We start from the raw sequence: 69,166 nt of genomic DNA on the forward strand, positions 1-69,166 counted from the left end.
GCACAAAACAAAAGCCTTTCCCCCCCCCCAAGATTTGAAAGTATCTTGTCCCCTTATTGGTCCTTTGGGTCAGGTGTCAGCCAGGTTACCCGAGCTTCTTAACCCTTTACAGGTAAAAGGATTTTGGAGTCTCTGGCCAGGAGGGATTTTATAGTACTGCACACAGGAGAGCTGTTACCCTTCCCTTTATAGTTATGACACACCTCCACCCCCCAGAAGGAATAATGCCCCCCCCCCCCCGTTCTCTAGACCGGAGTGACTCTAAGCCAGCATAAAACAGGAGGGTTTATTGAGGGTTGAACACAGCACAGGAAACTCTCAGGGCCTCAGGCCTGGCCACCCTCAGCCCAGCACATCCCAGTCTCTCTGCATCCAGGTGGGCTCTGCCTGCTCCCCCTCTCCAGCCCAGAGCCCCCTGCTTCTAGGGTGACCAGATGTCCCGATTTTATAGGGACAGTCCCGATTTTTGGGTCTTTTTCTTATATAAGCTCCTATTACCCCCCACTCCCTGTCCCGATTTTTCACATTTGCTGTCTGGTCACCCTACCTGCTTCCCAGCTGGGCATCTGAGATCCCCGGCCCCAAGCCCCCCTCTGTCCATTGTCTTCTCTCCAGGGAAACAGGGTCATAAACAGGGTCGCCTGGGCCTCATCTCCTCTCTTCTGTCCTCTGGCCCCCTCAGGCTGGAACCGGCTGGTCAGGTCACCGGGGTCCTCTCCCCGTAGCCCATTGTCCTCCCACTGGCCAGAACCGGCTGCGACTCCTGCGCTGGGTCCTGGGGTCTCCATCCTCCAGGCCGTTCACTGGCCCTCTGTACCAACAAACTCCCTCTCCTGCCACCCCGTTAAACCAGTAACACCCAGGGACACTGAGTGGCCCCACCCCACCCCACCCCCGCATGCAAACCAGTGAAAACAACAAGAAAACCCCCCACTTCGTCACCCGGGCCTAGCCAGTCTGTGTCAGCGCAGGGAAGTGAACCTGGCGCCCGACGCCCCAGCCCAGCATCCCGGCCATAACCCCAGCCCCCCCCCCAGCTAAACAGAGAATGGGGGGAGGGGTCTGACAGAGCACCCCGTCCATAACCCCAGCCCCCGCCAGCTAAACTGAGAATGGGGGAGGGGTCTGACAGAGCACTCCGGCCATAACTCCAGCCCCCCCCAGCTAAACTGAGAATGGGGGAGGGGTCTGACAGAGCACCCCGGCCATAACCCCAGCCCCACCCCAGCTAAACAGAGAATGGGGGGAGGGGTCTGACAGAGCACCCCGTCCATAACCCCAGCCCCCCCCAGCTAAACAGAGAATGGGGGAAGGGTCTGACAGAGCACCCCAGCCCCCTCCCAGTTTCCCCCCCCAGCTAAACAGAGAATGGGGGAGGGGTCTGTTGCCGGCACAGAGTGCCCGAGGACAGCAACAGCGGGGTCCGTTGCCCGGTGTGCTTCGCACCAATGAACACACCAGGGTGGAGAAGCAATCAAAGTTTATTTGAGATCTCAAAGTGGTGCAAGGAGACAGGCACGTCTCAAATCAAGCACACCAACATAAGCGGCCTTTGTCTTTTATACAGTTTGTAACTAACCCTTTCCCTTCTTCCCCCGTCCTTTCTCACCCCCCCCTCCTCCATTCCCACCTCTCCCCCTTTCTCCCTCTGGCTACATTACACGACCTTGGCTGTGCAGCTTGTTCTCACTGTTTCTTTTTGCAAGCAATCTTGTCCTTTAGCTAGAAGCATGTAGGTTTCCCTTATCACTACTGCTTCCCAGCTGCTGGCCTGTGAGGTTAGTAAAGTTTAACATGCAGGGGCTTTGATTCACTTTGGCCTAGAGCGGGGGGGCTTCATCGACTCTCGGGTCTTCCAACCCCCCGAGTTACCTAGGGTGATGCCTAGTGACACCAACAACTCCCTCCTTTGAGAATACTCAACAAGCTTTTGGCTGAGTTTTCTCATATTCTGTGGACAAGATACGATTGAGCGCCATGGAGCTGGGGTTCTCAATGAGAGGGTATGCCGGGATTTCTGGGGAACGGGGGGCACAAAGCTTACGAAGGAGCATCTTAAAACAAGGAATCAGGAGGAGGGTGACCAGGCACAGTACCACACCTGTGAGGAGGAGACGCACAAGGCCACCCCCCAGTCCTTCTAGGTCGGGCAACCAACACCAAAGGGAATCAAAAACTGTGGGTTCCCTTTCCTGGGCCTTCCACTGCTCGAAAGCCTGGGGGGAAACAGGAGTCAATGAGAGGAATGCCCCTATGGCAAAGAGTAACACAGTGGCAGACCCTGGACCTGATTCCATTTTTGGGCAGGTGACCCTGGGGTTTAACAATTACAATTCCCCCAATACCCACAAAATAACAATTACCAATAGCAGGCAGACTAACAACAAAAGGGACCAGGCCACCAGGTTAGGCCGGCTCTGTGAAAATAAACACAACCAACGCTCAGAGTTTTTGCGGGGAGTGTGCTGTGGCTGTCCAAAGAGGTCACAGGGCATTCCCAGCAGACCTTATTGTCTTTTGAATAACAGTTTAAGTCCCAGGTCGTCGCTGGTAGTCTTTTCCGTAGGCTGGACGGTCCACCGTTCAGGAGCGGGCACTGCCTTCAGACGGGAGTGATGAATCCAGTTCTTGTGTCCCTCGACCTTTGCTGCTGTATGCGAGACCAGCAGGACGGTGTGGGGTCCCTTCCACTTCTCTTGGAGAGGCTCGTCCTTCCAGGTCCGAACGAGAACAGAGTCACCTGGCTGCAAGGAGTGGATCGGGGCATCCCGCGGGAGAGGCTGCAAATCTTTAGTATACCTGTGGAGAGAACAGAGAACAGCAGACAGAGAGCACATGTACTGAGAAAAAAAGCCACAGCCTACCTCCCACTCCCCTAACAGAACCGGTGTACCGTTCATAGGCCATGCCCTTCCAAACGTAATCTCGAAGGGACTAAGCCCTAATCTGCCCTTAGGGAGAGCGCGAACTTGGAGCAAAACAAGGGGCAAAGCATCAGGCCACCGTAGGGAAGCCTCTCTGCCAGCGTGGGTGGTCTGATGTAGTTTCTGTAGCACTAGCCGTATTAGATTCTTTGGTAGGAGGATTTTTCCTTCCATGGAGTGAAGCCATCCCTCCTTTGTCCGTTTGTAACAGTACTACTGCCGTCGGTATACCACTCATAAGCAGCATTCGGGAGGGGTTGATCTTTTAAGTCCAGGGGGCTGGAGTATTGGGCATCTATGACCTCCAAACAGTCGTGTTCCTGCTCCTCTGTCTCCGGTAGCAGGGTCGCTGGGTTGAGGGAGGGACAGGTCTGTAGGGTAACTTCAGGATTTTCTAACAGTTTAGCCTGATACCGAGCTACCCGAGCCTGTGTAAGCCAGAGACCACCCTTAGTACCCAGCAGGGCTTGGACCATATGGGGAGTATACACTTGCACAAGTTCCCCCAGTGTCAGTTTCTTGGCTTCCCCAAGCACTAGGGCAGTTGCTGCGACCGCCCGTAAACATGCCGGCCACCCCTTGGCAACTTGATCCAGTTGTTTAGAGAAATATGCCACGGGACGTTTCCAGGTGCCTAATAACTGAGTAAGCACTCCCAGAGCCACCCCTTTCCTTTCATGCACATACAGTTGGAACGGCTTAGTGAGGTCCGGCAGACCCAGGGCTGCTAGGGTCTTTGGGTAGCACTTCTTTTATCTGTGAGAAAAGAAACCTAACACATTTCATTAATGCCTGGCAGTATTTTGCAGATCTCATAGTTGCTTGGGCACATTCAGGCCCCCCTTTTCTTGGTTGTCAGCCGAGTCTTAGCTGTAAACAATGTCCTTGGATGGGGCCAGCATCTTATCTTTGGACTGAGCTTGCTAGCTATATTTTCCAGTTAACTCGTTCTGTTCTTTTTCCTTCTCCCTTTCTTGGCTTCTTTTAACCTACAAAGGAAACTTCCACTCTTCACTCATACACCTTTTCCCAACAATGAACACATACACATTGCCATTATACACCCTTCCAGTAAAATAACTTCTATACAGAGCTTTGGAGCAACAAACCAGGACGAGCACACCCACTTTTGAGGATTCCACTCGGTACAACCTCTGGTGTCCAATAGCTTTCCTTTTTAAAACCTTAAATGCCTTGTCGGCTTCTGAGGACCAGTGAAAGGGATCGTGATCCGCTCCCTTAACGCATTCGTACAAGGGTTTAGCCCACAGTCCAAACTCTGGGATCCATATTCTGCAGAAGCCTGCCATGCCCAGAAACGCCCTGAGCCGTTTACGATTGCTCGGGATAGGAATTTGACAGCTAGCTTCCTTCCTTTTGTTTGAAAGCTGACGCTCCCCCTGCCTTATGTGAAACCCTAAGTACAGTACTTCTGGGAGGGCGATCTGAGCCTTACTCTGTGCTACCCGATATCCTCGGAATCCAACAAAGTTCAGGAGGCTCACAGTGGCTTTAAGGCAAGGGATTAGACCCACAGCGGCAATTAACAAGTCATCTACATACTGCAGGAGGAGGACCTTGTCCTCATTGTCCCACTCCTCCAAGTCTCTGGCCAGGGCCTGGCCAAAAAGGGTGGGGGAATTTTTAAATCCCTGGGCCAGCACTGTCCAGCAAAGCTGCTTTTTAACCCTCCTTTTGTCCTTCCTCTGGCTCCACTCTGGGGCTTGCATGGCTGAGGGCTCAATTGCAAGGGTCATTATCCAGGCATTCTCGGGGGGTAAGGTGAGGGTTAGTTCATCTTCTTTGACCTCCTTAGATGGTTTCTGCCAAATTGGCTTGATATTGTTCATAAGCTCCCAATCCCAGTTTTTTTAACCTTTTTAGTTTGGGGCTTTTTTTTTTTCTTCCTCCTCCTCAACAGCAGGGTCCTCATGAGGATATTACAGTTATCCCAGTCAGGCTTATGGCTGGCCAGGCACCCCTCAAAGACCGAGATAAACTTGCTTGGATTCATGGAAAATTCCCCTGCCTGTGCCTTAAAGGCTGCTAGGTCCACTGGGTTAAAAGGCACATGAGCATAGACCTGCATAGTAGTGGCCTGATTCCTGTCCGAGCCATGTCTGGACACCATGGTCTCGGTGATCAATGGATAAAATTCCACCGAGGGGGCAATCTCTGGGACCTGAGACACCTTGTCTTTATATGGTGGGGGTGTGATAGCCGAAGGGGACACCGGACCTGCCATTACAGCTGGGGGGGGGGGGGGGGTTCTGGGGACTAACAGTAGCTACTACCGAACCTGTTTGAGTCAAATTACACTTTTGCAAAATATCTAACCTATCTCTTAGCAACATAAACAACTCGACATACATATGTTCATTCCATTTACCCGTTCGCTGACAAAACAGGAGTAATTGAAGGATCGTATTATAATTAAGTGATCCTTCCAGTGGCCACCTTTCCTGGTCCTCTAGCTGATATTGAGGCCAGTCTACTGTACAGAACCTTTTCAATTTACTTTTAGTCAATGGATCCGATTCAAACACTTTCCAATTCACCAGAATGCATTCTAAGGGCGTACACCTTGCCCTGCCTGGAGTACTCTGTCCCTGCCCCATACCCTAGGGAGACACTGGGCGTCCCCAGGTCAAAACAGGTAAAAGTCCACACCACTGGACTGTTCCTACCTTATCCAAGGGACCGGTTCTTCACCGTCGCCCTATCCAAGGGACCGGTTCTCCACCATCGCCCGCAGCTGCTTCTCCACTACTCGAGCGCGTTGCACCGTTATGCCCTCCGGGGTCGACCAAACCACGTCTCCGCCGAGGCCCCCGATGAAGTCACCGGTGCGCGCTGGGCATCGGTCGTCGCCGCAATCCATCGGCCGCCAGAAGGATCCGGGCAAGGCTAAATTTCAGCCGCGAGCCCCACGTTGGGCGCCAAAACTGTTGCCGGCACAGAGTGCCCGAGGACAGCAACAGCGGGGTCCGTTGCCCGGTGTGCTTCGCACCAATAAACACACCAGGGTGGAGAAGCAATCAAAGTTTATTTGAGATCTCAAAGTGGTGCAAGGAGACAGGCACGTCTCAAATCAAGCACACCAACATAAGCGGCCTTTGTCTTTTATACAGTTTGTAACTAACCCTTTCCCTTCTTCCCCCGTCCTTTCTCACCCCCCCCCTCCTCCATTCCCACCTCTCCCCCTTTCTCCCTCTGGCTACATTACACGACCTTGGCTGTGCAGCTTGTTCTCACTGTTTCTTTTTGCAAGCAATCTTGTCCTTTAGCTAGAAGCATGTAGGTTTCCCTTATCACTACTGCTTCCCAGCTGCTGGCCTGTGAGGTTAGTAAAGTTTAACATGCAGGGGCTTTGATTCACTTTGGCCTAGAGCGGGGGGGCTTCATCGACTCTCGGGTCTTCCAACCCCCCGAGTTACCTAGGGTGATGCCTAGTGACACCAACAGGTCTGACAGAGCACCCCGGCCATAACCCCAGCACCCCCCCCAGCTAAACAGAGAATGCGGGAGGGGTCTGACAGAGCACCCTGGGCATAACCCCAGCCCCCCCCCCCCCCCCGCAGCTAAACAGAGAATTGGGGGAGGGGTCTGACAGAGCACCTGGGCCATAACCCCAGCCCCCCCAGCTAAACAGAGAATGGGGGAGGGGTCTGACAGAGCACCCCAGCCCCCCCCCCTCAGCTCCCTGCCCCAGCTAAACAGAGAATGGGGGAGGGGTCTGACAGAGCACCCCGGCTATAACCCCAGCCCCCCCAGCTGAACAGAGAATGGGGGAGGGGGTCTGACGGACAAGCAGAGTGCCTGTGACGGGGACGGGGGCTGTTTCACACAGTGGTTAGAGCAGGAGTCGGTACCAGAAATTACAGCCCAGGATAAACCCGGGGCCAGCAATAGGAGCCGGGGGTCAGGGTGGGGTCACCACGCAGGCCCAGACTCTATCACAGCCACCAACCTACTACTGCTGCTGCTGCTGCTGGGGTGAGCTGCTGTCTGCTGAGTCTTCCCACCAATCAGGTGCCGGAACCAATCAGGGGCCAGCTGCGCTCGTTAGGTGGCTCAGCCCAGACTGGCCCTGACTCCGGACACCCGGGGGCGGGGTTGCAGGCAGCTCGTTGGCTCGGCCCTTTCCCGGCTCTTGTCAGGTGAAGAGTTTTGGGGAGGGGTTTTGCTCCAATGGCAGGAACTGCAGAGTGCTCCCGGGCAGCCTGGACCTTGCCCTGCCGGCCTGTGACTCTGCCCCGAGGGGGCCGTGCCCTGAGGGGGGGCTCGGCCTGGGCCTAGCAGGGCCCGGCCGGGCACAGGCAATGCCAGAGGCACTTGTCACTAACGACAGGTTCGTTCTCTGTTGGCTACGCAGAGCGTGATCGTGAAGCTGAGTGTGTGAGACGCACAGAGACTGTCTGAGTTTTATTAACGCCGTGATCAGTATAAGCAAAGTCACAGAACGAGAGACACAAGCATCGCAGCGGGATCTGCACCGCGAACACTCACAGGGCCGCGGGTTCCCCTTCCGGGGAGATAAGCGTTAAGGGTGTCACCGCCCTGCCGGCCCGAGATCCCCCTGAGGGCCGGGTTTGGTTCCCCACCTGTCCCTGATACCCCCCACCACCACCTTTCTGAGACCACATGGGATTACAGGTCTGTCTCATCTTATGCTGGGGTTACGTTCTGCAGTCAGCGCGAAAAGCGAAAACCGCGTATAGTCAAAATTACATTGAGTGTAATGGCGGGCGGAATCACCCGCACTACAGGTACAGTATTTAAATTGTTATTTTTCTCTCTTTGTTTTGTTTTGTTTTTGTTTTTGCCGACCGTGTAAAGCTGAAATCACGCATGTTAAATGCGCGTAAGATCCAACAGACCTGTATATCTTGGCCGCGTGCCCACATTTGCCGTTCCTGGGGCTTGGACAGTTGTAAGTGTTTGCACAGCTGGAGGGGTTTCTGCGGCGCAGGTGTAACAATGCTGGTTCTGGCGGGACCCAACTGAGAGTGCCAATTCAGGACAAATCGCGTAAAACAGGGCAGTTACAGCCCAAGGCTGGGGTTTTTCCACCTCTAAGGCAAACCAAACCAGCCAGCCAGAGAGGACTTTGGTCTCACCCCACTGGCTAACCGCAAGACACACAAGAAATTCCCTTAGACATTCCAGTTTCCCAGTATCACCACCAGGGCCACTCGTTATGGGGACAAATGGTTATGAAAACCAATATCCCAGTAAAAGAAAAACGGTTCTCTCGATCCCAAAGGACCAAGCCCCGACCCAGGTCAATATACAAATCAGATCTTACCCACAAATCACGCTGTTGCCAATCCTTTAGAACCTAAAATCTAAAGGTTTATTCATAAAAGGAAGAAGATAGAGATGAGAGCTAGAATTGGTTAAATGGAATCAATTACATACAGGAATGGCAAAGTTCTTGGTTCAGGCTTGTAGCAGTGATAGAATAAACTGCAGGTTCAAATCAAGTCTCTGGAACATCCCCCGCTGGGATGGGTCCTCAGTCCTTTGTTCAAAGCTTCAGTTTGTAGCAAAGTCCCTCCAGAGGTAAGAAGCAGGATTGAAGACAAAATGGAGATGAGGCATCAGCCTTATATAGTCTTTTCCAGTAAACCATAACCTTGTCTTAGACACCCCATTTGACCCCCTCTATACAAGATCTGGGTGCCACTACAGGACCTTGGTTGCAACAATGATCTATATGGTCCCAGATTATATCAATAACATCACAGCAGGTCAGGGGTCTGGCTGCATAAAGCTGTGGCGGGGGAGCCAGGATCATCCCACTCCCTGTGGCTAAATCTTCTGGCCCCGGCTCCTCACTCAAGCTAAGGTTTGTTAGCGCTCTCGTGGCCCTGTGCTAACGCGGCCACCAGGCCTCCAGCGACACCCTGGCTGCAGGTCCCTGCCAAGCCCATTGCAAAGGGATCGTCACGTCCCTTCACTTCCTCCTACCTGCAGCCCAGCCTTAGTTTTATTTGCACGAATTTAACAAGCAGCTGAACTCGTTCTGAGATAGAAATGATCACCTGAGCTCAGGTCAGGGGTCAAAGGCTAACGGGTGTGTGCCCCGAGGGTGCCAGGCAGGGAGTAGCAGGGCCCAGCCGCCCCCAGGCAACGCCTGACCCGAGCGCTGGTTCCAGCAGGCAGGTCCGTGGGGATCAGGGAGGGGTCACAGCCCAGTAACAACAGCTGCACAGGGCGTGCAGAGAGACGGCTTCACTGCTGGCCTGAGCACTGACCAGAGAGAAAACCACACCCCAGCCACACACCAGACACAGCGAGGGGCCGGGGACACGGGGGCGACCACGCAGGAGTCTGTGACGGTAGCAGAGGGGACACGGGCTGTGTCTGTGCAGAGAGCTCCTGCTACAGCCGGCAGCTCAGTCACACCCCAGAGCAGTAATGCAAGAGTGCTGGACATGGCTGCTGGAACCCCTCTGTGACGGGCAGGGCCGGCGCTTCCATTTAGGCGACCTAGGCGGTTGCCTAGGGCATCAGGATTTGGGGGGCGGCAGTTCTGCGGCGGGGGGTGCTTCCGCACTCCGGGTCTTCGGCGGCAATTCTGCGGCGGGTCCTTCACTCGCTCCGGGACCCACCACCGAATTGCCGCCGAAGACCGGGAGCCGCTCCTGGTGACGGGTTGGATCACAGAACCCCCCCTTGGGAGCTGCCACCTCATGTGCCAAGACTACTTCTGCCCCTGCTTTCCCTGCCAGCTCAGGACTCCAGCACCCTGTCTTGCTGAGCCAGACACTCCTGTCTGCTCCAACACAGACCCAGGGTCTGAATTACTTGCCCCAAAGCTGCAGGTTTACCTGAAAACAGCTCACAGAAGTGTGCTTGTCTCTAGCACTCAGATGCCCAACTCCCAATGGGGTCTAAACCCAAATAAATCCGTTTTACCCTGTATAAAGCTTATATAGGGTAAACTCATAAATTGTTCGCCCTCTATAACACTGATAGAGAGATATGCACAGCTGTTTGCTCCCCCAGGTATTAATACATACTCTGAGTTAATTAATAAGTAAAAAGTGATTTTATTAAATACAGACAGTAGGATTTAAGTGGTTCCAAGTAGTAACAGACAGAACAAAGCAAGTCACCAAGCAAAATAAAATAAAATGCGCAAATCTATGTCTAATCAAACTGAATACAGATAATCTCACCCTCAGAGATGCTTCAGTAAGTTTTTTTCCTCAGACTGGACCCCTTCCAGGCCTGGGCACAATTCTTCCCCCTGGTACAACTCTTGTTCTAGCTCAGGTGGTAGCTAGGGGATTCTTCATGATGGTTCCTCTCCCCTCCTGTTTGTTCTGTTCCACCCCTTTATATATCTTTTGCATAAGGCGAGAACCCTTTGTCCCTCTGGGTTTCCACCCCCGCACCCCCCACTCGAAAAGCACCAGGTTAAAGTTGGATTCCAGTTCATGTGACATGATCACATGTCACTGTAAGACCCCAAGCCTTCATTCCGCCCAGCCTGACTCACGGGAAGGCCTGCTTGCAAACAGAGCCCCAGGGAATTGTCCTGGTTGATGGGAGCCATTAAGATTCCAAACCACCATTAATGGCCCACACTTTGCAATAGGCCCTCAGAGTTATATTTCATATTCCTAGCTTCAGATACAAGAGTGGTACATTTATACAAATAGGATGATCACACTCAGTAGATTATAAGCTTTGTAATGATACCTTACAAGAGACCTTTTGCATGAAGCATATCCCAGTTACATTATATTCACTCATTAGCATATTTTTATAAAACCATATAGACTGCACAACGTCACAGCTGGAGCGCAGGATGCCACAGGACAAGGGGGGCACGGGAGGCACGGACAGCGCTGCGGGGACGGAGAGCCATGGTGCTGCAGGCAGCGGTGGGATCCTCCTATCTGCTCCATGAGGAGATCGCCTCCCGAGCCTGCTGGAACCTCTGACGCAGGGGGTCCCAGATCCGCTCCGTCGCCTGCTCCATCATCTGCTCCACCATCTGTGCGCCGGTCATGGCGGGAGAGGAGAGTTAGTGCCCAGAGGGAGAGACGTGGGTCACAGCTCAGGGCCCCGTCTCCACAGAGGCCAGGCCCCTCGGCTGTCTAGGGCTGGTTACAGGTGCTGACGCCAGCACAGGGCGTCTCCCTGGACAAGGTGCTAGGAACAACCCCCTGGGGGTCGCTTCTCCCCGGGTGTGAGGGTGACACACACACACCCCTGTCACTCGGGCAGGCCCCGTTTTTCCTGTGCCTTCCCGGGAATGTCTCTCAGGACACCCAAATCGTCTCGGCTCTTCGCCCCGCTCTGGAGCGTCTGGCCCCACAAGCGCCCGGCCGGGACGAGGCTGCACGGAGCGAAACGGGCTCTGGGCCGTCCCTGGGAACGAGGGGTGAGGGGAGAACGTGTCAGACCCAGCGCAGACAGGGCCAGAGGGATCCGTGTTAGCCGGGGGAGCGATGCTGGGACCAGTGCTGGGCACTCGCTTGGCAAACTCAGCCCTCACCTTCCTCGGCCGGCTGCCGGTGTCGCAGTAGAGCCAGCCCCCCATGGCCATGGCCAGCAGTAGTGACGCTCGCAGCACCCACAGCAGGACCCTGAGTCCCATCTCCAGGCCGCCAGCTGTTGGGGACGCACAGATCAGAGAGACCTCCCGGTCGCTGTCCTCCCTGCTCCCCCCAGGATCCCACCAAGTCCAGCGACTGCCAATCCCCCAGGGACCCCAGCGCCCACCGACTCCCGGTTCTCCTGGCCCCGACCCCAGCTCCTGGGGTATCGCACGGACACACCCTCAGACTCCCCAGGGACCTGCCTGCCCTGGTGGGAGCCACCCCCGGGCTATGTACGGCCCTGGAACGAGGGAGGTTGGAGTTCGGGGACCAGCCCTGGGCCCGACCGAGGGCCGAGTTACGGGGGAGAGGGCAGGGGCTGAGTCGCTCTAGTCTGGGGACGTACCGGCCCAGCCCAGGATCGTTCCGTGGGGACGGAGCGGGCAGGACGAGGGGTAATGGGACCAGGAATTCCCAGCTGCAGCCCAGGACCCGTCCCCCAGCAGCGCTGGGGCTGTGAGCTCGGAGAACCAACCCCCTGAGAATGACGGAGGGGAACAAGGCCGCGCTGCTGGCTGGCCGGGGCGGGCCGTGGTGGGGCTGATACCGCAGCGAGGGGCACCCAGGCCAGGGCGACCGGGCGGCCTCACCCCTGAAGGAGATCCAGAAGTCGGCCTGGCGGGACTGGTTCAGCAGGGGGTGCCGTGCCCGGCAGGAGAACAGCGCCCCCAGATCCCGCTCCGTGGGGGTGAAGCCGTAGACGGTCACCAGGCTGAAGGTCCCGTCCCGGTGCCCCCGGCGCGCGGCAGAGACGAAGGAGGCGTTTAGCTCCTGCCCGTCCCGGAGCCAGGACACTGCGATGTGCTGGGGGTAAAACCCCCGCACGCAGCACACCAGGGCGCTGTCCTCGTCCCTCTGCACCACGGGGCTGGGCACCTCGACCCGCGGCAGCGCTGGGGGAGACAGAGATGGGGAGTCCAGCGAGCCGGGCAGGGGGGGTTTCCAGGGCAGACTCCTGCCCGCCCCGCCCGCTAACCATTGCCCCAGCCGCACCCTGCCTGCACCCTGCCGACCCCCTGCCCCAGCAGCTGCAGGCGCTGGCCCTGGCCGAGGCTCTGGGGCTGGGGCCGTGCCTGGGCCCCCTGCTCTGCCAGAGACCCAGCCCCAGCACTCGGGGCAGCTGGAATACGACCTGGGGAGGCCCCTGTGCTCGTGCCCCTACCTGCAACTTGCACCTGGACCGTCCCCTCCCCGTGCTGCCCGGCATAGCGGACGGAGCAGCGGTAGGGGCCCTGGTCAGCCAGCGTGACACCGGGCAGGAGCAGTGAGGCCTGGGCGTGGCCCTGCTGCTGGGAGAACAGGATAGCGCCCACCCGGGTGCTGATGGGGATGCCGTCCAACTCAGCCACTCGCCTCTCCTGGAAGTACCAGCTGACCAGCAGCGTCTCGTCCCTCGCCCCAACGCGCAGGGCCGCGGGGAAGCTGCATTTCAGGAGCACGTAGGAGCCCAGGAGCGCTGTCACCGGGGAGGGGTCGGTGGAGACGAGGAACACGCCGGCTGTGGGGGAAGCACAATACAGATCCAGGGTCCTGGGGGGGAAGGGCCCTGTGTCCCATTCCCCCCACAGCCCACCAGCCCCCTGCCCTGGGGCGGGATTGGAGCTGGTGCCCTCCAGAGGGGAAAGGCCCCTGCCCCATCCGCCACCCCTGAGCCCGCCAGTCCCCTGCCCTGGGGCGGGATTGGAGCTGGTGCCCCCCAGAGGGGAAAGGCCCCTGCCCATTCCCCGCCCCATCCGCCACTCCCTGAGCCCGCCAGCCCCCTGCCCTGGGGCGGGATTGGAGCTGGTGCCCCACAGAGGGGAAAGGCCCCCGTCCGAGTCCCTGCCCCCCTCCCACCCCCCAGCCAGCCAGTCAGCCACCCCCAGCTGTTTTTTCAAATGAGCCCCAGTGGTTTTGGGCTCCGGACCCCTCACACCCGGGCATTGGCCGGGGCAGATGGGGGTCAGAGAGGCAGCCCCCCCCCGATTCCCCCCATACTCACCGGCACTCCCCAGCCCCAGGAACAGTGCGATCCCCACGGCCATGGCGGTGAGGCTGGACTGAGCCTCCCCTGCTCGCTGGGGCCGTGGGGCGGGGGCTGGGTCATTCCCCCGCCTGCTTAAAATACACCCGGCAGAGGTGTGTGTGTCTAAGAATAACACACACACACACACACACACACACGGTGTGCGAACCACAGAGCCCTGCTCGCAGCCAGGAGACGTCAGGCTGAACGGGGCCCCGAGGCTGTTTTGGGTTACAGCCCCCCAATGAGTGGGGGGATCAGCCCTGGCCCCACACTCTCCCCTCCCCTTTGCAGCCCCACGGAGGGTCGGGCAGTGGATGGGGAGCCAGGACTCCTGGGTCCAGTTCCCACCTCTGCCACCGACGGTCTGTGTGACCTGGGTCAAATCCCTTCCTCCCTCTGCTGTGCACGTCCGGCTCTGGGCAGCCTAAAATAGCAGGCCAGAGCTGCCTCGGACAGGCCTGTAACACCCCTCCCCAGCCACAGCAGCTGCTCCTGCCCGGCTGGGTGCAGAGCGCGGCAGATGTCAGCAGCCCGGCTCGGTGTCCAAGGCTCGCCCAGGCCCCGGGCACCGGGACAGCCACCAAGGTATCGGCGGGGAGCAGATCGTCCAGGCGCCTGCAGAGGTCCCAGCTGTCGGCGGTGGGAAGCAGCAGGCTGCCTCGGTTTCCCTCTCATCCCTCGCGTGGCACAGTGCCGCACGACTCCTCCAGGGACCCCGCTCGCGGTGAGCTCCTGGCACGGGCGATGGCCGGGGGTCTGGACGCCCCAGCCACACGCGCTCGGGGCTGGGCAGTGGCACCAGGCCAGCCCCTTCGCTCAGGGCCCGCCCGGGACGCAGGCCCCCCGGAATATCGCCAGGTACAGGAAGGCCCCTGGCTGAGTCCCCGACCTGCCCCCCCAGCGCCGGGGGCTGTTGAGGCAGCGGGGGTGGCCCCAGATCTCCTCCAGCAGCCGCTTGGCGTCAAGGGCACCGTCCAGCCTGGTGAAGTACGTGTGCAGCTTCTCGCCGGCCTGCGCCTCGCCCGCCCCCACCTCCCACAGGCAGGGCCGCATGGAGACCACCCCGTCCGGCACCGTGCCCGCCAGGACCCCCTCCGCCGGCCCCAGCCCCGCCAGGATCTCCCGGGCCCGCCCCGGGAAGCACGCCAGGGGGATCTGGCTCATGGCCTGGCACTGCGCCAGGTAGCCCGGGTACCGCCCCATCAGCTGGCGGAAGTCGTCCTTGAGGAACTGCACCAGCTCGTCCGCCGGCGCCCCCCGGTGGCGGAAGTGGGCAGCGATGCCGCGCAGCGTCGCCTCCATGTCCTCGGCGGGCTCCCCCGGCCGGCTGCCCCGCTGGGCGTAGGTCACCAGGAAGACGATGCCGACCGGGCCGTTCCTGAAGTGCGAGACGTTGAGGCAGCGGGGGTGGGTGCCACAGAACCGGTCCAGCAGGTGCCTGACGGTACAGAGCCCGGCCCCCGGCCCCGGCCGGCAGTAGTAGGTCCAGGTTTTCTCGTAGCCAGCTGCCCTGCACTGCCAGGCCCGGCACCACGGCCCGGCCTCCCAGAGATAGTGCGTCAGCGCCCGGGTGCAGCCGATGTAGAACCAGCAGCTGGGGTCCCCGGAGACCTCCTGGAGCCGGGCCTCCAGCTCGCCGGGGGCCACCGCCCGCATCCGCCGGCACTGAGCGAACCGGGCGTGGAAACCGTGAACTGCAGCCAGGAACTCCTGGGCCAGCTTCCCCCGCAGGGTCGCGGCAGGGGTCCCCGCGGGGCCGCCAGCCTCCAGCGTCCCCCTGATGGCCAGCAGATCCATGTTCAGGGTCCGGAGTTCCTCCGCCATCGCTGCGCACGGCTGCCGCTCTCTCCCTGGGACGGTGCCCTGAGGGGGGATGCAGAGAGCAGGGTCAGCACCCACAGCCTGATCCAACCCCTTGGACCCAGCTGGACACGGAGCGGGCCAAGGCTAACGGAGACGGCTTCTGGGGGAGGTCCCCAGTGATCGCCCCCTGCGTTTGCTCTGGCCTGCCCCACATCCCACCTCGGGGCAGGCCACAGGGGATAGATAAGCCTCCCTAATGCACTGCGGGGCAGGGGGAGTGCTGCTATCCCTGCTGCACAGATGGGGAAACTGAGGCAGGGAAATCAGCCCAACGTGATGCAGCAAATCACTGGAAGACTGAGGATAGAACCCAGGAGTCCTGGCTCCCAGGCCTGCCCCCGCTCTAACCACCAGCCCCCACTCCCCTCCCAGAGCCGGGAGAGAACCCAGGAGTCCTGGCTCCCAGGCCTGCCCCCGCTCTAACCACCAGCCCCCACTCCCCTCCCAGAGCCGGGCAGGGAACCCAGGAGTCCTGGCTCCCAGCTCCCTCTGCTCAGCCTCTAACCCACCAGCCCCCACTCCCCTCCCAGAGCTGGGAGAGAACCCAGGAGTCCTGGCTCCCAACCCCCCCTGCTCTAACCCACCAGCCCCCACTCCCCTCCCAGAGCCGGGAGAGAACCCAGGAGTCCTGGCTCCCAACCCCCCCTGCTCTAACCCCCAGCCCCGGGCAGGGAACCCAGGAGTCCGGGCTCCTTTCTCTGCTTTAGCCGCAGCCAGAAGCGCCTCAGCCCCTGAGCGCAGGGACCCCCCCCCCCGCCCCCCAGTACTGAGCCCCCCCCCCCGGACCCGCTGCTCGCCCCGTCCCTGACCTGGGGGGGGGCGCTGTGAGCCGGGTGGAGCTGCAGGGCCGAGCTGCCCCCCCGCACAGGGCGCAGCGAAAGCGAAAGCTGGAGAATTGCGCAATGTTTGCGCCTCGCCTCGCTGCTGGCAGCTCCAGCCCCGCCCGGCCCCTGGGGGGGGGGGCACCTCGGAGCCATTGGCAGTGACCCCCCCCCCCCCGGCCCTGCGTAGCCCCCACGCCCCGCAGCAGCCACGGCCGCCCCCCCCCCCCAGCTGCCCCCTCCCCTCCGGTGTGTGACCGGCAGCTGCGCCTCCGGGCAGGGCTGTGTCCGCTCCCTGCGGGGGGCACCTCTGGCTGGGAGGTGGGTCGGGCCGGATGGCTGGATGTGACCCCCGGGGAAACCCCACACCCGCTGCAGCGCTGCCCTCGGCTGGCTCCACGTCCACCCATGGGGGGTCCTGAGCCGTGGGGACGGGGCCAGCACGGCAACCCCTGGGGCACCAACCTCCTGGGGGACCCCACGGAGACCCCCCCGCTCTCCCTGGCCTGCTCTGTCCACGCCCTTGTCTGTCGGCCCCCCTCCCAGCCGGGTATGGGGCAGCAGCTCCCCCCGGTCGGTGCGGGGTTCGTCCCTCCCTGAGGGCTCCTGCAGGCGGCACTGCCCAGGGCAGGGTGCAAAGGGGGTGTGCAAAGAGGTGCATTCGGGGAGCTCCCCCAAGTCCCCAGGGAGCAGACGGGGTGTCCCCTGAGGCCCGGTGCAGTCAGCCTGGCCCAGGACCCCCACAGTCCAGGGGAAACGTGGGTAACCAGAGACACCCCAGTGTCCGTGGGGCGTGCGGCATTTCCTCCCCCTGCGCTGTGGGGCTAAGCACACGCTAGCTGCCCGGACACCACTGCCCCGTACGCGTTGGCTACAGCTCTCAGCAACTGCTCGACCATGCCCCGGCCTGCACCCGGCGTACCCGCCTCTGCTCACCCCGACCCACGCCCGGCACCTCCTTCCCTAGCGGGGAAGGTGTCACTTCTCCCACCCCCCCTCCTGGCTCAGGTTACAGCTCAGGTAGCTCAATGTAACTCCCAGGCTACATTCCCAGGTCAAATCTGCCCCGCTCCCTGCTCCATCACAGTGGGTGAAACCCAGGGCAAATGACAGGGGGGAGAAGGATCGGCCCCAGTCCATACACCCCCCCACAGGGGCCGGAGCCGCCGGGGATAAGGACACGCGGCCGCCGACTGGCAGCAGGACACGGAGCGTGACGAGCGTTTTATTCCTTATCCGCGCGCTGCAGCTGGCACCGCGCTGGGAGCTGATCACACGCCACGCAGCCCCCTCCCGACACGCCAAACAACAGCCCCCCATGGACGCCCCCCACCCCCGCTGTCCCCACCCAGCTCACTACCCGGGGTCTCCCAGCGGCGCAGCCACAGTGCAGGCAAATAGACCCCCCCATGGGCGCCCAGCCGTCAGCCCCGGTACCCAGCCGGCCTCCCCCATCTGACATCCGGCCCCTGGCATCCCCAGCGGTTCGAGACATCCCAGAGCCCCTTAGGGGAGACGGGGCCTGTGTCCCCATGTGCGCGCAGGATCCCGGCCCCCCGGATTTGCGGTCACACCCTGCAGAAGCGAAGCCGTTGCTGTGATGTGGGTGTCCCCGTCCGTCCCCGGGGATCCCAGCCCCGTTGCTGCGGGAGCTGTGTCCGGGGATGCTGCGAGCCCAGCGGGCGCTGGGTGGACGACCGAGGACTCACGCCTGTGCCGTCTGGTTGGCGCTCTCAGCCTGTGCCCGGGGTGGGCTCTCCTCGGCCTCCAGGCTGCCCAGACACTCCTTCACCTCGGCAGCCAGCCGGGCCAGGTGCCGCTGGAGCTCGCTGGCCGAGCGGGCGCAGCCCCCGATCACCTCCTCCAGCTGCCGCAGCCGTGGGGCACCCCCGCCCAGGGGGCAGGTGTCGGGGGGCACCGTCGGGTCTGCAACAACAGCACGGCACCGCGTCAGGGTCGCTGCAGGGTCCCAGCCCCTCGGCAGCCTGCCCCACTCCAGCCACGGCCTCACCCCGTGGGGCGGTGATGGGGAGCAGGGCGGGGTACTGGCAAGGCAGGTGGGTGCAGGCAGTATGAGGAGTGGGGCGTGTCGGTGCCCCCCAGGAGGGAGCACTGTGGGGGCAGGAGAACTGGCCATGTGGGCAGGTGGGTGCCCCCCAGCAGGGGGCGCTGTGGGGGCAGGAGAACTGGCCAGGCGGGCGGGTGGGTGCCCCCCAGCAGGGGTCGCTGTGGGGGCAGGAGAACTGGCTGTGCGGGCAGGTGGGTGCCCCCCAGCAGGGGTCGCTGTGGGGGCAGGAGAATTGGCCGTGCGGGTGGGTGGGGGCTGCCCGGGAGGGGGCAGGAGAACTGGCCGTGCGGGCGGGTCGGTGCCCCCCAGCAGGGGGCGCTGTGGGGGCAGGAGAACTGGCCGTGCAGGCGGGTCGGTGCCCCCCAGCAGGGGGCGCTGGTGCTGCTTTGCCCCCCACCCCCCCGTGCTCACCTGCCACGCGCAGGGTGAGGCTGCCCTGGGCCTGGTCGGGCGGGTAGAGGATGTAGCAGGTCCACTCCCCGCTGTCGCTGGCCGTGACGCGCTGCAGCACCAGCGAGACGTTCCCGTTCCTCACCTCGTCCTCGGCCAGGCTGAGTCCCGCCCGCGCCGCCCGCACCGCCCCGGCGAACTCCAGCACCGTGCGCCCCTCGTGCCGCCAGCACACCTGCAGCTGCTCCAGCTCCAGCTCCAGGGGCGGGTAGTCGGCCCCGACGAAGCACTCCAGCACCACGCGCTGCCCGGGGCGCGCCCGCACCGGCGAGGGGCCCACCGACACCTGCAGCCAGGCCGCTGCGGGGAGAGGGGCAGGGTCACCCCCCGCCGGGGCTGGTCTGCCATGGGGCTGCCCGCTGCACCGCCAGCCGGGCGCCCGTCCCTCCCAGCATCCTCTGGGGCGTGTCCCGTTCTCCCCCAGCATCCTCTGGGGCGGGGGGTGCCCCATTCTCCCCCAGCATCCTCTGGGGCGGGGGGGTGCCCCATTCTCCCCCAGCATCCTCTGGGGGGGGTGTCCCGTTCACTCCCAGCATCCTCTGGGGCGGGGGGGTTGTCCCGTTCACTCCCAGCATCCTCTGGGGCGGGGGGGGGTGTCCCGTTCACTCCCAGCATCCTCTGGGGTGGGGGGACCCCTCCTGGGGTGGAGTTGCCCCTGCTCCCTGCAGGACAGTTCCTGCTGCCCCCAAACCTTTGGATGGGCCTTGAATCTCTCCAGGCCAGGTCATTCTCCAGCCCCCTGGCCCTGCCCCCCAGCTCTGTTGGGGTCCCCACACCCTGCCCTGGGGTGATGGGGGGAAACTGCCTGGCCGTCCCCCTTTGGGGAAGCAGGGGCAGCTCTCATCTCCCCCCTGAGCTGGCTCCCGCCCTCCTGCCCGTCTTGGGCAGATTCAGGGGGAACCCCCAAGGCAGTGAGGTGCCCTGTCTTGGGGAGACCCCAGGGCAGCAAGGGGCCAGTCTAGGGGAGACCCAGGGGGGCCTGCGGCGGGACAGGCCCCATACTCACCAGCTGCCACGCAGCACAGGGCCAGCACGGCCCCGCGCAGACACATCTCTGGGGGTGCGCGCAGGGGGGCAGGAGGCATCGTCACTGCACCGGCAGTGCCAGGGCCGTACTGATAAAGGGCCAGCCGTGTGGCAGGGCCCCGATAAGCCCCGAACGTGGCCAGCAGCCCCCTGATTGGCTGGGACGTCCCGTCCCATCCCCCCAGGCACGTCGGCGCCGTCTGCCCGGGTTGTTTTTATCCTGGGGCAGCCGGTGACCTCGTGGGGCTGGGACCCAGGGACCCCCAGGACCCCGTGTAGGGCTGTCCCAGCCGGGCCAGGGGGGCGGGTCCCTGCCCCAGCCCTGCTCTGTGTCGGCGCGGGGACCCCAGCCCAGGGGTGTGTCACCCCCCACCCGGCTCTGGGCTCCGCTCCCCTCGGGTCATAGTCGCCCCTTCCTGGGGGCAGCGCTGCCCGAGCCCAGCCAGGCCTCAGCCAATGCCCCGGCCACGGGACACCCTCTCCTCCCTCCCAGGCAGCGTCCCAGCAGGGAGAGGGGCCGGTCCCTGCACCCCCTGGGATGGGGCAGCCCTGTTCCCCTCCGGGGGGGCCTGTCCCACCGCCCCAGGTGCAGAGAGTGTGGGGCTGGGATGGGGGCCCAGCTGCAGAGTTCACCCCCAACACCCCGCATTGCAGACAAGGACACAGACCATGCATCACCAGCGGCTTTATTCAGACAACAGCTCACAACCTGCGTCCCAGTGCCGCCCCATGGGGCCACCCGAAAGCTGAGCCCCCATCTCCCCTAATACACAACCCCCGCCCTGCCCCAATGCACAGCCCCCCCACCCCATCCCCCCAATGCACAGCCCCCCCCACAGCACCCCCCAATGCACAGCCCCCTGCTACATCCCCCCAATGCACAGCCCCCCCACCCCATCCCCCCAATTCACAGCCCCCGCCCTGCCCCAATGCACAGCCCCCTGCTACATCCCCCCAATGCACAGCACCCCCACACGCAGCACCAAGCAAAGCCCCCACCCCCCCCGCCCCCCCAGCCCCGATCCTGTTCCAGCAGCTCCCTGGCTCTTTCCCGCCGCGATGCCTCCCCTGCCGCTCTCTCCATATCCGCCCCCAGCTGGCCCCATAGATGCCCCACAGCGCCGAGATCACCCCCGCGTTGCCCGGGCGCCCCCTGGGGTCGGGGCCGGGCTCAGGCCTCCCCCCCAGCCCTGGCGCCCGCCGCCTCCAGCGTGCGGCTGATCTGCTGCAGGAGGGTCAGCACCTGGTCCAGCTTCTCCAGCACCAGGGGGTCGGGGTCGGGGGCGCAGGCGTGAGGGGCCACGGCCTCCGGCTCCTCCGCGGGCGGCTTCGCGGGGTCTGCGGGGCACAAACCGGGGACACCCGTCACCACGACCGGCGCACGCCTGCCCCTGCCGCCCCGGCCGCCTCCATCACAGGGGCAGCAACTGCGGCTGCTGCAGCCCCCGCCTCGCCCAGCAGGGGGCGCTGTGGGGGGAGCTCCCAGCTACTCCCGCTCCAGCCTCGCCCAGCAGGGGGCGCTGTGGGGGGAGCTCCCAGCTACTCCCGCTCCCGCCTCGCCCAGCAGGGGGCGCTGTGGGGGGAGCTCCCAGCTACTCCCGCTCCCGCCTCGCCCAGTAGGGGGCGCTGTGGGGGCAGGGCCCAGCTACTCCCGCTCCAGCCTCGCCCAGCATGGGGCGCTGTGGGGGGAGCTCCCAGCTACTCCCGCTCCAGCCTCGCCCAGCAGGTGGCGCTGTGGGGGGAGCTCCCAGCTACTCCCGCTCCCGCCTCGCCCAGCAGGGGGCGCTGTGGGGGGAGCTCCCAGCTACTCCCGCTCCCGCCTCGCCCAGCAGGGGGCACTGTGGGGAGTGGGCGGGGTGCTGGCTGTGGGGGCAGGGCCCAACTACTCCAGCCTCTCCCAGCAGGGGGCGCTGTGGGCACGGGGTGGGAGCTCTGTCCGGGGGCCGGGGAATGGAGCGGGTGCACTGGCTGTGGATGGGAGCTCCCAGCTCTATGGAGAGCAAGGGGAGTGTTGGCCAGCCTGTGACAGGACCCCATGGCAGGGCCCTATGCATGACCCATAGCACGACCCATGACAGGGCCCGTGGCAGGACACCATGCCAGGACTGCATGGCAGGGCCCCATGCATGGCCCATAGCAGGACCCATGGCACGACCCCTGGCGGGCCCCATGGCAGGCCCCATGGCTCGACCCATAGCAGGACCCATGCACGACCCATGGCATGACCCATAGCAGGCCCCCTGGTGGGCTGGCCGCCTTACCCTCGACTTGGAGGACGACCTGTTTGATGCGCACGTCGGGCGCGTAGGTGACGTAGCAGCGGTAGTTGCCGGCGCTCTCCGGGGTCACCTTGCTGAGGTAGAGCGCAGCGTTGCCACTCCGCAGCCCCTCCACTCTCAGGTTGGCGCCCGGCCGGCTCTCGCTCACCACGTTGTCGAACTCCACCAGCTGCCCGCCCCGGTGGAACCACTGCACCACCAGCTGGCTCAGGTCCACGGGTGGCTGTGGCACGGAGAATTGGCACTTCAGCACCACGTCATCCCCCACCTTGGCTCGCACCGGGGAGGCGTCCGTCTCCACCGCCAGCTTGCCGGCTGCATGGGCACAGACAGCAGGGGAGGGTCAGCGGCCGGGGAGGGGGTGACACGGAGACCGGCTTGGTCTGGGGGTGACGCTGACACAGCCGCTCAGCCAGGGAGCAGCGGCCCCGGTAAAGCCGTGGGGTCCCCGCACCAGCACTGGGGACGGAAGGGGGGACAGGGGGTGATTGTCTCTGCCCTGCTCCCTCCAGCTCCTGGCCCAGCCAGCGGGCACTGGCGATGGGGGTCTCCCGGGCCCCCCGATGGAGCCCTCCCCACCCTGCCCAGGGGGTCAGCCCCTCGGGGGCTCTGCCCTGCAGCGGGGGGACGTGTTAGTCCCTCAGGGCACTCCATGTCCATGGCGGGCCCCCGGCCACTCACCGCAGCCCCCGAGGAGGCCGAGGAGGATGAGGAGGGTCAGCGGGGAGCAGCTCATCGCGACACTGGCGCTGTCTGTGTCTGCTCCGCAGGGCGTCAGGCTCAGACTGGCAGCCCCCAGGCCCCCAGCTCAGCCAGGGGGCAGCGTTATCGGGGGCAGCAGCAAACGGCTCCGTAATGGGCGGGAGGGCGAGGCCCAGCCACGACTGGACCCCGGAGATAAGGCTTGTACTGATCATTCGCTGACATGTGCCCCACGGCGCCCGGCCTGGCTCTGTGCTGATCCCCCCAGAGAGCCTGGGGTCTGTGCCAGCCCTGCCCCCCCACCCCCGGGCCTGGGGTCTGTGCTGATCCCCCCGGCCTGGGTCTGTGCCAGCCCTGGCCCCCGCTCTGGCTGCCAAGCTGGGTTTGGGGCAGTCTCTGGCGGCTCCCCCCAACTGTCCAGGCCGGTGGGTCTGTGTGAGGCCGGTGCGATGGGGACCGTAGCTCTGGGCTCCCGCTGACCCGGGGGCAGGCCGGGGCCTCGCTGGGGCGGCACCAGCCCTGTCAGGGAAAGGGCCTGGGGTCCCCAGCCCCGCTCCACGCCCGGGTGTGACATTATTGACATGAACTGGGACTGTATAGATCATTGTTGCAACCAAAGTCCTGTAGTGGCACCAAATCTTGTATAAAGGGGGTCAAATGAGGTGTCTAAGACAAGGTTATGATTATGCTCTCTCTGTGTGTGTATCAGTTTTGTAGTTGAAGTTATGAATATTGGCTCTATACTGTCTGTATTTCAAACTTCTGCTATGCTTCTGGGTGACTGTGATGAAGTGAGACTGTTCTTAATGTTTCCTCTGAATATTGTAGGGGTGCCTCAGTTTCCCCTATGCATTTCTTAAGTCTCTAGGTGGTGGGATAAAGGCCAGTGTGCATAAATGGGCAACACTCTGCCTCCTGGCAACTAATGGCCGGGGCCCTTCCCCCCTGCCAGGGGATAGCTAAAGGTGTTGGAGAACAAAGGAATCAGGTGACCTCCTGGCCTGGGAAAGAGACAAAGCCCAGAGGATGAGGGGCTGGAGGGGGTTTCAGTTTGGAGCTGGCTGGGGACGGGAAGTGAGGGCAGACGGGGGTGTCTGGCTCACTGGGCCCCAGAATGGACCCGGCTGAGGGGTCCGGTTCTCTGGATCTACAAGCTCTGTTCTAGACCGTGTTCCTGTCATCTAATAAACCTCTGTGTTACTGGCTGGCTGAGAGTCACGTCTGACTGCGAAGTGGGGGGGGGGCAGGACCCTCTGGCTCCCCCAGGACCCCGCCTGGGCGGACTCGCTGCGGGAAGCGCACGGAGGGGCAGAGGACGCTGAATGCTCCAAGGTCAGACCCAGGAGGTGAAGCCGTGTGAGCTCCTTGCCCTGGAGACAGTCTGCTCACAGAGAGGAGACTTCCCCAGAGTCCTGCCTGGCTTTGTGGGGAGCAGTTCCAGAGAATCACCCGGGGACTTTGTGACAGTGACAGCCCAGACAAGTTGGTGTTAGCTCTGCCTAGCCGGCTTGATGGCCCATTAAGGACTATCAGCTACAACTGATCCATTGAGAGAAGCAGATACACCTGGTGACTCAGCAAGGCAGGGACAGGCCTAGGGACAGAACTCTGAGGTTTTTCCAGGCCATGTGCTGGATAGCGTGTCTGTGGGACAAAAAAAGAAAAGACCACACGGCAAGAGACTATAAAAAGCTGCTGCAGCTCCTCCATCTTGTCTTCAATCCTGCTTCTGACCTCTGGAGGGACTTTGCTACAAGCTGAAGCTTTGAACAAAGGACTGAGGACCCATCCCAGCGGGGGATGTATTCCAGAGACTTGATTTGAACCTGCAGTTTATTCTATCGCTGCTGCAAGCCTGAACCAAGAACTTTGCCATTACTGGATGTAATTGATTCCATTTAACCGATTCTAGCTCTTGTCCATATCTTTTTCCTTTTATGAATAAACCTTTAGATTTTAGATTCTAAAGGATTGGCAACAACGGGGGGGAGAGAGATAGCTCAGTGGTTTGAGTGTTGGCCTGCTAAACCCAGGGTTATAAGTTCAGCCCTTGAGGGGGGCCCCTTAGGGGGTCTGGGGCATAATCAGTGCTTGGTCCTGCTAGTGAAGGCAGGGGGCTGGACTCGATGACCTTTCAAGGTCCCTTCCAGTTCTAGGAGATAGGATATCTCCATTAATTTAAATGGATTGAGAACTGGTTAAAAGACAGGGAACAAAGGATAGGAATTAATGGTAAATTATCAGAATGGAGAGGGGTAACTAGTGGTGTTCCCCAAGGGTCAGTCCTAGGACTGATCCTATTCATAAATGATCTGGAGAAAGGGGTAAACAGTGAGCTGGCAAAGTTTGCAGATGATACTAAACTGCTCAAGATAGTTAAGACCAAAGCAGACTGTGACGAACTTCAAAAAGATCTCACAAAACTAAGTGATTGGGCAAAAAAATGGCAACTGAAATCTAATGTGGCTAAATGTAAAGTAATGCACATTGGAAAAAATAACCCCAACTATACATACAATATGATGGGGGCTAATTTAGCTACAAGGAGTCAGGAAAAAGATCTTGGAGTCATCATGGATAGTTCTCTGAAGATGTTCATGCAGTGTGCCGAGGTGGTCAAAAAAGCAAACAGGATGTTAGGAATCATTAAAAAGGGGATGGAGAATATATTATTCATAGATTCATAGATTCTAGGACTGGAAGGGACCTCGAGAGGTCATCGAGTCCAGTCCCCTGCCCGCATGGCAGGACCAAATACTGTCTAGACCATCCCTGACAGACATTTATCTAACCTACTCTTAAATATCTCCAGAGATGGAGATTCCACAACCTCCCTAGGCAATTTATTCCAGTGTTTAACCACCCTGACAGTTAGGAACTTTTTCCTAATGTCCAACCTAGACCTCCCTTGCTGCAGTTTAAGCCCATTGCTTCTTGTTCTATCCTCAGAGGCTAAGGTGAACAAGTTTTCTCCCTCCTCCTTATGACACCCTTTTAGATACCTGAAAACTGCTATCATGTCCCCTCTCAGTCTTCTCTTTTCCAAACTAAACAAACCCAATTCCTTCAGCCTTCCTTCATAGGTCATGTTCTCAAGACCTTTAATCATTCTTGTTGCTCTTCTCTGGACCAATGGAGATATCCTTCTTATTGCCCGTATATAAATCCATGGTACGCCCACATCTCGAATACTGCATACAGATGTGGTCTCCTCATCTCAAAAAAGATCTACTGGCATTAGAAAAGGTTCAGAAAAGGGCAACTAAAATGATTAGGGGTTTGGAACGGGTCCCATATGAGGAGAGATTAAAGAGGCTAGGACTCTTCAGCTTGGAAAAGAGGAGACTAAGGGGGGATATGATAGAGGTCTATAAAATCATGAGTGATGTGGAGAAAGTAGATAAGGAAAAGTTATTTACTTATTCCCATAATATAAGAACCAGGGGCCACCAAATGAAATTAATAGGCAGCAGGTTTAAAACAAATAAAAGGAAGTTCTTCTTCACGCAGCGCACAGTCAACTTGTGGAACTCCTTACCTGAGGAGGTTGTGAAGGCTAGGACTATAACAGGGTTTAAAAGAGAACTGGATAAATTCATGGTAGTTAAGTCCATTAATGGCTATTAGCCAGGACGGGTAAGGAATGGTGTCCCTAGCCTCTGTTTGTCAGAGGGTGGAGATGGATGTCAGGAGAGAGATCACTTGATCATTGCCTGTTAGGTTCACTCCCTCTGGGGCACCTGGCATTGGCCACTGTCGGTAGACAGGATACTGGGCTAGATGGACCTTTGGTCTGACCCGGTATGGCCGTTCTTATGTTCTTATGATTTGTGGGTAAGATCTGACTTGTATATTGACCTGGGTCTGGGGCTTGGTCCTTTAGGATCGGGAGAACCTTTTTTCTTTTACTGGGGTTTTGGTTTTCATAACCATTCGTCCCCATAACGAGTGGCACTGGTGGTGATACTGGGAAACTGGAGTGTCTAAGGGAATTGCTTGTGTGACTTGTGGTTAGCCAGTGGGGTGAGAGCAAAGTCTTCTCTGTTTGGCTGGTTTGGTTTGCCTTGGTGTGCAAAGGATCCTAGCCTGGGGCTGTGACTGCCCGGCTCTGAGCAATTTGTCCTGAATTGACACTCTCAGTTAGGTCCCACCAGAACCAGCATCATTACACCAGGGCAGGGACACTCAGTGTGAACGCACCCGGCCCTCACACACACACACACACACACACACACACACACACACACACACACACACACACACACACACACACACACACACACACACCCCCGCTGTGCTCAGCTTGCACCGAGGCAGGGAGCGTCTCACAGGCTCGGCCGTCCCCTCCCTGGCAGGGCCGGCTCTAGGTTTTTTGCTGCCCCAAGCAAACAATTTTTTGGCTGCCCCTGTCTTCCTTTTAAACAAATAAAACAAAAAAATGGCAATGGCTGTTGAAAATAGCAATTCCAGTCCTAATAACCACTGGGAAGCATTTCTTGCTCAATTTTATCCTACTTTTTCTACAGCAAGTTACAGTGGATCAGTATATTTGATTTGGGAGAAATGAAGTAACAGCTGCCCAAATTGAGCTTGAGCACTCCTGAATTTTGAGGTGTTCAAATCTGGAAGGCAGGTGCTAGATTCCCTTTCTGAATATTAGCTATATCTGGAAAGGAAAAGTCAATTTCTGCTTCCATGGCTCAGAAGTGGAAATCCTCCTAAGTGCCTGGTACTGTATCTAAAGCTACCCAGGTCCAGAGCCTCCCCTCCCTTACTTTTCCTTTTAAATTCTAGTGGGATCCACGTACCTGGCTTGCTAGGCTTCAGATAGAGAGGTGCACTGTCCATTTAGTCCCCCCAATTCTTTCTTTGGGGGAGAGCCCAGGGCAGGGGCGGCAGGAGGTGCAGGTGGGGGCCAGAGCTGGGGCAGCAGGGAGTGCGGGTGCGGGGGGGGGGAAGAGCCCAGGGCTGGGACGGCAGGAGATGAGGGTGGGGGAGAGCCCAGGGCTGGGGTGGCAGGAGATGCGGGGGGGGGGGGGAAGAGCCCAGGGCTGGGGCAGCAGGAGGTGCGGGTAGGGGGAGAGCCCAGGGCTGGGGCAGCAGGGGAGTGCAGGTGGGGGCCAGGGCTGGGGCGGCAGGGGGTGTGTGCGGGGGAGAGCCCAGGTCTGGGGGGGCTCTGGGGCAGAGACAGGGCTGGGGGGTGCTTGCAAACCGCAGGGTCAAGGGGTCGCAGTGGGGAGAGGGGAGACACCGGGGGAGGGGGGGTCAGTACCAGTGACTGGGGAGGGGTCGCAGTGAGGAGAGGGGGAGACACTGGGGGGAGGGGTCAGTATCAGTGACTGGGGAGGGGTCGCAGTGGGGAGAGGAGGAGACACCGGGAGAGGGAGGGGTTGCAGTGGGGCGAGGAGAACAAGCCGCCCGGGGACCCAGCCGGCCCCACAGGGTAGACAGCCGGAGGACTCAGCAGTAGGGCGGGCAGCGGGACCCAGGCCCACACCCAGCCTGGCCTGGTTCGATCCCGGGGCCATGGGGCCAGGGGCCGTGTTGGGGGCAGCGCTGGATGGCTAACACCTTTGAAAACCAGTGGCTATGTCTTCACTGCAAAAAGAGGTCCCATTCTTCCTTAAGTGGCCAGGCAGCCTCAGCATCTCTGAGACGGAGAGAGGGCTGGTCTACACTAGAAAGTTAGATTGATCCAGCTACGTCATTCCAGGGCATGAAAAATCCACACCCCTGAGCGACATAGTTAAGCCAAACTAAGTCCCAGTGTAGACGGTGCTAGCTGAGAGTCTGAAACAGGAGCGTTTTAGGTATAGACATAGCCTGAGCCTCTGGGCTCCAGCACTCCTGTTTCAGACTGTCAGCTCTGCCCTGTGAGTCCAGCTGAGACGCTCTTACAGTCTCCAGGGACCAATGCACCTCAGCAGGTATTTGCAGGGACACCCAGCAGCCTTTGCAAACAGAATCGGGTTCATTAGTCAGCTGGAGCCCAGGTAGGAAGTCCCTAGGTTAGCACCGAGAAATGAAGGTTAAGGCATAGTCCATTCTGGCCAAGCCAGCTCTCCGCCCAGCCACGCTGCCGTGGAATCCATGGTTGGGCCTGACCGTCTTTCTCCTTTGTCAGACCAAGGTGCAAGCTGAGTGTCACGGAGTATGGGGGGACTCAGGGCCCTGCACCCCCGGCGTCCTGCGATTCACCATGACTCTCAGCCAGCCAGTAAAGCAGAAGGTTTATTTAGACGACCGGAATACAGTCCAAGACAGGTCTTGCAGGCACAGACAACAGGACCCCCTCAGTTAGGTCCATCTTGGGGTCCCCGGGCACCCTAGCCCCCCTGGGAGGTCAGAGCCCCGTCTGCCTCCCAGCCATGGTCACTAGCCAGCTCCTCAGACCCTGCCTTCAGCGACCCCTCTCCCAGCCTTTGTTCAGTTTCCCGGGCAAAGGTGTCACCTGGCCCCAGCCCCCTCCTGGGTTCTCAGGTTACATGCTCAGGTATTCTCCTTCGGTCAGTCTCCCATCCCCCAATGCAGACCGTCCTAGCCACACTCCCCTGTCAGCATTCAAAGCCCACAGTAAGAACAGTCCCAGTTCGTCACATCTCTCCCCCCTTCGAGACCGAACTGAGCGGAGTCACTTTAGCCAGTGACCCGGAGAAGTTCGAACCTACCCCCGTTCCCATGGATGCCCCCAGCATCCCTCCCATTCCTTGGTGAGAATTACACCAGGCCCCTCCAGTTTCACGCCCCCCCCTTAGATCGGGGGTGCTCGATGGCACTCGTAGTTCGCATGTGGGAAGGTTTATGGGGTCTGTGCCCTTTTCCCACCCCAATACCCCTGGGGTTCCAACTGGGCTGCGGTCTTCTCCCAGCACTCCAGTCTGGAGGTCTGTGCTTCGGGCTCTCTTGGTTCAGAGCCCCCCTTTTAACCTTGGCCACCCTCTGGAAAGGCTCCTCTATGCTGGGCAAGGGTCCTAAAGCTGTTTTCCCCTTGTCCTGGGCCTTCCTCCCCCTCTGACAGGGGTCACAGGATCGGCAGTACTGCCGGACAGTAACAAAGACCCCAGGCCAGTAAAAGCTCCGTAGCAGCCTCTGCTGGGTACGCCAGGTTCCCTGGTGCCCTGGGAAGGGGGTGTCATGGGCCCGGTACAGCAGCTGGCGGCGATACTTCTGGGGTACCACCAGCTGCCTCCTGATCCCCCCTGACCCCATCTTCCCTGGGGGAGCCCATTCTCGGTACAGGAACCCCTTCTCCCACAGGAACCTTTTCCGGCCACCTCTCCCCATGGTCTGTACCGCACCGAGGTCGGCCAGGTCCCTTATCTTCCGCAAGGAGGGGTCTTTCTGCACCTCGGCCTGGAACTCAGCAGCTGGGACAGGGATGGCCACCTGCTCTCTCTCGCCGGCTGGGTCTGAAGCCGCAGCCTCCCTGAGCCGTGTCCCTGGGCGTTCCCTCCCCACCAGGTTAGGGTCCTGCGCCTCGGGCAAGGCCCCCTCCCCAAGGTCAGGGCGCAGTGCTCCTCGCCGGCTCTGACTGCGGGTCACAACCAGTGCATTCTGGGGGTTGCTTGGCCAGTCCTCCAGGTCCCCCCCCATCAACACCTCAGTGGGCAAATACGGGTGTACCCCCACATCCTTGGGGCCCTCCTTGGCCCCCCACTTCAGGCGTACCCTCGCCACGGGCACTTTGACTGGTGTCCCGCCCACCCCCGTCAGGGTCAGGTAGGTGTTGGGCACCACCTGATCTGGGGCCACCACCTCGGGCCGGGCCAGCGTCACCTCTGCGCCCGTATCCCAGTATCCATCGACCTTCCTCCCATCCACCTCCAGGGGAACGAGGTACTCTTTCCGGAGGGACCGCCCCGCGCCCACCGTATAAACCAAAAACCCTGAGTCTGGAGCATCCCGCCCCACAGAGGAGCAGGCCTGGAGCTCTCCTCCCTCCTTAGCAGGTGGTACTCTGCCAGCCCCCCTTCCCTGGGAGTGCTGCCTCTCGCCCGGCTGGGTCTCTACCCAGTCAACCCTCTGTGGGTTTGGTCTGCTCAGTCTGTCCCTGAGCCTGGGGCACTGGGCCCGTATGTGACCTCTCTGGTCACAGTGATAGCAGACCATGTCCCAGGGGTCCCCTCGAGTGGGTTGGATGGACCTGACGCTGGATCTTCCCCTTTGGTGGGGTTTCTCCGTATTTTCCCGCTGGGAGGGCCCATGGTGACTCTCGCTCTGCGTTGTGGTGGGACTGTTCCTTTGGGACTCCTCCCTGCCAGCCCCTGACCGGCTCTTCACAAACTCATCGGCCAGCCTGCCTGCATGTCGCGGGTTCTCTGGCTTTTTGTCCACCAACCACAGCCTCAGGTCGGATGGGCACCGCTCATACAGTTGCTCCAGTACCAGCAGTTTAACCAGGTCCTCCTTTGTCTGGGCCCCATCTGCCCACTTGCTGGCGTATCCTTCCATGCGGACGGCTAGTTGCAGATATGAGATCTCAGGGGTTTTATCCTGACTCCGGAACCTCTCCCGGTACATCTCAGAAGTCAGCCCAAACTCACGTAGCAGGGCCTTTTTGAATAGTTCATAGTCCCTTTTTTCCGCCTCTTACAGTTGGCGGTACAAGGCCACGGCTTTGGGGTCCAGTAAGGGGGTGAGAACCCGGAGTCTGTCCGCAGGATCAACCTGGTGCAGCTCGCAGGCCGTCTCAAAGGCATCCAGGAAGTCATCCATGTCCTCCCCCTCCTTACGTGGGGCCAGGATGCACTTATCAAAGCTCCGTGCAGTCCTGGGTCCCCCCTCACTCACCGCAGCCGGGGTCTCGCGGCCCTTCAGCCTCACCAGCTCCAGTTCATGATGCCTCTGTCTCTCTTCATGCTGCCTTTGTCTCTCATTCTCCTCCCGTTCATGCTGCCTCAGTTTCTCTTTCTCCTCCCGTTCATGCTGTCTCTGGTGTTCACGATCCTCCAGCTCTCTCAGTTTTAGCTCTATCTCCCATTCCAGCCCATTCCGCTCCACGGATGCTGCGCGTGGCCGGGAGGATCCCCTGCTGGCCGGGGGGGTCACTGCGCCCTCGGTATTTGCTGGGCTCCTCCCCACCCTTCCCCTAGGCATAGGAAGGAGGGGTCTCGGGAAGCCCTCAGCAGCCGGCTGACCACTCCCAGATGGGACAGACACTGGGGCCTGCGCTGCATCTGCCAGGCTGCTTCCCTCAGAGACAGGGATCAGTTCATTCGCGCGATCTCCCTTCTCCAACTGGGCAATGAGCTGTTCTTTGGTGAGCTTCCCAATGCGCACCCCCCTCTGCTTGCACAGCTCCACCAGGTCGCTCTTAAGCCGCTTGGCATACATCTTCCTGCTGGCCACTCACAGGCCTGTGTGCCCACCGCTCCCCACAGTCTCCAGGGAGACCCCTAGTGTGCCAGCCCTTCTCGAGGTCACCACCTCTCTGCCAGGGTCGAGCTGCAGACTCCTCCGCCCCTGGGACCACTCGCTGCGATCCCCCGGGGGACCCTGTTACTGCAAAAGTCCTTCTCGCTGGTCACACACTCCCAGGGGTGATAACCGTCTCTCTCTGACTCTTCAGCACGCCTGGTCCCCGTCAATCCCCCTTCGCTTTACTTCTCCCCAGTCACTTACTGCAGGAAGCGCCGTCCACGGGGTGCAGTAGATCCCACCGCTGCCACCAGTTGTCACGGAGTATGGGGGGACTCAGGGCCCTGCACCCCCGGCGTCCTGCGATTCACCATGACTCTCAGCCAGCCAGTAAAGCAGAAGGTTTATTTAGACGACCGGAATACAGTCCAAGACAGGTCTTGCAGGCACAGACAACAGGACCCCCTCAGTTAGGTCCATCTTGGGGTCCCCGGGCACCCTAGCCCCCCTGGGAGGTCAGAGCCCCGTCTGCCTCCCAGCCATGGTCACTAGCCAGCTCCTCAGACCCTGCCTTCAGCGACCCCTCCCCCAGCCTTTGTTCAGTTTCCCGGGCAAAGATGTCACCTGGCCCCAGCCCCCTCCTGGGTTCTCAGGTTACATGCTCAGGTATTCTCCTTCGGTCAGTCTCCCATCCCCCAATGCAGACTATCCTAGCCACACACCCCTGTCAGCATTCACAGACCACAGTAAGAACAGTCCCAGTTCGTCACACTGAGCCTGCCCCAAAAGCCACCTCTTATCACAGCCTCCTCCCGACCCACGCTGAGTCCACATGTTCCACCCGCAGGAGATTCCCATGGACAGGGGTCAGCTGTTCTGTCCTTGGGGATTCTATTGCCTTTGGGGACCCACCATTGATCTGGGTCGGTTTCAGCCAGTCCTTTAACGACCCCTTCATTCCACCCCAGAGAGTTATGTGACACAACATCTCATGTCCCCTGCTCTGCCCCAAGAGAGTATTTAACCTGTCGGCAACCAATGAGTGTGATGCTTCCAGGGGTACCCAGGGCTGGGAGGCACCTCGCTATCATCTGCTCTTAGTGGGAGGGAGACTCGTCTGTGCCTGCCAGGGGTCGGCTCTCGGACTCCACCAGCCACAGGTGACAGAAGGAACAGCACACTCAGCTTACCAGTTACACCTCAGACCACCGCTCAGCTTAACACACAGCTCTTGGACTCGATTTCACTATAAACGTATCTAAGTGTATTTAACACAGAGCAGAGATTCACGTAACAGCAAGTAGGCAGAAATAGTGGTAGCAATTGGTTATATGTAAAACAAAATCATAATACGTCTCCTGGAGTCTAGACTTAACTAACAGGACACCCTCCTGCTCCATAGAGGTCAGCTCATCCAAAGTCTTTCTCCCAGCATTTAACAGCCGTGACCTTCTGTTCATCAGACAAGCACGCTGGCAGCTTGTCCCTAGGTGAAGGACACCGTGTGTCTCCGTGTATTCTCCTGATATACCAGCCTATTCCTTGCTCTTGTCATAAACAGCTCACCCCCTGCTGTGCGTTCCTTCCTGTCGATCCTGTGATCTCTTGTCGACTTCGCAGTGTTGATTACCTGTTGGCTCTGTGTGCAATAGCCTCACATTGTAAGACACACAACCCACAATGGTCAGCCAGGGAGAAGGGTGTCTCCTACCCTCTGCCGGAACAGAACTCGTTTTTCACCTTCTGGTGACCTGTCAATGTGCATACCTTAAGAACCTCATTTTCAGTAGAGATACATAACTTTTTTAATAATATCCTTACATACATCTCACAATGATTACATGTTACACGAACCCAAAGTTTCATGGCAAGACACCCTGTTGATATAGTGATTTTCCTTCACTGGGGCCAATGAGTTTTGCACCGTCATCCTGTAATCAATTGTTGTTTGACGAGTGCTTGTTTTCTTAAATTTGTCCTCATCACAGCTATCTTGTTCTTTCATTGATAGGTGCCTGTCTCATCTTTAGAGTCGTCAATCTGCCCTCCTCTGACATTCCAATAGGGGCGTGTTGCAGCCTCCTGGCGCCCTTGCGTCTGTCTCCGGTTCCTCCCTAGACCATCTGGTTCAGCGATGGCCTTCACACTTATCTCTTAACACACATTCCTCATTCACACACAACACAGAATTCATTTACACAGAACATTTTGAACAGGAACATCAAATTGCAATGGAAAAGAAAACAATCACGGCATTCTTTTATTTATTTAAAATGCTAAACGTACAACAAAGTGGTCACCTCAAAGGTCTGTTACTGCCTTGAAATCAGTCCAGACACACAGAAATTCTGGAGATGCGTCTCTACCAGTGGCTGTTAGGTTATTCCGTTCTGCTGTTCTGGCAGGATATGATCAAATCATACATCAATACATTTAATACACACTACATTCTTATATTATTCTTTAGCCTTCATTCTAAACTATACAAAATACAAACAATAAATCCTAGTACTACACTGGGCTAGATGGACCTTTGGTCTCACCCAGTATGACTGTTCTTATGTTCACACAGGGCAATTCATATTTTAACATGTGAGCTGGAAGGGGTCAATCCTAGACTATGTCTACACTATGAACTAGGGGCACAATTCCCCTGCTGAATACAAACCCTCCTGAAACTGGTGGGTACATACTTGGCATGGCTAAACCGTGCCTTCACTGCCCGCTACCCACACTACTGTGGCTACACAGCCATTTATACGTGCACTAGTGTGATGAGAGATAGTGCAAATATGTGTACATGAACGGGGGACTCACACCTCTCGTTTGTGGTGTGTAATAACCTTAGGGAGGAACTTAGCTAGAACAGGTTAAGACTACATCTGCCTTGTCTTCAGTAGGTTTTGAACATGAGGTCATTTAACATGAGTTAAAAACACACCTGTTCAGTGAAGACAAGGTCTAAAGAATTGTTTTGCTGAAGGACGCTTAGGCTCGCCATGAGGGGTCATTGGTGTGGAACACTCAGAGAGAAACTCCCTAGAGAAAGAAGAGGCCACGCAGGAACTGCACCCAGAGAGGGGGACTGTGGTTATGGCTACACTCCAGAGCTTACAGCAGCACCAGTGCTGCTAGTAACACTGCTAGTTCAGATGCTCTAACCCGACGGGAGAGAGCCGCCCCTGTGAGTGGTGGTATATGAGGGGGAGGGAGGAGCTCTCCCACGGACATAGCACTGTCCACACTGGCGTTTAGGTCGGTGTAACTTATGTCGCTTAGGGGGTGGTTTATTCATACCCCTTAGGGACATAACTTATACCTACCTAAGCTGTAGCATGTACCTAGCCGGTGTGGGTTAACCCTCCCCTCTTTGTCTGCAGACCGTTCCGAGGTTCCTTTGGATTGCAAAATACCCACCCAAAGGGTTAATGGCCCAGGCTCGCCTTTCCACACCATGGGGAGGATTCCCCAGGTGTTTAAGGTAAGGAGCTGTGGGATAGGTTAGGCAGGCTGATGAGATTGGCTGAATGTTCTCCACCATATTTCCACGGATAATACTGAGTGGCGGATGGCTGTGGAAGAAGTGTCTGTACTGCATTATTATATGTTATAGACTGCCTTTATGCTCTGCAGGGCCTGCTCCTTGGTTATTTTGACCCAGTCTTCAGGGAGATGGGCTGGTTTAGTATCATACTGTCTGGCAAACTGGTGATTGAACTCTTTAAAAACAAACTTCCAGTAATCAGAAGCCTCTAGGCTGGGGTCTGGCTGAATGCGCCAATCTGGGTAATGCTGGTGATAATCTCTGAAGGGAACCAGTTCCCCTTTTGTATCTGAATTGCTAAATAAAGCATTAGAGACCACATCAGAGGAGCATAACGAATAGTCAAGTGTTTCTGTGAGGTGATCCCTGCGTTGCCTCAGTCCCCGGGGCCGATGTACTGGTGCAAAGTGCTCCTTGTGAGTTGGGCCTTCTGCTTCACAGGGGACTCCGCAGAACGGACACTGCTTCCCACAGCCAAACACTCTCTTGAACAGCTCATCCTGGGGCTTCACCTGGAGCTTGGAGAGTTTCTCCTCTATGTTCACAGCTTTAAATTCTGATGCCAGGTTCAGTTCCAACTCAGAGAGAGAGTCCCCAATGTCAGCAGAAAACTGGCTGGTATCAGCACTGGCTGTAAATTGGAAGAGCGTCGTTTCCAAACTGTCTTTGGGAAGGACTAGGTCTTTCTGTAACAGCCTGCAAACATTTGCTACAAAGTCAGAGACTGTGCTCGATCCCCCATCGGTTGGCATCTCTAGAGCGCCTCTGACTTTCTTGATGATGGCGGAAAGGATCTCTGCTTCGAGCGCTTCGACACTCTCTCTGTTTCCATAGTGATCTGAAATGTCTCTCCGTATCTCTGCTTGGACAAAACTTTCATAGTTGTTGATGTATTTCATGTAGTTGTTAAAGTCCATCTCGTCCAGCAGCTTCTGCAGCACAGAGAGCTGGAAGGAGGCCCGGCTGCGGTAACCATTGGCCTTCTCTCTTCTGGAAAGGTCATCTACTATCCTGATTCCCAGTCTTTTGTTAACATGTTCTGCCAGGGCAGGTTTGAGACAGCGCTCACAGAAATCCCTGGCTCTCCGCTGGCAGGGATCCTTTTCCAAGTAATGGTTCATAAATGTGGACAAATACTGAGGTTTCAGTTTCTCCAGCCGTTCCGGAGGATCATTTTCTTTGATAAAGTTTTCATGCATCTTCTGGAATGCATGGGCCGCCTCCCCCAAAATATGAAGTTTCAGCTCAACTTCAAAAGAAACTTTAGTGTGAAGGTTTGGCACATTCTCCTGCTGAAGCCTCTCGTTGATCATCCGCAGTAGTTCTCTGCCATAGGTCTCATCATAGTCCACTTTGGAACTCACCTTCTCTTCGATATAACTTTGGCACTTGTCCATTAAAGAACGAGCAAATTCCTCTGCTTTGTGCCGGTATTCCTGTGTGAACGATTCTCTCATGTCCCTGAAACATGTTAAATCCAAATACTCATTGTCAAAACTGAAAGATTTAATCCTGTAACTGCACACATTTCCTGCTTCCTGAAGTTTCCGCCTGACTGTGCTCCCTCGATTCTCTAGGTCCTTTCTCAGCTGAAACTGTAGATCTTGGGAAACTTGGCGTTTCTGTAAACTAATGAGCTTTAACTCAGACACTGCTTCCTTCCACATCGTTTCAAACTCTACTTCCAGTTCCTTCTTGTCCAGTTTAAGTTTTCTCCTCTTGCAATCTTCCAGAAGGCTGACGACTTTCTTTTCTGTCATTCTCATGTACTCGGCCTGTATGTTGTCTATCTTATGCCAGCTTTTTTTAATAAGAATCGCTTTTTCACACTTGCTGACTGAGTAATGTTCCAGTTCCATCTTGAGGCTCTTTGTGCTTCTGATAAAATCTTCCCTGTACTTTTCTATCAGGTGTCGGTTTCTAGCTCCACTTTCAAAGTATCTCTGTAAACACTTCACAATCCTCTCTTCCCCTTGCTGCACTTTTTCCTGCGCCTCCCGTTTAAAGTTCCCGGCATCAGGTAGTTCATTACATGGCTGGTTCTGAATCGCCGTTTCTTGGTCACATACCCAGAGATGCATTTCCTTGCGGAGCTCCCACTCCCACTCCGAATACCTCAGACACAGCTGGTTATAGGCCTCGGCTACCAGGCTGTTTCTGAAGCTGAAGATGAAGTTCTCGTGTTTCACAGCGTTCCACAGATTCTTCACCCACTTGGTAAACTGGGGGATGTCCCTGGGGTTTCTGTTAGGTGTCCGGCTTCTCATAAAGTCAAGCAAGTATTTCTTTAGCTCATAAACACTCTCACTGTACCCCAGGTTCACCGGAGCCATGGGCGGGACTCCCTGCCACAGCCCAGGGATGTACCAGTTGTGTTTTTCCGGATCATACGCCATAATATCAGAAAAAGTCAGATCCCTGCTTAGTTTTTCCATCCTCGCTGCAGCTTTGGTCATTTCATTGAGATGTTCCAGGAAATGATTCCTGTCCCTCATGTTTTGTTCGTGGGCAGACACGTCACTGACGTTCTGATACACAAACTGGCAATTGGGTTTGTGCCCTATTTCTTTCATCCTGAGAAAAGCGTGGACCACGATTTGCAGAATGTCCTTCATTTCGCTGGTGTTCTCCATGGCCATGTTAACGATCGTTATGTCGCTTAACCCAATCACCAGTGTGGCCAGCTCATTGTCATGTTCGTAACTGTCCTCCAGTTTGGCCAGCTGAGGGGCTCTTAAGCCTTCTGCGTCTATCACCAGGATAAAGTCGCAGCCAAGCTCCTGCTGAAACTTCTCTGCAACTTTAATGAGCGTCATGAAGGCTCCTCGCGTACATCGGCCGCTGCTCACTGCCAGCTGCAGGCCGAACATGGAGTTCAGCAGGGTGGATTTGCCGGTGCTCTGCACGCCCAGCACTGACAGAACCAGCAATCTGGACTTTCCCCCCAGCTTGGCATGGAGCTCGGTCAGAACATCTGTCACCCACTGCAGCGGGACGTGGGATGCGTCTCCATCGATGATCTCTAGAGCAAATCCGCTCAGCATCAGGTCAGCGGCTATGCCTGGGAGATGGTTGAACCGCCTTTGGCTTTGTGCTGTTTCGCCGTCCTTACACACTGAGTGTTCTGCCTCATAAAACTGCCCCAACTCCCGCATGAAATGCTCCAACCCTAAGGAACTGGCTGCAATTAATTCATCTAGCTTTGCTAGCTGCTCGGGGCTATGGCCTGGAGTCCTATACATCTCCTTATATTCAGTCCGCAGTTTGGAAAGATTCTCCCTAGCAATGTGATCCAGTCTGAATTTCATCCATTTCAGGAAGTAGTGTGTTTCCACTGGAGTGAGCTGCTCTAGTGATGCCTTAAATGTCCCCATCCCGCCCGTGAGATCACGCCCGTTCTGCTGGGTCCGTAACTCCAGCAATTCCCGCCTCAGCTGAGATTTATAGATCTCTGTGGGGGTTTCCCCTTGCTGCTTCATTTGACAGAGTTCTCTTTCTACTTCAGCCAGGCATTTACATGGGACCCCTTGGAGCGTCAGTGCTCTGCCCTTGTACTCGCCAACGTCCCCTATTTCCCCAGTGATTTCGTCTGCTCTCTTTCTCGCTTCCGCACATTCCTCGCAGTCCTCATCTACCTGGATTCCTCGTTCACGCGCTGTTACAGCCATGTCCTCTATGCTCACGGCTCTCTGGGGCTGCTTCGTCAGGTGTGCTAAGGTGTCCTGCAGCCTTGTTACAAAGTCTGAATCGTTTGCAGTATTATCCTTCACAAGCACATGGGACTGGTTCAGCTTGAGCAGCGGGGCCAGTTCATTGAGGAATCCCTGTGTTTTACTGGTTATAGTACTTCTGGGGTTGAGTATGAGGTAGAATTTTGGTCTCAAGTCCTGCAGTGATGATAGGAGTTCGTATTTTCTCTCACTGATGTGTTCAGCGAATATGAACACAGCTGAGGAGATCTCTGCCAGGAAGCTGAACTGCAGCCGGTGGGACTCAATGTCTCCTCGCAGGTTAATAACCGCAATGGGCTCCTGGAAAGGATCCGAACTCTCCCTCCCCCCGGGGAAATACCAGGAGATCTCTACCAACCCCTCTGCGATTTCCCGAGGGACGTTCCCAGACTCCATATCCCGGTGTATGAAGAAATCGTGCTGCTGCTGGGGGGGGCTCAGGACCTTGTTAAGGATTTTGGACTTGGACAAGCTGCATCTCCCCAGCCGCACGAAGGAAAAGGTTGGCACTGACGTGAGCACCAGGTTCTCCTCCCTGAACCCCCGGCTCTCTCGCAAGGAGAGCGGCCTCCAGTTCCTCACGATGTCCCGCATGGCCCACAGCAGGAGTCTGCACGTGGGGGTGTCCAGGGCAGGCAGCAGCAGGGGGAGGGCAAATTGGCACATGGACATCTTCAGCAGGATCTCCTGCTGCAGGAACGTGTCTGAGCACCACAGAACAGCGCAGAGCACATCCAGGGGGTTCACACACACGCTGGGGGCTGGACTTCTAGGCGGAATAACGGCCAAGGGTTCCTCCCCATCCTTGCTGATCCCTTTGTCACCTGGTGCAGCGGGTACCAGCCTTGTGCGTCTGGCCATCCCATTCACAGCCATGACCTTCCTGAGGAAATGCCACGGGATCTCCTCTAACGTCCGAGCGTTACTCTCTTCTAACGTCTCCGTGTTAATTTCCAGGATGTCGTCCAGTATGAGCTTTCTGCTTTGGTGTCTCTCCAGTCCCAGGTGCACTAGGAAGTCCTGGAGCGATTTCCCTTTTCCTGCAAAAAGCAATACACATGTTAGTGGTGATGTTTGCGTTCTCTGTGTGCCCCTCTCTCCACCCGGGTACTTCTCTCGGTTCACTCAGCTCTGTTCTGGCTTCTGCCAAAGCTATTGATGATCCTGCTCCCAGTGTGACAATGTAACTTGCATGCTTCCTCCTCCTCTCATTTCTAGCGCCCACTGAATCAAAGGAATCTGCTAATGTCCTCTATGGAAATCCATTTCTGCCCAATACAGCAACTTCATGCCTGAGAATGATCCCCCTCCTGTCCCCAGTTCTCGTTTAATCCAAAACTCTCATGTCCTCCCCTTGGCCTTGTTCCATTTTTGCCTCTCTGTAAAATAATTTTCCAACCTCCAGCTGATCTTTCCACACACCACGTCCCAGACACTGAGGCAATAGGAGCCCCTAACTGACTATTGTAGCATTCATTATTTTATACAACTCGATCCAAACATAACAGTGTCATGTACCCAGTACGGCGCTGTGACGGAGCAGGGGAGTTACATTGGGGATGGGGGACAGCCCTTGCAGGAAGATACCTGAGCTGCAATCTGAGCCAGGAGAGGGGTTGGGAGAAGTGACATCTTCTGCCCGGGAGACTGGACAAAGGAGAGGAGAAGCTGGGGGGAGGGGAAGAGAGCGGCTGGAGGAGTTTTTCGTTTCAGTTTGGTGTTGGGTGTTGGAACGCAGGAAACCCCAAGTCTAAGCTCCCTGCCCCCCCCCCCCCGAAGGACTTGACTGAGGGGTCCTGGTTGTACCTACAAGCTCTGTTGTAGACTGCGTTCCTATTGTCCAATAAACATTCCGTTTTACTGGCTGGCTGAGAGTCATGGTGAATCGCAGGAAGCCGGAGGTGCAGGGCCTTGTGTCTCCCCACACTCCGTGACAACTGGTGTCAGCGGTGGGATCTACTGCACCCCGTGGACGGCGCTTCCTGCAGTAAGTGACTGGGGAGCAGTAAAACGAAGGGGGATCGACGGAGACCAGGTGGGCGGAAGACTCGGAGAGAGACGGTTTCGGGGGGTGATTGAGCCCTGGGAGTGTGTGACCAGAGAGAAGGACTTTTGCAGTAACAGGCTCCCCCGGGGGATCGCAGCAAGCGGGCCCGGGGCGGAGGAGTCTGCAGCTCGACCCTGGCAGAGAGGTGGTGACCTGAAGAAGGGCTGGCACACTAGGGGTCCCCCTGGAACGGTGGAAAGCGGAGAGCGCAGGCCGGCGAGTGGCCAGCAGGAGGATGTATGCTAAACGCCTCAAGAGTGACCTGGTGGAGCTGTGCAGGCAGCGGGGGCTGCGCATTGGGAGGTCCACCAAAGAACAGCTCATTGCCCAGCTGGAGGAGAGGGATCGCTTGGATGAACCGAGCCCTGTCCCTGAGAGAAGCCGCCCGGCGGATGCAGCGTGGGCCCCGGGGCCTGACATGGCTGGGAGGGGTCAGACCGCTGCCGAGGACATCCCGAGACCCGGCCTACCTATACCTAGGGGAGGGGTTGGGGGAAGCCCAGCGAATACCGAGGGCACCCTGACCCCGGCAGCCAGCAGGGGATCGTCCCGGCGGAGCTCCCCGTCCCGGGAGCAGAGGCGGCTGGAATATGAATGGAAAATGAGACGAGCTTGAGTTAAGGAAGCAAGAACTGAAGCAGGAGCGGGAAGAACGGGAAAAGCAGCGTCAGCATGAGCTGGAGGAGAAGGAGAAATAGCGTCAGCATGAGGAGAAACAGCGTTGGTATGAGCTGGAACTGGCCAGGCTGAGGAGCAGTGAGGCCCCGGCTGCGGTGAGCGAGGGGAGACCCAAGACTGCAAAGAGCTTTGATAAGTGCTTCCTGGCCCAGCGTAAGGAGGGGGAGGACATGGATACCTTCCTGACGGCCTTTGAGAATACCTGCGAGCTGCTCCAGGTTGACCCTGCAGACAGTCTCCAGTTTCTCATCCCCTCACTGGACCCCACAGCCAGGGAGGTGTACAGCCAACTGAAGGGGGTGGAGACAGGGGACTACGAACTGTTCAAAAAGGCCCTGCTCCGCGAGTTTGGGCTGACCCCTGAGATGTACCAGAAAAGGTTCCGGAGTCAGCGTAAAACCCGTGAGGTCACATACCTACAACTGGCCAACCGGGCGCAGGGGTATGCCCGCAAGTGGGCAGCTGGGACCCAAGCTAAAGAGGACCTGCTTGACCTAATCGTACTGGAGCAACTGTATGAGCAGCGCCCATCCGACTTGAGGCGATGGTTGATGGACCAAAAGCCAGAGAACCCACAGCACGCAGGCCAGCTGGCCGACGAGTTTGTGAACAGTTGGGCAGGGGATAACCGGGAGGAGTCCCAAAGGAACAGGCCTATCACAACGCAGAGAGAGAGTCACCATGGGACCTCCCAGTGGGGAAATATGGAGAACGCCCACCAAAGGGGAACACCTGGCGTCAGGTCCATCCGACCCGCTCGAGGGGACCCACGGGACATGGGCTGCTATCACTGTGGCCAAAGAGGCCACATACAGGCCCAGTGCCTCAGGCTCAGGGACAGACTGAGCAGACCCAACCCACAGAGGGTTGACTGGGTAAAGACCCAGCCGGACGAGGGGCAGCATTCCCAGGCAAGGGGGGCTGGACCAAGGAGTGCCAGGAGGCTCTCCGGGCGCTGAAGGAGGCTCTGGTCAGTGGCCCAGTTCTGGCAAACCCAGACTTTGACAAGCCCTTTATGGTGTTCACCGACGCCTCAGACACGGGACTGGGGGTGGTGTTAATGCAGGAGGATGAAAAGGGGGAGAGACACCCGATCGTGTACCTGAGCAAGAAGTTGCTACCCCGGGAGCAGAACTACGCGGCCATCGAGAAGGAATGCCTGGCCATGGTGTGGGCCCTCAAGAAACTAGAGCCATATCTCTTTGGGTGACACTTCACCGTGCACACCGACCACTCTCCCCTGACCTGGCTGCACCAGATGAAAGGAGCCAACGCCAAGCTCCTGAGGTGGAGCCTGCTCCTGCAGGATTAGGACATGGACGTGGTCCATGTGAAGGGAAGTGACAACCTGATAGCGGATGCGTTGTCCCGGAGCGGGGGCCCTGAACTTCCCCAGGTCACTGGTCAGAGTGACCCCGCTCAGTTCAGTCTCAAAGGGGGGAGAGATGTGATGGCAAGCAGGCAGGGAACCAGGTTCTGCGAATGAAAATTCATCAAACCCAGACTGTTTTCATGAAACAATTCCGGTATGATGAACTGGCATTTTCATTTTCAGATGAAACCTGTTTCACTGGAAAATTTTCAACCAGTTCTATATGCAAGTTTCCCCTCTGCCCTTAATTTAGGATCTGCAACACACCCTTCTATTACAGCCACAGCTCCTTTGAGCAGAAACTCCCAGCCATGAAGCAAACTGCAGTGATTTGGTCCACACTGAGATACCATCCTATTTTCACTTGTGACCAGGCATAGACAAGAAGCCAATCCATGAATCTGAACTTCCCCAAACTTTAGGGGTATTCAGACCCAGATATAAACTTCAGAGCTCATAATGAGCCACACCAAAACCGTACATCAAAACACTTCCAAACTTTGGGGAAGCTCAGATCTGTATCTGAAATGTGTGAGTTGGGCCTCTCTTTAAAGATGCATCTTCACTAGGAAAAAGGGTGTGTTCTTAACTGGAGACCGCTAACTCAAGACAATGAACATGAGGTAAAATCCTAGTGAAGACAAGGCAGGACCACAGACTGTTTTTCCACAGGCCCCCTGCTTCATTCCATGTGCAGAGAGTGCATCCTCCAACTTGCTCCATCACCCCAGAACTGAAGAGACCCCCTGCTCCGTGTTATCCCCCAAAATCTTTGTGTGCTGTTAGTTTGATAGTTGTTAATAGTTATACATTAGGATACACCTAGGAATCCCCACCCCCTTTTTTTTTCTATCATCTAATTCTGAGCCTTCCGGGTTTGCCCTGGCACCAGAGCCAGGCTGGGCCAGGAACCCCACACAGCTGTGCATTGTGACCAGCCACCCACCCAGAACTGGACGTGCAGAGCCACTGTGTCCTCTGCCCAGGGGAGACTCGTTCCCAGCTCGCTGGGCAGTGTGCAAAGCTTTCACACCCCGGACTCATCAGGCCTGTTAGCGCTGGCTCCAGGCTCACCTCACTGGTTCTGCCTCAGCCTGAACAGCCCTCATCAACATTCGCTCAGCTGTCAACTCCCATCCGGGCTTCAGCACCAGGCAGCCTCCTGCCGGGGCTAGAGAGCAGGGTCACCACAGACCCCCTCTAGTGCCGGGGCAAATAGCTGGGGCCATCAGCACTCACTCGGAGGGGGTGGGGGGAGGGCCTGTGTCTCCTACCTCCTGCTGCTGCATTTCCAGCACCACCTGCCAATATCACCACCCCCAGCTGCTGCTGCTTCTCTGTCCCCAACCCCCCAGCTGGCGCCGAGTCTTGCTGCCACACCATCAGCACCAAGCGAGGACCCCTGACGCTCATTGACCCTGTCTTTGGACCTTGGCACCAGTGCCTGGGTGGTGGTGCTGGGGGTTGTGTTAACCAAACCGTGCTGTTATGGGTTGAGGGTAACACTGCCTTACGTTTGGGACGAAGGAAAGGATGTGCCGCAAGAGGCACTCACACACCCTCCTACACACACGTCTTCCACAAGGGTTGTGTAGTTCAGCACCAGGGAGTGTCTGCTCCCAAGTGTGTGACTGGACAGAGAAACAAGCTCCCTTTATCTCAACGGATCAGATATGAACAGCTGACACTTAACTCTTTATTCCTCTCATTTGAAACCACTGGCGGGTGCGTGTGTGTAGTCAGCCCCAGCCTGAACTCAGTATTTATGTAGAGGTTTAAAATAACACATTAATGAGCAGCGAGGTGGCAAAATTCCTGGATGACCCAAAATTATGTAGGTTCAAGCCCAGAGAAAACAATGGGCAGCAGGATGGTGGATACAATGCAGTGTAACTAATTTTAAATTAAAAAGAGTTTTATTGAGGAGTGAAAACAAAATCACCTTTCTGACCAGTGCTTAACAAAAGCACGGCTGGTTGAATTTGAACGGGTACACAGTGGTGTTCATCTGCTGCCGATACAGATGCAAAACAGCCCCACTTCTAAACCCCCGTTTTCATCATCTCATAACTTTCTGAACCCTTCATTCATCTGTGGGGCTGAAATTATCCTTGGTCTCTGTCCTGAAGGTGAATTTTATAGAAAGTTTGAGCAAACTTTCTTCAGCCATTTCTGAACTACAGAGGAGCGAGGAAAACATTTGCTTTTCCCGATTGTTAAAACTGTGTGTTTTACCACTTAACAAACCCAAACCAAAACATGGTGTGAGCAAGACACGAGAAGTCATTCTTCCGCTCTACTCTGCTCTGGTTAGGCCTCAGCTGGAGTATTGTGTCCAGTTTTGGGCACCGCATTTCAAGAAAGATGTGAAGAAATTGGAAAGGGTCCAGAGAAGAGCAACAAGAATGATTAAAGGTCTTGAGAACATGACCTATGAAGGAAGGCTGAAAGAATTGGGTTTGTTTAGTTTGGAAAAGAGAAGACTGAGAGGGGACATGATAGCAGTTTTCAGGTATCTAAAAGGGTGTCATAAGGAGGAGGGAGAAAACTTGTTCACCTTAGCCTCTGAGGATAGAACAAGAAGCAATGGGCTTAACCTGCAGCAAGGGAAGTTTAGGTTGGACATTAGGAAAAAGTTCCTAACTGTCAGGGTGGTTAAACACTGGAATAAATTGCCTAGGGAGGTTGTGGAATCTCCATCTCTGGAGATATTTACGAGTAGGTTAGATAAATGTCTATCAGGGATGGTCTAGACAGTATTTGGTCCTGCCATGCGGGCAGGGGACTGGACTCGATGACCTCTCGAGGTCCCTTCCAGTCCTAGAATCTATGAAATCTATGAATCTATGGTGACAGGAAAACATCTGGAGTTTGAAATCTAAACTTAGCCTAGACAAGCCTAGCCTAAACTACTTGGTATGGTGGAGAAAGAAAGAAAGAAATACGGATCTAAGCTGTTGAAAAACCACTTCTGAGCCTCCTCAGTGGGCATGTGCTAGCCGAGTTTTAAAGCCACGCTCCCATTATGTCAGGAGTGCTCATTTTCTCTGCCCAGGCCTGCTGCGCGGCTAGTGTGTGTGGGGGAACCTGCAAACGTTGCCTTGGGACCCATTTCAGAGGAAGGTACTGTGGACCCGACTGATGCTCTATCTTCCCCTGTCTTGTTGTTGAGAAAGACTGTCTGGTCTCCCTTCCTTAGTTCATTGCACACGTGGGTACTGAACGTTTCCGCTCACAGGATACGATCAGATAAAGGTTCAAACAGGGACAGCAGACAGCTCACTGGGTAGCTTGAGGCTAGTCCCAGTCCCAGACCTGTGTAGAATCCAGCGGTGGGTCGCTTACCTTCAGCCTCATTCTGCAGGGAAACCTCGTCCTCTTCATTGTAGTGTTCACGTGGAGCTGAAACCAAGAACACAGCCCTGAGCCAGAGTGTGGTGACCCGTCGCCGCACCGCGTGTTACCTGCTCTGTTGCATCCTTCGCATAAAGAACGAATCTCAGAATTCAGTGTCAAATACTTACCTCCATGCTCACGCTCCAGCAGGACATCCGTCTCTGCACCGTGCTGGTCACGTGGAGCTGAAACCAAGAACACAAATCTGAGCCAGAGTGTGGTGACCCGTTGCTGCACAGTGTGTAACATGTGCTATTGCAGCCTTCATGTGACGGAGTCGTCACAGAATTCAGCTCTGGGGTATTTACCGTAGTAGCCTGTCTGTAGGTGAACCTCATCTTCTGCACTGTAGCATGCAGGAGTATCTGAAATTAAGAGCATAACCCTGAGCCAGAACATGGTAACCCATTATTGCATGGTACAGTCAGACTGTGTTACACCCTTCCTGCAAAGAATGCTTCACAGCTCATCACTTGTGTTTGCCTGTTCTAATGGCAGACTCTGCAGGTTACAATATTTCCTACAGGTAGCATCTGACTGCAGACCGTGAAGTGACTGTTTCGGGGAAATTACCTGACTGACTATCCTAGAAGTATGAGGTATCAAAACCTGCCTGCAACTCCTCTGATGGACTCATTGAGGGATTGGTCCCCAGTGCGTTCACCTGGCTGCAGTGGGAAGCCTCTGCGTATCTTCTGGAAGAGAGCAGGTGGCTTCCCTGCTCGCTAGTTCCCAGTGTTCCCTTTCCAGACTGATGGATGGGTCATGTACCAGAAGAAGACTTTGTCCTTATTGGTAAATTTGTCTAATAGCAGATCCATTAGTCTGAATCCTCTCGCCCTCCCCTCTTTGTAGACACATTATTAATTCCAACCCTCACAAATATCTTCTGGGCGGGTGATGTTTATGTGGAGGGGAACATTTGGGTGCCCCAGCTGCTCATCACTGAGCTGCCTATTCCATAGTTTGTTATCCAGACAAATGAATCCCCTGGGAAGAAGAAGGAAAACGTAGCATGGACTAGTTCTCCACTGCTGTTACCTTTCTGAGAGCTCCGTCTTCTTCTCCGGTACATATAGACTCCAACACCTGCCACAACCGTTACTACCACGCCTACGATGGCAAAAATCCAAGCGTTGCTGCGGCCAGAGCTCTCCGCCTCAGTCTCGTTCTCCCTCACCAAGGCTGCGTTTAGAGAGGTTAAAGGTAAGCTGTGGAGGGCTCAGGATACAGACTGTGATCAAATACTGGGCTAATGGGATCATTTCACAACGGTACTGAAAAGACTTTGAGGACTGGATCTCCTGCCAGTGCATAGCCATTCAGGCCTGGCCTACACGTCAAATTTAGTCAACGCAGCTTCGGCACTCAGGGGTGTGAAAATGCACAGCTCTAAGCCCTGCCGTTACGCCGAGCTAGGCCCCGGTGTAGATGCTGGCTGGGCTGACAGATGAATGCATCCCTCAACCTGGCTACCGTCGCTCGGGGAGGTGGCGCTCCTCCAGTGACAGAAAAACTCCTTCCATCGGCACAGGCTGCATCTGCACGACAGAGTTATTCTGACAGAGCTCCAGCACCCTGGCGATGTCACTAGTCCCCGTAGCATAGACATGGCCTCAGATAGCGACAGGTGGGGAGTCTCCCGGGGAAGAGAGGACTCTGTCACTCACCAGAATGAGCATGGAGTCCCTGGCCCGCATGGGAGAGGGAATTGCCCCGTACGGTGTCAAAGTGTAAAAACGCCTCTTTTCCCAGCAAGCCAGCCTTGATTCCTGGCAGCATCAGCTCAGCCATCAAAGAGAAAAACGGAGTCCCAGGAGCTCACTGCATCCTGGTTTTTCCTTCCGGACACAGCCTGCAAACCGCAACGTGCTGTTTGCTGTGGGCCGAGGTTAAAGTTCCTGCCACAATCTCCCCTGGCTATTTTCAGACAAGCCACAGTTTGATCCTGTGCCCAAATGAAACCCTTCCCTGCTTGCTGTGTGCTGCAGAACAGCTACTACCTTCCACCCCAGAGGTGGCTGCATGTCTGCGGTGCCCTGTCTACCCTGTGTATCAGGGAGGGTGCACCCCAGCACTGGCCGAGGCTTGTCACTGTTACCTGTAACTCTCTCACAGACGCTCAGGTTCTGATTAAAGGGGGCGTGGATCAGAGAGCAGCAGAAGGTGCTGTCCTCAGGGCCGGTCAGCACCAGGCGGCTCTGCACCTCGAACACTCCCTCACTGCTCCGACGAAGTTCTGCCGGCTCCGACTGGTTCAGCTGGTTTCTGTTCCCATCGTGCCATGTTATTTCAGCCTTGGGATAGCCCCCCCTGGACTTGCACTGCAGGGTCATCTCACCCTCCTCCCAGGAAAGGACCGTGACCCGGGGGGGTTCGTATGGCGCTGAAAAGCAAGATCTCTGGTTAGCCTTTGTGGGCACGGACCATTGAGCAGCCAACAACTTGATAGAGCCCAATTCACTGCAGGGCGCAGCGGCAGTATCCTCCTTAAACCTCCGAGCCTGGCCAGTTGCTTGCATTGCATCCAGACAGCACAACGGACCAGCGCACCCCACCAGCCCCTGAGGAGCACTCAATGGTGCCGCCTTGTTATTAGAATCAGGTTGAGTCTCGCTGCCTTGGAGCACAGGTGACGGTAGCTCTTTCTGCAGAGGTCACGCTCCTCTCACAAATGGAGCCCGGAGCACCCTGCAGACCTAGCTAACCCACCTCTAGTTTTGCTGCACTCGCTGGGCAGAGCATGGTCCGTTTACCTGACGCATGGAGGATGACGCTCCCAATGACCACGTCCTGGCTGTTCACTATGGTGCACCTGTCTGACGGCCGCACCTGGGTGAGGTTCAGGGAGGCCACCCCTTCACTGAGCTCTTGGAGAAAGAGCTTCGTCCGACCCTTGAACTCCACCTCCTGGTCCTCCAGCCTGTCGGCCCCATCGTAGTAGCTGTGCACCACGGACCCCTCCTCGTCTCGGAAGACGTGCCAGTGGATGCGGAGTCTGTTCAGCACAAAGTCTGAGGACAGCTTGAATCTGCAGCTGAGGGTGACGTCCTCCCCCGCTCTGGAGTGGATGTTTGATTTGTCACTCGGCTCTGGGAGAAGGAGAACGTGGTGTTATAGACTCCACACACGGCCGTGGGTTTGGTTTTATGTCCCCGCCGGTATCGCTCTGTCACATACCACAGCCCCCTGGGCTCCTGGTTTGTAACTCACCCGATCCTGCAGTGACACATCCCAGGAGCACAGGAAACCAGACCACTCGTAGCATCTCTGGAGGAGGGCACAGGGTGCCCGGGAGCCCTTGCTGTATTCCTAAAAGAGAGCGAGTCGACTTATAGACACGTTAACCCTTACAGCACTGGACAAGAACTGGTCTGCTGCCCTCAGCCAATTACACAGGGCAACTGAAGAGAAGGAAATTCATAGAACCGTAGCAACGTAGGCCCAGAAGGGACCTCGATCAGTCGTATGGTCCCGCCCCCTGCACTGAGGCAGGACTAAGTGTTATCTATAATACTTCATGCGCAGGTCCTTCCATTCCCCTTCTCCCCCAGACAAGCACCTTGCCCCCAATTGCTCCACCCCAGACAGATGTTGCCTCCCCAGTCAATTCCCCTTTGCTTCCCGCCCACCTCCCCTCTTCAGCCTCCGGCTCATCTCCCAGCACCACCATCCTCGCCTGCTGGTGCACTTCTGTCCCACTGCCTCTGGGCCGCCTTGGGCTGTCTTGTCTCTGGATGCAGCGCTGATTTCCACACACTCGCAGCCCCAATGACCTTAAAGAAACCCGTTTTGTTCTTCTTTTAGTTATGGGGAAATTAGCCCATTTTAGGTGCCAGGGCCAAAGTCTAAAGCAGATGGGAATATCTCCCTATCAGAGAAAGAGTGACCACACTTGCTAGTTTGGGCTGCATTATCTGTGTCTCCAGAGGTCTCAACGCCATACAGCATTAGACAGTAAGCTACATCCACAGTTTTTAATATAAAAGATTTTCTTCCCATTCACATTAGTTTTTATGGAGCACGGATACGGTATATCATTACAATCCAACTTCTATTTTACTGTTATTAAATCATTTTAAAACAGCACAAAGATGCAGCTATCTGGTAAGTACAGAGCAAAGTGCTAAGGATAATTACTCTCCCTGTTTAGATAAGACTTTTTATGTCCTGCAGTTACGGTGTACGTTCACCCACTGGTGCAGAGGAGACGTCATTACTTACGAGAACAGCTAGTCAGCAGCTGTGGCAAATATTGCCTAGAAAACTCACCAGCCTTCAAACCACGATAAGGATCAATGACTAAATACTGAGGGGAAATGTCTAGCGGGAGCTGCAGGGTTCAGGATCTCTTCTTAGTTAACATCTTCATGCCTGACCTGGAAGAAGGGGACAAACAACCCTTAAAATACAATTCACAGTTGATCATTTGTTACTGTTCAGGTTGCTCAGCTCAGCCTTTCCAGATGACTGTCCCCCTTTCAGGAGGCTGTTTGGTCACATACCCCAAGTTTCACCTCACTTAACGACTTGCTTACAAAATCGGACATAAAAATACACAAGTGTCACAGACATCGTTACCGAACAGTTGCTGACTTTCTCATTTTTACCATATCATTCTAAAATAAATCAAATGGCATAGAAATATTGTATAGTACACAGAGCAGTATAAACAAGTCATTGTCTGTATGAAATTTTAATTTGTACTGACTTCGCTAGTGCTTTTTATGTCCCCTGTAGTAAAACTAGGTAAATCTCTAGCTGAGTTGCTGTACCCCCTGGAAGACCTCTGCCTACTCCCCAGGGCACACATCCCCCTGGCTGAGAACCACTGGGTCAACTCCCCTTTTCTATAATACTGTTTGATGAGGGATATTGCAGCCTGCTCAGTTCCACAGACCTTGTATCCCGCTGTGGGGAGCCCCCTGCTCCCCATTAGGGTCACATGCTTAACTCTCAGGTCCAGACACTTTCAGGCCTGGAGCAGGAAGGAATGGGGAGGAAATATGGCTACACCAGGGCAAGACAGAGGAGCCATGCCCTGTATTGTGGCAATGCACATACACCAGGTGACAGACGTAAGGCAGAGCAGTTAACATTAACACTGGCATTTCTGAACTCTGAATACGCAACCACCAACCTTACCACTTGTACATGGGGTTTCGGAACAGAGGAGAGCAGGTTTATGTCAATAAAACACCGGAAGTTACTGAACAGAGAGAAACAACAGAACCATCTTTGAGACTGAGCCAACAAAGTAGCTCAAAGGGTGACCATACATCCCACTTTGGCCAGGACAGTCCCTTTTCTAAGCCCTGTCCTGGCTGTTCTGGCTTTTTTGGCAAAAGTGGGCATTTGTCCTGTTTGCGCTTGCCAATCTGATCAGTTGGGAAGAGCAAACGGGACAAATGCCAACTTTTGTCAAAAAAGTGGGGTGCGGGGTGGAGGAACGTGAGGGGGGATGAGCAGCGATGCCAGCCCCACACAGGGGGGAAGCAGGGCTCAGCGAGGCAGGCAGAGCTCGGGCGAGCAGCAACTCCAGCCCTGCACAGGGAAGGGGGTTTGAGCAAGCGGCTTGGGCCAGCCCCGCGGGCAGGGTGGGGGCTTTGGCAAGTGGTTCGGGCCAACCCCAGACGGTGTCCCGTTTTCCATTTGGGAAACATGGTCACCCTACTCATCTTGAATTTCCATCTCCACATCTGTTCCATGAACCAAAATATGACACGAGTGACTTACCTACAGACTGCAGGGTCCTGGGGGGTGTTGGAGCAGCAGATCTAGTTCCAAAACACGGAGAACTGCTTTGTATTTAAACACTTTATTTCCTTATGCACTTATAGGTAATCATTCACAAAATGTAAAAGTGAAACTACCTTGTAACCTTTAGACTATAGGTACTTTGTATACACCCTTTGCCTGCTGATCGCTTTTTCATGTATTCACTCACAGAAACATGCCCATTTCCCAGCAGGTGGTGATGAATACTGGAGGTGGATGGGAGGAAGGTCAATGGATACTGGGATACAGGCGCAGAGGTGACGCTGGCCCGGCCCGAGGTGGTGGCCTCAGATCGGGTGGTGCCCAACACCTACCTGACCCTGACGGGGGTGGGCGGGACCCCAGTCAAAGTGCCCGTGGCAAGGGTACACCTGAAGTGGGGGGCCAAGGAGGGCCCCAAGGATGTGGGGGTACACCCATATTTGCCCACTGAGGTGTTGATGGGGGGGGACCTGGAGGACTGGCCAAGCAACCCCCAGGGTGCCCTGGTTGTGACCCATAGTCAGAGCCGGCGAGGGGCACTGCGCCCTGACCTTGGGGAGGGTGCCTTGCCTGAGGTGCAGGACCCTAACCTGGTGGGGAGGGAACACCCAGGGACACGGCTCAGGGAGGCTGCGGCTTCAGACCCAGCCGGCAAGAGAGAGCAGGTGGCCATCCCTGTCCCAGCTGCTGAGTTCCAGGCCGAGGTGCAGAAAGATCCCTCCTTGCGGAAGATAAGGGACCTGGCCGACCTTGGTGCGGTACAGACCATGGGGAGAGGCGGCCGGAAAAGGTTCCTGTGGGAGAAGGGGTTCCTGTACCGAGAATGGGCTCCCCCAGGGAAAATGGAGTCAGGGGGGATCAGGAGGCAGCTGGTGGTACCCCAGAAGTATCGCCGCCAGCTGCTGTACCGGGCCCATGACACCCCCCTCTCAGGGCACCAGGGAATCCTGTTGTAGGAGCAGCAGTGATCTGTATGTTCTGTATAACCTGTATGCTCAAAAGGTCTCTTACCACCACCCCCATTGTCTCCTCTCCCTCTTTGAATACCTGTGAAGTGGCTTTCCCCCCCCCCACCCCACCCCGGAATGCTTGTGGGATGAATGGGCTGGTTGAGCAGCTGGAAGATCAGAAAAGCTCCCAGGTAGACAAGGTGTCTGGGACTCTAATTAGGCAGCGCTCACACACCCACTGCATGGACACTGTATGGGCACTGCCCGAGGTGGAGTGTGACCAACCAGACGCAGCCAAGTCATCTCTAGTCGCAGGCCATGAGGAGCAGGTCCTTACAAGGGGAAGGGGCCATGTGCTCAGCAGTGCACTCACGAGCTTGTACCTCCCGTGAAGGCCCTTCGCCCGGACCGCCTGGCCAGTGGTTCGCCGCGTTGCATTCCATCGTGCCTTGGGAAGACTTACCTTCATCGCACCGTCCATCGCTGCGCTGTGGGACACTTACCTTGAAGGATCCTGATATCTCCAGTGCCGTGCCTGTCCTGGGAGCATGAGTGTGAGTGTGAGTGTGACCCCCGCCCCCTTTCTTTTGAGCTTAGCTATCAATATAATAAACGTGCTGCTTTCTGCCAAACTCTGGTGGGTCATTAGTCCTCCCTAAATTTATTAGGTGGCCCAATTTTGGGTAACAAATCCAGCACACCAGGCAGAGGCTGCTACAGAACTTTTACTGGCCCGGGGTCTTTACCAACGTCCGACAGTACTGCCGATCCTGTGACCCCGTCAGAGGGTGGGGAAGGCCCGGGACAAGGGGAAAGCGGCTTTGAGACCTTTGCCCATCATAGAGGAGCCTTTCTAGAAGTTGGCTGTGGACATAGTGGGGCTTCTCCGCAAGACGACCCGGTCGGGGAAGAAATACATTCTGGTGGTGGTAGATTTCGCCACCCGCTACCCCGGGGCAGTGCCCTTTTCGTCCATCGAAGCAGACACCGTGGCAGATACACTGCTGACCATTTTCAGCCGAGTGGGTGTAACAATGCTGGTCTTGGTGGGAGCCAACTGAGAGTGCCGATTCAGGACAAATTGCTTAAAGCAGGGCAGTTACAGCCCAAGGCTGGGGTCTTTCCACCTCTAAGGCAAACCAAACCAGCCAGACTAAGAGGACTTTGGTCTCACCCCACTGGCTAACCGCAAGTCTCACAAGCAATTCCCTTAGACACTCCAGTTTCCCAGTATCACCACCAGTGCCACTCGTTATGGGGACAAATGGTTATGAAAACCAATACCCCAGGAAAAGAAAAAAGGTTCTCCTGATCCCAAAGGACCAAGCCCCAGACCCAGGTTAATATACAAGTCAGCTCGTACCCACAAATCTTGCTGTCGCCAATCCTTTCGAATCTAAAATCTAAAGGTTTATTCAGAAAAAGAAAAAGATAGAGATGAGAGTTAGAATTGGTTAAATGGACTCAATTACATACAGCAATGGCACAGTTATTGGTTCAGGCTTGTAGCAGCGATAGAATAAACTGCACATTCAAATCAAGTCTCTGGAACATCCCCAGCTGGGATGGGTCATTCAGTCCTTTGTTCAGAGCTTCTGTTTGTAGCAAAGTCCCTCCAGAGGTAAGAAGCAGGATTGAAGACAAGATGGAGATGAGGCATCAGCCTTTTATAGTCTTTTCCAGATGTAAGAACACCTCTTTGTCCTTACTGTGGAAAATTACAGCAAAATGGAGTCTGGAGTCACATGGGCCAGTTCCTGCATACTTTGCTGAGTTACAAGGCGTATCTGCCTTCTCTCCATGGGTCAATTGTATAGCTGATGGTCCTTAATGGGCCATCAAGCAGGCTAGGCAGAGCTGACACCAACTTGTCTGGGGTGTCACCCAGAAGCATAGCATAAGTTTGAAATACAAACAGTCTAGAGCCAATATTCATAACTTCAACTACAAAATTGATACACACATATAGACAGCATAACCATAACCAGTAAACCATAACCTTGTCTTAGACACCTTATTTGACCCCCTTTATACAAGATTTGGTGCCACTACAGGACTTTGGTTGCAACAATGATCTATACGGTCCCAGTTCATGTCAATAACGTCACAGTGGGGTTCCCCAAGGAAGTCTTGACAGACCAAGGATCCAACTTCATGTCGGCCCTATTCCGGTGCTTGTGGGAGAAATGTGGGGTATGGCACATCTGGGCCTCAGCGTATCACCCCCAATCCAGTGGGCTGGTGGAGAAGTTCAACGGGACGCTAAAAATTATGCTAAAAACCTTTATGAATCAGCACCCGCAGGATTGGGACAAGTACTTACCTCACCTGCTGTTCGCGTACAGGGAGGTACCCCAGGAGTCTACTGGGTTTTCGCCTTTCGAACTGTTATATGGCAGGAGGGTAAGGGGGCCCCTGGACCTGATGAGAGACGAATGGGAGGGGAAGGCCACTCCCGATGGAGAGTCGGTGGTGGAGTATGTCCTGACCTTCCGGGAACGACTTGCCGAGCTCATGGGCCTGGCCAGGAAGAATCTGGCCAGAGCCCAGAGGAAGCAGAAGGTCTGGTATGACCGCACGGCACGGGCCCGCGCCTTCGCCACTGGGGACCAGGTGATGGTCCTCATCCCCGTGAGGAAGAACAAACTCCAGGCTGCCTGGGAAGGTCCCTTCAAGGTTGTCAAGCAACTAAATGAGGTAAACTATGTGGTGGAGCTGTCGAACCGGGCGCACCACCGCCGGGTGTACCATGTGAATATGATGAAGCCATATTATGACGGGGGGGATGTGGTGTTGGCCGTGTGTGGGCACTGGGAGGAGCAGGGAGATGACCCTTTAGTAGACCTATTCCCTGGGACAAGAGCTGGCTCCCCCCTGGAAGCAATTCCCCTCTCTGATCGGCTGACCCCGGCCCAGCAAGCTGAGATCAGAGGGGTGCTGCATCTGTACCAACAGCTGTTCTCCAACCAGCCGGGACGCACTAATCTGACTGTCCACCGGGTGCAGACAGGATCGCACCCGCCTATAAAATGCCCCCCCTTCCGGGTCACAGGGAAAACTGCTCAGGACCTGGAAAGAGAGGTCGGGGACATGCTGGCTTTGGGGGTGATCCAGCCGTCTTCCAGCCCTTGGGCCTCACCCGTGGTGCTGGTCCCCAAAAAGGACGGGTCGATCCGGTTCTGTGTGGACTATCGGAAGCTCAATGCCATCACTGTAGCCGATGCCTACCCCATGCCCAGGCCTGACGAGCTCCTAGACAAGCTGGGAGGCGCTCGGTACCTGACCACCATGGATCTTACAAAGGGCTACTGGCAAGTGCCGCTGGATGCCGATGCCAGCCTGAAATCGGCCTTTATCACCCCTCTGGGGCTCTATGAGTTCCTGACCCTGCCTTTCGGCCTCAAGGGAGCGCCGGCCACCTTCCAGCGCCTGGTGGATCAGCTACTGAGGGGGATGAAGAGTTTTGCTGTGGCGTATATTGACGACATTGATGACTGTAGGGGGGCGGTGTGGTTCCCCGGTGCCCTGGAGAGGGACGAGCTCTGCCAGACACCAGAGTGGGCGGAGCCAGAGCACGCCAAGCACGCCCCCCAGACGGTCAGAGGCTGGACAGGAAGTATAAGAGCCCAACCCCAGAGCTCACTCGAGAGGCAGCTGCTGGAGAGCCAGACACCTCTGGCCCAGCTCCCGCCGGGGAGACTCCAGCAACCTGGAGACTGGCCCGACTGGCCCATACTGAACACGGATCAGTGTGTGGGAGAGTCGCCGAGCCTACCCCTTGCCAGCTACCCCGAGGATCCAATGGTGATCAACCCCCCTGAGAACCTCACCTTGGTCCAGGTACCTCTAGAGGGGGAGGTAGGAAGTAGCCCGGGGGCAGCCGACCCCAGTCTGGCTGCAGCACTGCCAGAGCCCATGTCAGTGTGTTGCGGCCAGGATCCCCACTGACACCGCAGCGAGTTTCCGCCACTGCTAGGGCCCTGGGCTGGGATGCAGTGGAGTGGGAGGGCCTGCGTCCCCCCTGCCACCCACCTCGCAGGTGGCCGTCTCCCCCTCTCCCCAGCTGCTCAGAGCCAGGAGCCTGGGTGTGCTATTTAAAAAAAATAAATTAATTTTTTTTATTAATGGAGATATCCCATCTCCTAGAACTGGAAAGGACCTTGAAAGGTCATTAAGTCTAGCCCCCCTGCCTTCACTAGCAGGACCAAGTACTGATTTTGCCCCAGCTCCCAAAGTAGCCCCCTCAAGGATTGAACTCCCAACCCTGGGTTTAGCAGGCCAATGCTCAAACCACTGAGCTATCCCTCCCCCCCTCTAGACAGAGAACACAGAATCTGTGTTTGCTCAGCCCGGCCTAAGGATCTGAGCCCTGAACTCATTGCTGCCCCGCCCTGACCCAGGGCCTGGGCTTGTTATCCGCTAATTGTTACCTGTGCGTGCTCAGCCCCCTGCTGGACAGCTTGAGCCAGGATTCCTGCGGCCCAACCAATTCCCCAAGGGGCTGTGCAAGGACTAAAGGAGGCGGTGTGGTTCCCCGCCACCCCGGAAAGGGACGAAGCTTGACGAACCCTCTCTACAATGACATTGATGTACATGGTGTACATTGATGGCATACATTGAGAATGGAGACCCCAGCGACTGGCAACCCGGAACCCCAGCTCAGGAGTCCCAACCAGTTCTGGCCAGTGGGCGGACAATGGGCTGCAGAGTGAGGACCCCGGTGACCTAACCAGCCGGTTCCAGCCAGAGGACAGAAGCGAGGAGAGGAGGCCCCAGTTTACAGCCCTGTTTCCCTGGAGAGAAGACAATGGACAGAGGGGGCCTGGGGCCGGGGATATCAACTGCCCAGCTGGGAGCAGGGGGGCTCGGGGCTGGAGAGGGGGAGCAGGCAGCGCCCACCTGGATGCAGGGAGACTGGGATGTGCTGGGCTGAGGGAGGCCAGGCCTGAGGCCCTGAGAGTTTCCTGTGCTGGGTTCAACGCTCAATAAACCCTCCTGTTTCATGCTGGCTGAGAGTCGCTCCGGTCTAGAGAACAGGGGGCATCGTCCCCTTCGGGGGCAGAGGCCCCGGGGGTCCAGAGCAAGGGGACTCCCTGAGGGGGCCCACGGCAGAGACAGACGTGCTAAGGCTCAGAGGTGCGGCTCCAGGAGGTGGAGGGGCCTGACCCCGAGAGAGAGTGGACCCCCGAGAAGGGCTGTCTCACTGAAAGGGGCACCCCCCACGGACCGCACGGGGCCAAGAGTGGGCACGACCTGGGAGTCCGTGACAGCATCATTTTAGTTCATTCTTTAGACTCATCATGTCCAGGGGGATAATCCAAGTGCTACATTTTTTCGAATTAAGTTCAGCTGCTGGTGCTGAGCCGGCCTTTCAGTCACAATCTCAGCCCTTCACTTCTGAGCCGGCAGGCCTGGGAGCCCGGCGTTAGTGGACTCAAACCAGAACATCATGCTGGAGCGGCTTCCTGGGGCCGTCTGGGAGGGTGAGCGATGGCGGGACTCCTGAGGGACTCACCCCCGCCTCGCGTGGCTAAGCGGATCTTGTGGAGGAAGGGTTACCGGAGGGAACCTTCTGCAGAAGCCACCAGCAAAGGTAACCAGCCGGATTTGGTTCTCATTGATAATCTGCAAAGAATCCTGTAGCCAGGCTCTGCCTGTTGATTTCCTCGTGAATCCTTGCTGAACGGCTGCATGTCCATCGTTACATTCAGAGACGCTAATTAGAATAATAAAAGAAACGCTTAAAACCACAGGCCCAAAAGATCAGCATTGTTCTGCCTGCCACGCTGCCCATCTCCACCCAGCTGTTACATCTCATTCTCCCTGCAGGGCCTCTGTCTGAGAAAGCCCCTTTGCTCAGTGGTTTGTCTCTGATGTCAGCTGTGAGCTCCTTAAATCTGGCTTTTGAGCACATGGAGAAGCTCCTGTGCTCTGTCAGGGGGGTTATTCTAACTCTCTTTTGTGTCTAACACAGGCCTGGAGACTCCCACCCTGTTCCCCCTGTATTGAGCCAAATAACGTGTGTTTGATGGAAGCATCTTTCACACAGTCATCCAAGAGATGGCAAGTCCAGCACTTCCCTGGGGAGTTTGTTCCCGTGGTTAATCACCATTGGCACTGGTTTTCTCGTGTGAGTTTGTCTGCCCTGCTCCAGCATCGGCTCGTGTTCTGGTTCGCTCTGCTAGAGCGAAGAGCCCTTTAGTACCTGGTATTGTCCCCCTTGGAAGCACTTACACACTGCAATCAGGTCACCTCCGAATCTCTTTGATAAAGTAAACAGACAGAGCTCCTTCAGTCTCTCACGGGCAGGCATCTCCTCCAGCCTCACCTAACGTTTGTGGTTCTTCTCTGCACCCTCTCCAGTTGTTCAGCAGGACCCCAGAACTGGACGCAGCATTCCAGCATCAGCCTCACCACGGTGAAGCTGCAGGTTAGAAATAGACAGAAGGTGTTAGACGGACCCAATCTGCGGAGCCCAGAGCTGGGCTGGGCTGGTTTCTATGGCTCCTCCCTTAGATCAAAACAGACAGCCCCATCCTCCTACAACCAGCACATCCTGAGAGAGATCTCACAGCACACTCCTGCAGCCAGGCGTGCTGAGATGCAACCCCTCCGGTGTTTCTCCATCCTCCTGCTCGCAGTGTCAGTCAGCTCCCAGGAGAGCGGTAAGTAAGAGCCGTTTATTGGTACGCCAGGACTTGGTCAGCATTGTTATGCCTAATGTGTATATTTATGCCAGGCACTGCAGTAAGGGCGCCAATACAAGACACAGGATTTGTTCGCTGCTGCTTTCAGTGGCTGTGAAAAGAACCATATAAACTGATCATCTCTTTCCCGCACAGAGCTGGGAAGATGGAAAGTATTTAATCATTGAACAAGAAGCATTAATTTAAAGTTTATAAGTTAACTTTAAAAAAAGCTCAGACTATCCACTCCATCTCTTTGTGCAGGCAGGTTGCTCCCTGATGTGCCTTTTCTTACCTATGGGTGACAGCGTAAAGGGCTTGTGCGTGTTTTACTGTCTCTCCATTGATGTAGCCAATAAACAGACCTGAGAATGAACTAGACAATGACAGCACCACACTATGTGTCCCCCTGGAAGATGCTGCTGATTTCTCGTCTCCCACCCACTCCAAACTCGCGCTCCTTAGATGTTTCTTCCGTCCGTCATGTTGTGAGCCGCGCTCAGTTCGTCTGTCCCCCTGGTGAAAAGATGGAGGAATGAGTTTCCATTAAGTTTGGTGTGTTACAAGGAGGACTCAGGGACCAATCACTCTCCTTGGTCAGTAAGGACAGACCAAGCAGCAGCAGCTGGGAAACCTCCTCTTAAATCTTAAGAGAAACTTTCTGTGAGAAGAGTTTTGATTGACAGGAGCAGCAATTGGGGAAGACTGTAAAGTCTCATCCGTAAAGAGACTGCAGGCTGTGGATAAGCCATGGCTGAAATCCGTCCTGCCACAATGCTTAGAGATCAGCTAGACCACTCGCTGGTCTCTGCGTCTGAGCATTTACCGTGCAATGGTAAACCGTACATCGCTCGGAACTCATGCTGGCCCGGGGACAAATAGAGAGTGGGTAGTAGCGACCTATCAGCACACTGGAGAATGTCTTACATTTCCAGAACAGCTTCCTATTGTCACGTTTATTTCTTCACGGCATTTTTCTGGCTCTTTGTTCAGATTCTTGTTAATAAAAAGGCAGGTTTTAGTAGGTCTCGCTTGCCCTAGCAAGAATTTCCAGCTCAGCATTCAGTCCGGGTTGCCTTCCTGCCCTGAGCTGTTGATACGCCCACTCTTTGTAAATGCTTTCAGTGGGACTCACGCGCCTGCATGCACTACGGTCTTTGGAAAGTCTCCCCCAGCACTAGAAATAATAAAAGAAACCTTTGAAAAAGGCTCTTTGGTGTTAAATAGCCATGATCCCAGCATCGTCGGCACACGAAGGCAAGTGGAGCGCCCCGGTTCTCCGTCCCTTGGAGGCTGTAAACCACAATGGGGCGTCTCACTCGGAAAGCTCCACTCTGGCTCACCCGGTCGCTCTGTTCCGGATGCAGGAATTGTTGGGTGAGAGTCCATGGGGCTGGATGGGCACAAGGGGCCCTGCTGGCCTTGACATCTGTGCTAACAGCTGTCTAAGCAATGCCTTGGGACCACGTCTACACTGGCAAGTTTTAGGAAACCTACCAACAGGCTGGTAAAAGCGCCGAGAGCCAGGCCATGCTCTTATTACACCTTACCTGTATTGCCGCAGTGCCCACAGTCATGGGCCAAGACCCCGCAGTACCAGGCGCTGCACAAGCCCAGAACAAAAAGCCGGCCCCTGACTGAGGAGTTAGATTGTGGCAGTGCTGGAGTGACAGCGGGTGACTTTCGGAAAAAGCCTTCTCGCAGATCAGGGCCCAGCCTGCCTGCAGCCTGCGCCAACATCTCTTATTAAATGTTGCACTTACTTTGCTATGGGTAATTCATAGACTCCACGGCCAGATGGGAACAGTGGGATCATCTAGTCTGACCCCTCTGCATAACCCAGGCCAGAGACCGGCCCCCAAAGTCACTCCTAGAGCAGATCTCTTAGGGAGACGTCCAGTCTTGATTTAAAAATTGCCAGTGCTGGAGAATGCACCACGGCCCGGGGGAAATAGTGCCAGTGGTTAATTACCATCACTGTTAAAAATGCACATCGTATTTCCGGTCTGGGTTTGCCTAGTGTCAACTTCCAGTCATTGCATCTTGTCTTCTAGCCATTGGATCTTGGATTGGACTTTCGGGGGAGGCTGGGTCTTTGTGCTAGATGCATGTATGTTCTGTACACTGGAAGTTCCTAGTCCCGCTGATCCAGCCAGTGCAGACTCTGTTTATTTCACTACTGTGAGACCGGCCATGGCGCTAGCGCCAAACGCTTAAGAGTATTCCCTTGCTTGGTTTGTATTTCTCATGATTCTGCCCTTTACTGCAATGTAAATACTTCTTAAAGTGCACTTTGAGATGGACTTCCCTGGGGTGCAACCTGGAACTGGGGTACCTCTGGCACACCAGTCTGGGCCTCCTCTCACACTGTACAGTTGTGACAAGCTGCAGCCGGCCCCTGGTCCTGCACTCATACAAACCTTTCCACAGGCAGGGACACACCCAGCTGCAGTTACATGAAGGCTTCTCCTCAGCCACTCATGAACCAACAACAGAGAGATTCTAGCCAGCTTCCCCCAGCTCCACAGTCTAGGACCCCAGAGCTGTCCCGTCTTGCCCTGGTCAAAAGCCTGCCCAGTATAGGTTTGTTACTCAAGTCCGCCCCCACTCCAAGTGTTTTGTTTCTGAGCAGATTCCCCCATGATTCCCCCCAGATTCCCCTTTCCAATTCTAGCAAAACACACTGTTTTAAGTAAAAAATATCAAACAGCTTTATTAACTACAGCCAGAGAGATTTTGAGTGATTATAAGTACTGAGCGTACAGATCAAAGTTGGTTACCTGAGAAATAAAATAAATTCACAGTCTAAGGTCTATAAACTAGACAGGATTTGAATCAAGCCGTGTCTCACCCGCTTAGCTAGCACAAGCAGGTTACAGCTTTTGCATACACAGGTGGGAATTCTTCTGTCCTGCCTAGGCCCCTTCCCCAGCTCAGTCTTTGTTCCTCAGGTGTTCTCAGGTGTTCAGTTGTAGGGGAGTGAGGTCCAGTGATGATGTCACTTCCCCTTTTTATAGCTTCTTCCATGTGGAGGGAAAGAACTTCCTTGTCCCAAACAAAGCCCCCAGCACCGTTTGTGGGAAAATACAAGCACCAAAATGGAGTCCAATGTCACATGATCTAGTCACATGCCCTTGCCTGCTTCGATGAGTCATGGCAGCCATTACCCATATTTTGGCTGAAGTGTCCACAGGAAAGCTTAGCAGGTGAGGATAAGCTTCTCCCATGGCCCATTGTCTTTGCTGATGGGCCATTCAGCTTGGGTGGCCCCTTCACAACGCACTGGCTAGACGGGATGGAAACTGCCTTGTGACCCAGGAGCAAACACATCTGAAGTACAGATCCATAGTCAATACTCATAACTCCACGTTCAAAAATGATACACGCACACAAATAGGATAATCATAGTCAGCCAACCATCACTTTCCCACTCACACCTCACATGGCATATTTTGTACAAGCTGCATCACAATTATATTAAAGCCATATCATAATGATATTGCCAAGACGAATATGGGGTGTAGTGTCACACACTTCTCCAGCAGAGAGAGGGCATCGCAGGGGCCAAGAACTGTCCTGCAACAATGACAGGCCAGATTATCCCACAAGACAGGCTCTATTCTTCAGCTAGATACTGGTCTGATGAAATGCAAGCCAGGGGACGTCATGGCTGTCAGGCGGCCCTGGGGTCTGAGATCCTGGGGTCAGACATGTAGAGAAGACAGCTGACATCCTCCTGGGAAATTCCCTTTCCCAGCTGGAAGCTGCCGCAGTGGTGAGAAATACAGGATTTTAGGATGGGAGGGAGCAGTGTCCCATTAGATCATCCAGTGACTTCAGGCTTGAACTGCTGCTTCTCAGTGGATCTGGGCAGTGATGATGGTCGCGTATGTTGCAGGGGCAGGAGGGGGTGTATTCTCTCTTTCTCTCCTCCCTGCAGACAGGTGTCTGAAGCGGATTGGTGAGTTCTCTCTCCTGCAGCAGCCCCTGCGGGTGGTGAAGGAAGCCGGAGACTCAGTAGAGATGACCTGCACCCTGGCGCTGCCCCCGGGATACCCCAGACCCAGCAGCGTCCTCGTCACCTGGCACAGGGGGCTCAGAGGGGACGGCCTGACGGGCACGGGGAAGCTCTCCGAGGTGGAGGAGCTGCGAGGGCGGGTGGAGACGGCGTGGCTGGAGAACGTCTCTGCCAGCACCCTGCACATCCACACCCTGCAGCGCAACGACTCGGCCCTCTACCTGTGCCTCTTCGTCATCTTCCCCTCGGCCCAGCCCTGCATCCTAGAGGGGAATGGGACCCGCCTGACGGTGACAGGTACGGCGGGGGCAGCACCTCTGGGCGCAGCGCACAGCAGGAGCTGCCGGGAAGAGGGGAATTAGAGCATGGGATTAAGGAGCTAATGCAGCCAGCTGGTGGCCTGATACTGCAAGGGGTTTGAGCAGCCATCGGCGGGGCCCGGAGGAGCTGGGTACACAGGAACTGCTCTATCAGCTCAAACCCCACCTTTATTACTGACGTGTAGGTAAGTCGGGGAGCCCCCTCCATGGGCACTGGGAAATCGGGTTCGCGTTCGTCAGTAAAGAACGAACTGAAGCCAAACCCATCTCAGGTGCTCTCAGGCGGGGGTAAGGGCATCGCACCAAAGGGTCAATCCATGTAAGGAAGTTAATTGGTTAAATCGATTGTGCCCAGGGGCCTCGTCAGTAACACATTTAATCCCAGGCTGGTCCCCAGGCCTGTGCCTACGTCCCACTCAGGTCAAAGCAGGCGTGAAAGTTAAGCACGTCTCGTCTCAGTGCTTTGTTGAATCGGCGCCTTACTGACCCCAGCTGCCTTTTCCGGGCCTGTGATCCTAGTGCACATCAGGCAATTTAAACGTCTGGCCTTGATTGGCAGGCATTGTCCAGGGAAGTGGGTAGGGTGCTAGCCAAGCACACTGGAGAGCCCAATTCAATCCCCAGCTCCGCCACAGACTGCCCGTGTGACTGGGGTCAAGTCACTTCACCTCCCCGGGCCTGAGGTCTCCAGCTGTCCAAGGGCGTAATAGCACCGCCCTGCTTCGCAGGAGGCCCTGCGGATACACACAGGAAAGTTGTGGGGTGCTCAGATGTAAGGGGGGGGCAGGCTCCACGGAGTGAGGAGACTGAAAAGCCCAGGTCAAACATGCAGAGCAACAAACGGCAAGGAAGCCAGAAACACAAGGGAAGGGGGAATGTTTTAAACAAGGCTTGGTCAGAAAAACCCGTCAAAGCTGTGTTGTGAGGGAAAATTAGGTTTTCAACTAAATGAAAATTTTTAAAGCATTTTCCACAGAAAATATCCAAATGTTGTCCAAAGCGTTGGATTTCTGGACAAAAGCTGGGTTTTCAATGCAAAGTTGAATTGTTTTCTATTCTCATGGAAATCGTCTGTGGAAAGCAGCACCCCCATTTGCTGACTAGCTCTGGTTTGAAGCTTTAGCGAGAAGAGCCGTGACGGGGGTCGCAGGAGGCGCTGGCTGCGATTAGCAGGTCACTCGGCCCAGAATAAGCGTAGTTAGTTGAGTAGCACTTGGAGATGGAGAACGCTGCGTATCGGTAAGCGCTGTGTGTTATCGGGGAAGTGCTGTCTCTGAGTCTGAGCTGTCTGTAAAACCACCATCTATAACTCGTGCCACAGAGAAAGCAGGGTCACGTGAGCGATGTCTGGCTGTCAGCTGCTCTTCCCCGCAGAGTCGGTAACACTACCAAATGCTGAGCGTGGGTTTCCCCTTCCTCCTGTAGGTTTCTCTGCTCAGGGGAACAGGACCCAGATCAGCTCCGAGCACCGGGAACTGCCTGAGCATCACTGGACCATCCGGCTGCTGGCGCTGGGAGCGGGGATTGTTCTCACGGCTGCCATTGTGCTTTGCCTGCACAGGACGAGGGCAGGTGAGAGGCAGGAACTAAACCCATAATGCAGCTGCCGTTGTGAAGCAGCCACCCGAAGTGTTCTAGGTCAGGGCATCTCCCTGCGCTTCCAGTCCAGTCACACCTCTGGCAGGTGATATGAGCAGACAGGTGGCAGTGTGGCCTGGGGCGTGCTATTGAGTGCGATAAGCTGCCATATTTCTGAGCGTGAATTCTCACTGCGTTACAGGGACCCCCGAATGAAGCTGCAGAAACCATTTCACAGACCAGGACTCAGGAGAACAACCAGAGCAAACTCCTGCACGGCGGCCAGCTCGGAACATGCCCGGGTGGCAGCAGATCGTGCGCGGGAATCGGAACATCTTCCAGCTCAGCTCCTGCCCCTCCCCCTTCATGCCAGCAGCAAAGAGCTCTCCTTTGCAAACCCCTCTTGTCACCTGCTTCTGACTGCTCCAGAACCCTTTACCGGAGGCAGGGAGAGGCTGTGTGACTGTCCTGCTGCCCCTTGCAGCTCGGCTGCCTTTGGCTAGGGAGGGTGGGGAGAAGCCTCACCTCTTCGTTCTTGCTCCTCTGCCAACAATCAGAGCGGCACTCACCTCACTGATCTCCTCTGTGCCCTCCGCAACCTTCGCCATTCACATCAGGGCCAGCGATTTCCTGCCACTCTCCTGCCATGTAGCACTGGGGAGATATCACAGCCACAGCAGGGAACGGCTCTTCGATGGCTCTGAATTTTATATGCATTTGTCCAGATTTTATTTTTTGTAAATTCTATAATAAAGTCTGTATTTTAACAGTGGGCATCAAACGAATACATTCGATTTCAACTATCAATTCAGGGCCATGCCTGGCTGGTCTAATTCTTATAAAGCCACCAAGAAAAACATGCAAGGGAAGGAAAGTACTGCATAGTTCCCAAGATGAAAAGTCCTGTTAATCTGGAGTTAAGGCTGAAACTATGTACTAGCATGTCTTAGTAATTGAAGTATAAACAAATCTTCCCGGGATGTTGTAATTGTCCCAAAACCAAACAATATAAACTCAGGAAATTCAGAGTTAAAGTCACACTTAAAAGAAATCAAAATCTGTTCAGGTATGTTGGGCACCCAAAGAACCGTAACCGGGCCCAGCAGTGACACACAATCACTACACAATTATTATTAAAGTATTTTCAGTAGAGATGGTCAGAAGAGGGAATTTCCATCCTGTGGCTATCTCAACATTTGTTTTCATCCCAAATTGGGATAAAAAGTCAAACTATCAGAAAGTGCCATGAAACAAACATCTCCGAACAATTGTGATTTGGAAATGTTGCAATGAAACGTTTGGTTCTGAACTGGTGATTCAAACTAGGCCCTTTTGTTTGGAACGGACATTTTGCGTGACTGGGACATTTGAAGCTGAAATGTCCGTGTGAAATAAAACCTTCTCAATCCAACATTACAGGCAGTTTCTTAGTGAAATGGCACTTGGGAAAATTGAAACAGTTTGTTGAAATTGACGTTTCCCATGAAAAAATTCAATTTTGACAGAACCAGATTTTCCAGTAGGAAAAATTTTCAGTGGAATATTTTCTTCTGGTTCTACGTTAGTGTTTGAGTAAGCTGATTTTTAAATATATTTAATTTATTTTACATACGCCCTCCCCCGTGACGTCCCTACTGAGCAGAGCTAGGTCAATATCTGGGCATATGGCATTCATGCAGATAGACACTAACCAAACCTTAAACGCCCCTCTCAGGGAGCTCAGGAGAGGGGAGAAGTCATTTTTGAGTCAGTCTGGAGCCAGCCAGGACAAGGGCAGGACTGGCTGTGTGGGGAGCTGGGGAGTCCCAGGCCTGCAGGCAGGGTTCCCCCTGAGAACTGGCCTCTAGGGACCTGACAGCCCATCTCTCAGCTGGGCTTTTCCCTCTCCACTGATGACTCCCAGTTTGTAGAGTTTTGCTGGGAAACTTCCCCAGCCAGGCTGAGTTCACGCTCCAGCTCCCTAGGGGAGACCAGTCCCCACATGGTCAGCTCTGCTCCTGCTGCTAGTCCAGGGCTGCTGCCTGCTGGGAGTGTGACTGGACGCTGGGCTAGGAGGCGACCGTTTGGATGTTAGTACAGTTGTGTAACCTGCACCTTGAGCCCTGCACCCCTTTGTGGGGAGGGGAAACCCTGGGACCGAAGCAGCCTGACTCCTGCTTGAAGAGGATCCCAGCCAGGCCAGCAGAGATCAGCCCCTCTGCAGTGACTGAGGAGTCCAGAGTCATCTCTGAACCTGAGGATCATTCATGGAGTTTGTGAGTGCACCATCTTCTAGTTAGTTAGTCAGGGAATTTGTTTTGGGGACCCCCTACTCGATGAACTGTGTCCTCGAGCCAGGGAGTGAGGGTTTGAGGATTTTATAACCAGCTGCGTATTAAACCTGTGGAGGGATTTACCACCTCCTCCCACTTGTGAGTCCTTTGGGCTGTAACCCAGTCAGCCACACTGCTAAACCACCACAAAGAAGATCTCGTGGTCATCGGTCATCTAGGGCCCCAGCAAAGTACGCGTACCAACAGGACACAGATCTTACATTTGTTACCTCAAGTCACGTGACTGGGGACAGTCACAGGTATTAGCAGCGTGGGCACCTGTGACCCTAACAATAGTGTTACCCTGTTATGTATATTTGTCTCCTGTTTAATGTAATTACTGTGTTTGTTTGTGTTATTTCTTGGGAGTCTCCAACTATCTGGCAGGTAAGTGGGGGTTACCCTGTGGTTAGAATTTTCCTCCCAAGCTGCCCTGGTGACCCTGCCGGGAAGGAGTGAGGGGGGTGGAGGCACCGCCAAATAAATTCATAGGAAAAAATAAAGAAGATACCCCCTGCTGAGTGGGTGGCAGGATCCGGAAGAACCCAGCCCTGTCCATCAAAACCTGTAAACCAACTGGCATTGAAGAAGGTAACCGGGTGGAGAGGGGGCACTACACCAGTTATGCCCCATCCCTGCTCCAGTAACTCAGCCATGG

The 69,166-nt window shown here is 56.0% G+C and overlaps 3 protein-coding genes across 3 annotated transcripts; all 3 read right to left on the minus strand.

Moving 5' to 3' along the window:
* Positions 1 to 9,989: 9,989 nt before the first annotated feature.
* On the minus strand, positions 9,990 to 13,566 carry LOC135894312 (natural cytotoxicity triggering receptor 3 ligand 1-like). The gene is made up of 5 exons (XM_065422374.1): positions 13,524 to 13,566; positions 12,705 to 13,040; positions 12,133 to 12,435; positions 11,440 to 11,555; positions 9,990 to 10,935 (listed from the first exon to the last, which is right to left on the minus strand). The coding sequence occupies exons 1-5, from the start codon at positions 13,564 to 13,566 to the stop codon at positions 10,834 to 10,836; spliced, it is 900 nt and encodes a 299-aa protein (XP_065278446.1). The 3' UTR covers positions 9,990 to 10,833.
* Positions 13,567 to 20,949: 7,383 nt separating this feature from the next.
* LOC135894313 (programmed cell death 1 ligand 1-like) lies at positions 20,950 to 22,848 on the minus strand. Its single transcript, XM_065422375.1, has 3 exons — positions 22,739 to 22,848; positions 22,040 to 22,372; positions 20,950 to 21,116 (listed from the first exon to the last, which is right to left on the minus strand). Exons 1-3 carry the CDS (start codon positions 22,791 to 22,793, stop codon positions 20,950 to 20,952), a joined length of 555 nt encoding a protein of 184 aa, XP_065278447.1. The 5' UTR covers positions 22,794 to 22,848.
* A 12,868-nt stretch (positions 22,849 to 35,716) lies between these two features.
* On the minus strand, positions 35,717 to 50,557 carry LOC135894314 (interferon-induced very large GTPase 1-like). The gene is made up of 8 exons (XM_065422376.1): positions 50,517 to 50,557; positions 50,098 to 50,152; positions 49,641 to 49,974; positions 48,986 to 49,270; positions 47,926 to 48,069; positions 47,013 to 47,069; positions 46,834 to 46,890; positions 35,717 to 40,431 (listed from the first exon to the last, which is right to left on the minus strand). Exons 1-8 carry the CDS (start codon positions 50,555 to 50,557, stop codon positions 35,717 to 35,719), a joined length of 5,688 nt encoding a protein of 1,895 aa, XP_065278448.1.
* Positions 50,558 to 69,166: the final 18,609 nt, after the last annotated feature.

The sequence above is a fragment of the Emys orbicularis genome, chromosome 24 (assembly GCF_028017835.1).
Source record: "Emys orbicularis isolate rEmyOrb1 chromosome 24, rEmyOrb1.hap1, whole genome shotgun sequence".
NCBI classification, from domain to species: domain Eukaryota; kingdom Metazoa; phylum Chordata; order Testudines; family Emydidae; genus Emys; species Emys orbicularis.

What these genes read in the sequence shown, in the direction of transcription:
- LOC135894313 (XM_065422375.1), bottom strand. Translation starts at nt 22,793, where the DNA reads ATGAGCTGCTCCCCGCTGACCCTCCTCATCCTCCTCGGCCTCCTCGGG. An exon ending in CGGCCTCCTCGGGGGCTGCG is followed by an intron (nt 22,373 to 22,738) that starts GTGAGTGGCCGG and finishes GTGCCCATGCAG; the next exon opens with CCGGCAAGCTGGCGGTGGAG. An exon ending in GGTCGTCCTCCAAGTCGAGG is followed by an intron (nt 21,117 to 22,039) that starts GTAAGGCGGCCA and finishes TGTGCCCCGCAG; the next exon opens with ACCCCGCGAAGCCGCCCGCG.
- LOC135894312 (XM_065422374.1), bottom strand. Translation starts at nt 13,566, where the DNA reads ATGGCCGTGGGGATCGCACTGTTCCTGGGGCTGGGGAGTGCCG. An exon ending in GGTCCAGGTGCAAGTTGCAG is followed by an intron (nt 12,436 to 12,704) that starts GTAGGGGCACGA and finishes TGTCTCCCCCAG; the next exon opens with CGCTGCCGCGGGTCGAGGTG. An exon ending in CCGGCAGCCGGCCGAGGAAG is followed by an intron (nt 10,936 to 11,439) that starts GTGAGGGCTGAG and finishes ACCGGCGCACAG; the next exon opens with ATGGTGGAGCAGATGATGGA.
- LOC135894314 (XM_065422376.1), bottom strand. Translation starts at nt 50,557, where the DNA reads ATGGTGGTGCTGGGAGATGAGCCGGAGGCTGAAGAGGGGAG. An exon ending in ATGTGTCACTGCAGGATCGG is followed by an intron (nt 49,975 to 50,097) that starts GTGAGTTACAAA and finishes CTTCTCCCAGAG; the next exon opens with CCGAGTGACAAATCAAACAT. An exon ending in AAGACGGAGCTCTCAGAAAG is followed by an intron (nt 47,070 to 47,925) that starts GTAACAGCAGTG and finishes TCTTGGTTTCAG; the next exon opens with CTCCACGTGACCAGCACGGT.